Genomic DNA, 72089 nt, shown 5'->3' on the forward strand with positions numbered 1-72089 from the left:
ACAAATCCCTCATAGATACTGAGGTACAACTATACTGCATTTTGCTTATTCATTCTCCTTTTGATAGAGATTTAGGTTGTTACTAATTTAGAGCTATGAATAAATTGTGATGAACACTTTATAATTCTTTTTGTGGATATATATTTCAATTTCTCTTGTGTAAATACCTAGAAGAAGAATTTCTGGGTCATATAATTGATAGGTGCTTAATTAGAAACTCTCAGCAGTTTTCCAAAGTGATTGAACCATTTTAAATTCCTACCAACAATGTTTGAGAGTTCTAGTTGCTTCATATCTTTGCCATCATTTGGTGGTGTTAGCCTTTTAAATTTTAGCCATTCTGGTGAGTGTGAAGTAGCATCTCATTGGGGTTTTAATTTGTATTGCCTTGATAATGAAGGATGTTGGACAGATTTTCATGTTGTTATTGAATATCTTCATTTGTGAAGTATCTATTTGCATCTTTTGTCCATTTTTTAAAATTCTGGGTTGTCTCTTTATTGTTGAGTTGCAAGAGTTCTTCATGTATTTTGGGTAAAAGCTCATTATCAAACATATGTATTGTGAATATCTTACCCTAGTCTGTGCTTTGCTTTTTAATTGTTGTAACGGTATTTTTTTACGGACATAAACTTTATATTGAAGTTTTTAATTCTGATGAAATTCATACGGTCATTGTTTTCTGTACGTAAAAAGATTTGCTTATCCCAAGTCAAGACGTTCTCCCATGTTTTCTCTTAGCAACTTTATGATCTGAGTTTTTCTGTTTATGTTAGTGATCTATTTAGATGGTTTTTATATGTGATGTTATAGGAAAGAAAAAATATATGTATTGTTAACCCTCATATGTTCTTAGTTGAGACATTCTTCTGAAAACAAACGTCAGATTAACAAGAGAAAAACCCGCAGAAGTCTATTGACACATGCTGTGCTCGTCATGTAGGAGAGGCCTCAGTTCAAAAGTATCCCTGTCAAGGCAGTATCTCAGGAGCCTTGCCTAAACAGTGTTTCAACAAACAGTCACAAATTCTGTAGTGACAAGACAAAGGAGAGAACAGTTTCCATCTTTAAAAGGCAGGACAATGTTGGAAGTAAAATCTGTTCCCAGATTCATCTGGTGCCTGCTGGTATCTTCTCTGGGCTGATAAGCAAGTGCTGTCTTCAGCAAGGAAGGATTTCCCATCTGCCATCAGGCAAGTAGAGGCTAAGGCAGAGTGTTCCCTCTGTGTTTACAGTGTCTTTCACTTAACAATCCTCCCTATTTTGGGGAGAAATATTTTGGTTTCCTTTAAGGTGAAATAGAGGCCAAGACACTCATTTTTCCACATGAAAATCTAGTTGTTGCATTACCATTTGTTAAAGAAAACTTTATTTCCTCTCATTGAATAGCTTTGACATATATTTTTTAAAAATCAATTGCCTATGTAAGTGTGAGTTTATTTCTGGACCCTTTAGTGTGTTTTATTGATATATTTATTTATTTATCCTATGCTAATTCCACACCTACTTGATTATTGTAACTTTACACTACATTTTGAAATCAAATTGTATAAAATTCTCTACTGTTGTTGTTTTTTTTTTAGCAAGATTGATCCTATTCCAGACTTTTGTATTTCCATACACATTTTAGAATGGGCTTATCAATTTCTAAAAACAAATGCCTGGTAGAATTTTCACTGCGATTGTGTTGCATGTAGAGATCATTTTGGGGAAAATATGAACATTGTATAACTCTCTCTCTGTCTATGTCTTCTTTAGTTTCCCTCAGCAACGTTTGTTCAGTTTTATAGCTATTTAAAGCAGGAGGGTAAGACCGCTACCCATTACTCCATCATGACCATAGCCAGAAACAAATTGCTGATTCTTATACTTTAAACTCTACTCTTGTGCTTACCTCTCCTAGTGGCTTCATCAGTGTCTACAAAAATGCAACCTGTCTGCAAAGGGAGTTTCATTCAGAGAAGTGAGGCTTTCAGGGGCCCTAGGAAACCTTGCTCTGCTCAGACAGAGGGTTAGATTCTATCAGTTCAACTTTAATATTGCAACAACAGTTGCTATGAGCCATGTATCCTAGCTGTAGTAAACCCCGCAGTGATCATTTCTCAATGAGAACATTCTCTCCAGCCCCCAGACATTATATCCACCCCATTTGGACAAGTATTTCTGTTGGAATCCTGGTGTTTCTCTCTCAATATTTTAGATTCTCAATGTTTCTCTTTGAATGTGACCTACCCAAGTAAACTTTTAAAATATAAATCAGATCATGTCATTCCTAGGATTAAAATTCTCTTATGGTTCCTGTTTGTTATCTATTGCAAACCATCCCCAAGCTTAGATGCTTAAAACAGCCAATTATTATTTATCATAATTCTGTGGATAAGCAATATAGATTGGGTTTAGCTGGGCAGTTCTTCCATGTGGTCACTTACCATTTAGTAGTTCAGCTGGGGATTTCTTACATAATGGCAGAATTGTTTCAAGAGGTGAAGGTAGAAGCTACAGGAACTCTTGAGGCTGAGGCTTTGGAATTAACATATCGCTTTTGCCATTCTGAGGTCAAAGCTAGCCACAAGTTTAGTCCAGATGGCAGAGCTGGGAAAACAGAGTCCAACGCTTGAAGGGAAACGCTGCAAAATATTGTGTCTTTTTTCCATTTCTCACAGCTTTCCATTGTCCTTAGAATAAAGTTTCATAATACATTTTAAATGAATGTTCAAAAATTTGAAATAAAGTTCAAACTGGCCTTACATAATCTAGGACCTGCCTCTCTATCTGAATTGACCTGTTACCAATCTCTCCTTGGCTCACTAAAAATAAACAGTTGCACTCCGTTTGGGGCCTTCATATTTTCTGTTCCCTCTGCTTGGAATGTTCTTCTCTCAGATCTTTGCAAAGTTCAATTCCATTTTGTAATTTAGTCCAAACGTCAGCTCCTCAAAGACATCTTCTTCTCTGAGCCCTTCTCCCAGTCACGCCTTACCAGCTTACCCTGTTTTATTTTCATATAGCACTTAACAACATCAGAAATTATTTTATTCATCCATTCATTCGTTGTCCATTTTCTTATCAGATATTGGATACTATGAGAGCATGGTCATCAACTTTTTAGGCCATCTCTGTATCCCCAGTGCCTATAATAGTGCCTGACACTGAGTAGATGCTCCGTAATGATTTGTTGAATCAGTTAACCTTGCTGTCTTCATCTTTGTAGCTTTTGAAAATCCATATTATCTTAGAAAATAGGACAAGAGTGGGTGGAAATATGAATCTCTGTATACAAAATTGGGATTAAAAAAACCTGTAGGCTCTTTTCCTACAATCAGTATACATTGCCACCAAATGGCAGTAAGTGCCCTGTTGGGCAGTCTATCAGGAAAGATTTTTTATTCCTGAGATTCACATTTTGTTGTTTTCTCAAGTTCATGCTAACAAATGTATAATTAATTAGTAATTACATAATATACTTTGAAAATTGCTGACTTGAAAGAACAATAAACAATAAAGTTGCTTATTCTTTAAAAATCAACACTTAGAGAAACATTTTGTTAACTCCGTATATGTTTGTTATTAATCATCATTAAATCTAAATCCTCCCACATAGCCATATTGATTGAAATGTTCTAATTTGACGGGAATGCCTCGAGGCTGATGTGGGGAGCTGGACCTTCAGGCTAGATTTATATTGCAAAGCTTTGTGGCTTCTCTCAGCTGTTATCTCCAGCCTCATTTAGAGCCTGCTGATGACTTAGTTCCTCCTGGGTTTCAACTCCCTTTTTTCAACAGTAGCTCTTTTACTTCTCTTCCCTAAATCAAAATTAGGAGGAGAGAGAAAAAACACCCATTTCTTTATCCTGAAAGCATGGTTCTGCCTCAGATTCTTTCTAATACAAAGAAAGTAATTTCTACTTCTCCTTAAATAAGAGCCAAATATCTCCCTTCATTCAGTTTTCTCATTGGGAATTCTTTAAACTGCTGATCATGTACAATAGGACTTATCTTAGCGAAACCACAGCAATGGTTTCACAAGAGGCAGCTTATACAAACTGTTTTCATGATAAGAATTCCTCAGAAACTCTTTTTCTAAAGGAAAAGATAAGCTCTTAAGCAGAAAAATGAAGCAACATTTATACAAATCTTCTGACTGGGCCTTTCAGCTTTTCTGCACAGCTCCGCTGAAGAATGCCAGCTCCAGAGGGTGGATCTCATGAGTCAGCAGTAGGGATCCAGCTGTGAATCGTGTTAAGATCTTAAGATCTCCAGGAACAAATCCTTTCCTTGGCTCACACTTCTTCACCAGGCATGTCAGGGATGCAATAAATGCTACGGGGATGATACAGACTCTTGGCATTCCATGGCACAGCTGCTTGATCCAACCTAAAGGATAACTTTTTTCTTCTTTCCATAAGAATAGCCCATTCATATTTTTTGCATATTGCTAACAAAATCCAATCACCCTCAGCTTAAATGTCTTTTAGAATATAAATGCAATCAATACTCATTAAGCCAATGTTTGTGTGTAGTGAATATTCATTGAATGAATGAATGAAAATAGCCACACATGTAGTCCCAGCACTTTGGGAGGCCAAGGCGGGTGGATCACGAGGTCAGGCGATCGAGACCATCATGGCTAACATGGTGAAACCCCGTCTCTACTAAAAATACAAAAAAATTAGCCGGGTGTGGTGGCGGGTCCCAGCTGCTGGGGAGGCTGAGGCAGAAGAATGGCATGAACCTGGGAGGTGGAGCTTACAGTGAGCCGAGATCACACCACTGCACTCCAGCATGGGTGACAGAGCAAGACTCTGTCTCAAAAAAAAGAAAAAGAAAAGAAAATAGCCACACAGAGTTTACAGTCTATAAAGGTGTTAAGTTACATCAGTGTCTTTTGCTCTTTTTGGGTTACATGACCCATATGTTAAAAACAGTAAACAACCTCCTAAAATATATGTGTATTTGCATAGGTTATTCAGATGTATCAATGTTTTATATATGTGAAAATACATACAAAATGTAAATTATAAAGGATAAGATAAAAAAGAAACAATGCTTTTTAAGTAATTGTGTTATTAATGAAAAAATGTTATTCTTACTAAGCTCTTTTTACACATTATTAATATTAGTGAGAACAATGCACTTGAAAATACTTTATGTTTTCAAATCTTGGTTTAGGACTTTGTAGTATACTCATTGGAGGGTCCAGTTCTAAGTTGGGTTTGTTTGCTTGCTTGATTTTAATTTCTATCAGAGGGAAAAAAAGATCCTTCATAGATTCATATGGAAGGCATGCACAATTGGTCTCTCTTACTAAATTATAGTATTCATTATTGTCATGGCCAGGGTCAGGTTCCAGCCCATGCTGAGGTTTGAGGGAGTGCGTAGATGAGCAGAAAGAACACTCAGGGGCCATAGGCAGGTGAAAGATGATTTTATTCAGCAGCAGTTGTCAACAGCTTTCTGACTCTGTCTGTCCTGTCTCAGCTGCTTAGTGGCTCCCCCCCACACAGCTGCATGGCTGGCTCTCCCTTGCCTTCAGTGTCAGCAACTTAACTCTTTCTCTGGGCACAAGCGAGCTGACCTGTGTCCTGGCCTCTGCTCTGTCTGCAAAGATGGACAGCTCTGACTGTCTCTCTCTTTCTCTGGGCGCCAGTGCACCTGTACAGTGTCAGCAGGGCAATTATACCTTTTACAGACAATAGCGACTTAGAGCCAAAGGATGGCTTTCCTATGTTATGGCTACACGGCTGTGATAACAAGTGGAGTTACACACCTGTGCTCTAAACTCGCTAAGTCACTCTGGATGTTTACCTTGGTCTGTCCTTGACCAAAGCACAGCCATGTTCCTTACAATTATTCAGTCTTATTCACCAATTATGCAAAAGTATTTGTGAAAATTCAGCTAACATTTTCAATATTCTCTGATACCAAATTAGTTTTCGTGCAAAGAAATTAGAAGTTGATGTTTTTACATTTTTAGCAAATGTGTTCAAAATTCACTATGTAAATGACTTAAATATTAGAAAATTCAGTTTCCAAGTTCTTTAGTGTGAAAATAAGAAAGTTTTTGTGGGTGGTGCTTTGTCATTTCAACAAAAACTCATCATAATGAAAACATCTGTTTTCACAATGTTCTCTTCACAGCACAAAGCTTTCTGAAGAGCAGTTACTTTCCCATTCATTGTTAAATTGCCACTTTTGCATAAAGAAATAGATTAGATGTGTTTATTTATTTCCTGCTGGACAGAATTCTACCAACAACTATTTGTCATTATTCAAAAGGTCAGAAATTGGAAAATATGGTATTTTTGTAAAGGTAAAATTAGCAGCACATCTTCATATACGACAGCTCTTTAGGACACGGACACAAGGTGACCAGCAAACCTCTCTGTGAAAATGATTTGCATGATCCATACCAAATAACCTGAAGATTTTATTATATTGTCAATGATCTTATTTTTATACAATGAATATCAACCCTAACATTTTGTATTTCTTTACGCTCTCACTATTCCAAGAGTAGCTCATGGACCAGCAGTGCCGGATCGCCTGGGAACTTGTTAGAAATGCACAATCCCAGTACAGGCCAGCCCTCATGAATTACAATCTGCATTTTAACAAGATCCCCAGGTGAACCATACGCACTTTCAGGTTTGCGAGTACTGCCCTATGAAATTCTGCCTTCTACTTCTTTGCCACAGTAGCTTGTTAAGGAAAAATGAACTAAATGAATTTCACACATGGGACAACTCTACAGCCTGACTTTGGAATCCTTTTTTTTCTCCAATCAAACCACCTGCTCCACTGGAGGTAATATTCAGTTTTCAAGATGTCATTTTCTGTGGAGAATCTGTTTTCTTTCATGCCTCTTTTTTTTATTGACTCATAAAATCAGTTCTTCTACCGCCATTATGGAAACAGAACCTAGCAATACCATTCATTTAGATAACATCTTTTCATCCCCAAGTCTTAAAACCTCCCACTTTTGTTCCAGACACATTTCTTCTAACTTTTAACAATATTTTCTATGCATCTTTTAATATCATTGGCTGACAAAGTAATTCATTTCTGTGTGCGGCCATATTCTTTTCCACATCTGATTTCAGTTATTTTCACAATAGAAGGAAGAACTAGAAAAAAGATGTGTGGCCTTTTGCTTCCTCTAAGTAAGAAGGCTTAAAAGATCCTTCTTTATTGCAGTTTAGTCGCATTTCTAAAAACACTGGATTGGGTACTACATGACCTAGGCTATTGCTGAGGCAATTGTAGAAGTTTGTATCTGGGTTCTGAATGCTTAAAGTTTTCATGTCCTGCTAGTTATGACAACTTCAGGTACAACATGCACTTGGGACCATTTAATGATAGTTAATGATAGTGGATATAAATATGTATTTTAAACAGTAATCTTCTTCATCATTTCAATTTTTTTTCCCCTTTAGCTGACTTCTCTGAAGGGATCACATCACCTCACCACTGTGTCACTTTGCAGTGTAGCTGACCAAGAGCTTGTTCTGTGGTGGGCTGCTCATCAGCCCAGCCATTTCCCATTTCCCTGTTGCTTTTGGTCAGTGGCAGATTAGCAGACATGACACAAGAAGGGGCTGCAGATGGGCTTGGGCATTGGAGCTTACTCTCTTGCATCTACACCAACACTGTGAGGAAAACAAGCCTGGGCAAGTCAACCGATCCCAGTACCAGGCCCTGTGTAGCAGATGAGCTGACAGCTGCTGGAGTCCCAGGTAAGCTGACTGCTGTGGAGCCCCAGACAGGTGAGTCCAGCCAAGATCAGTGGAGCTCCTTAGCCAACCCTCAGTTGATTCCAGTGGTGGGAGCATCAACATGTATCGGTGTACTTGCCTGGGTCTTTGTGGCTGTTAACTGGCACTAGGTCTGTTCTCCTGTCCAAGGCCAGCAAATCTTCCAACTGCTGTTTCTTTGCAGGAAACTTTCAAAGTCGTGTGTTCATTTTCTGACAGTTTAGTTAAAATTAGACACTAGATTCCATCAATGCCCCTGACGGGGAATACATCACAACACACTGAATTGAAAGAAGGGGGAGCAACTCACCTAGACCCCTGATTTATGTAAGTGCAAGATCCACAGGTGTTAACTACAGACACCTCTGTACACTGAAGGTTTATAATTCGCAGTGCTGTGCTTTAGTGTTTCAGAAGCAAAGGGAAGTATTTAGAGAATGGTTCTGCCTGAAAATAGAGAGGAGGGAGAAGGGCAGGTGATGATAACTTTGGGGAATGTCTGAAGCATATGGGGAAAGCACTTCCCATCACAGAATCAACATTCTGCTCCCTACCTTTGTGGTTTAGCCCTTGAAAACCTGGCTTCATTGATCCACAAGCTCATTTCTTGCCCTTCCAAGTGTAATATGGATATCAGCCAGAGCTGTCTTTTCCTCACTTTTGCAGACACTCCTGTCTCCCCACCCTACTCTTTAAATTAAACTCTTTCACAGTCCAGTAATCTTCTCTCATAAACAAGCTTTGGAGAGAACATTTTTTTTCTTTTGCCCAGGAGCAGATTCCACCAACTTCATTGAGGTGGTGGAGGGCTTTCCCCCTTTCAAGAAAAGCAATAAAGCTGACTTTGCTGTCGTTAAGTTTTATAAGGTGATGCTGACCCTATCATGAAGTGTTCTCATCTAGGCTGACTTTGCTCATTAACCACAGTTGAGTGTTAACCTTTCCGGACATAAATAATACAGCAGCACCTTGATCTGCACGTAAGAGGAGCGAATGGCTAGGCTTTGTCTTTTTCCCTTGGATTCTTACAAACCGCTTTTTCTTCTTGTGTTTGACAAAATGTCAAAACTGTATTTCCCTTTATCTGTGTTAAGATATCTGTGACCTCATGCTGTCTGCCCTTTAACTTTGCAACATGTGGGTGGACTGACCTGATACTGGGCTCAGCCACATGACTTGCTTTGGTTGGTGGGAGATTAGCAGGCATGATACAAGGAGAGGCTGCAGATGGGCTTGGAGATTGGAGCTTGCTCTCTTGCATCTCTGCCACTGCCATGAGAATAAACTAGTCCAGGCAAGTCTACCCATCCCAGGAGGAGGCTGAGGGTCTTGTGGAGCAGATGAGGCTCATCCAGATCAGATAACAGCTGTGGAGTCCTAGACAGGTGAGTACAGCCAAGATCAGTAGAACCAGTTAGCTGACCCTCAGTCGATTCCAGATGTGAGGGCATCAGCACGTATCGGTGTACCTGCCTGGGTTTCTGTGATTGTTTTTTAACTGGCACCAGGTCTGTCCTCCTTACCAAGGTCAGTACCTCTCTCTGCACCCAGGACCCAGGCAAGCCCCCCATCTCACCTTCTCACATATACCCCTCTAATCATCACCCCTTCTTCCTTCCATCTCATGAACCTTTGCCTCTCTATTGGCTAATTCTCATGAGCATTTGAATCACTTCAAGTCTCTTCTATCATTTAGTTTCTAAATAATTGCCTTCTATCCTGTCATTCTCCTCTGGCACTTATTGCCTCCTCTTTCCATGTCCTTCACATGTGGAATCTTGAAAAAGTTGTTCTTACTCTAAATTTCACATTTTCACCTTCCATTCACTCTGCAACTCACTGCAGCTGTGTTTCCTCTTCCATTGTGCCACTGAAACTGCTTTTACCCAGGCCACCAATGATCTGCTTACCATTGATGATAGTGGACACCTCCAGTCATTCTTTTAAAATTCCTCTTTCATTTTGTATGACCTCTTTGTCGCATTTGACTCTGTTGACAATCCATTTGTTTCCAAAGCCTCTCTTCCCATGGCCCCTCTGGCAACATGCTCTCCTAGGTCTTCTACTCCACTGGTCCTCAGGCTGCCTCATGGGCTCCTCACCCTCATTCCATCCCTTTGATATTGGTTAGTTCCCTAGGGCTCTGTTCTAGGATCTCTTCTCCCCATACCAAGGGTAATTTCATCCAATTTCATTGCCTACATTACCAAGAATAAAATGATAACTCCAAAATCTCTAAGTCCTGCCAGTTCCCTGTCCTGGGCATCAGATACATATATCTAAGAGTTTAATTGGATATCCCAAAGGCAAACATGACATATCTAAAATTTAATTCACCATTGTTTTCCTTAAACTCCCTCTTCCCCTTTTGTTCACTATCTCAGTAAGTGATACCATTTCCCACCCAGTGGTATAACCCAAAATCCCTTTAGCTTCTTTCTTTCCTCCTCTTCCATATTCAACCCATTTCTGTGTCCTAATTTTACATTCCTAGCATATCTTCAGTCTGTTCACTTCTTTCTATCCCATGTCAGATATCTTAGCTCAGGCCACTCATATCCTTTGGCTTATTTGTTGCTTTACCAGACTCCCAACTCGCCCTCCATGTCCACCTCTCCCTGTTCCAATTCATTTCACACACTGCAGCCTACACCATCTGGCATGGTTTGGCTGTGTCTGTACCCATATCTCATCTTGAATTGTAGTTCCTATCACCCCCATGTGTCATGGGAGGGACTGGTGGAGGGTAATTGAATCATAGGGATAGCTACCCCCATGCTGTTCTCATGATAGTGAGTTCTCACAAGATCTGATGGTTTTAAAAGGGCTTTCCCCCCTTTGGCTTGGGACTTCTCCTTGCTGCCATCATGTGAAGAAGGACTTGTTTGCTTCCCCTTCCACCATGATTGTAAGTTTCCTGAGGCCTCCTTAGCCATGCTAAATTGTAAGCCAATTAAACATCTTTCTTTTATAAATTATCCACTCTTGGGTATGTTTTTATTTGCAGTGTGAGAACAGACTAATACACCATCTTTCTAAAATGGATATCTGATCACATCATTCCCCTGCTTAGAACCTTTTAAGGGTTTTCCATTTTCAAGAATCATACAAGGTTCTTTGTGATCTGGATCCCTGCTTACTTCTCCAGGTTTTACCTCTTGATATTCCCTTCCTTGAACTAGTGGAAGCCATAAATAGCTACTTGGAAGTTGCTGAAGGACACCCCGTTTTCTCTCTTCTTGCAGATTTTTATACCTCTAGCTCTATCTGCCTGGAACAACCCACACCCCATGCTTGCCCTAGCAGGTCAGGTAGGAACCGTTCCTGTAACCACCACATGCACTGGCACAATACCCCCTGCCTCCCTTTCCACTTATTCCATCCCTTTGCACTCAGTGGCCTCTTTCCTAGTCTATCATCTATGTGTAAGGTCCTTGAGATAGGGATTGTGCCTTGGTTATCACTGTATTCTCAGGAGCTACCACATTTGGGAACATAGTAGGTGCTCAATAAACACTGGTTAACTGAGTGACTGAGAAAGGTAAGTACATTAACGAATATGCACATGAACCATAGACTTCTCACCTGAAAGCTTCTCTACTTTGTATACTGTAGAGCTAAGACCTTTTAGTTTCTCAAAGATTTCCTCCTCTTGCTTATCATCTACAAATGAATTTTGTCCTAACTTTATTGGCACTATCTTTAGGTCCTATAAAAATGTCTTCAATTCCTTTTACTAGCTATCTCAGAATAATAAGCTTCTCAAGTTTCCCCTCTCTCTAATGACCGCCATATGGGGACATGATACGCTAATGCTCACTTCAATAAGCTGAAGTTATTGTTAAACAAACTGAACTACCTCCAGATCACCTCCCATTTTAAAGGGCCCACTAAAATTGATTATGTGAAATAGGCTTTTAAAAAATATCCTCCTTAAGTAGAAAATATAAACAGAGGAGGACTGTTAGCTCAGAAAATGTAAACCTATTTGGAGACCCAGTTTATTTAACTTGACTGAACAGGAGGTAATAGTGCCCATTGGCACAGTGCAGTCTGAACCTGTTTTTATCCACATTAATGGATTCAGAATTATCAAAGATTCTGATTTAAAAAAATGGCTGCAGCTTCAGCTTTGAATATCTTTGGGAGTGACTCACCTATGACATGGCACATTCATATGTCTATGTGATGGAGGTAACAGTGCACACAACCACTGTAGCGTGAAATGTTTTGTTTGTTTGTGCCATGTTTCCTCAATACTAATAAACCAGAGTATCACAATTCTACATCTAAAGACTTATTTATGACTGCATAAAAGCTGTTGCTATCACAAGGATTATATCAATTTATACATACAAGACACAGACAGATACACACATATTTATATAATATTTATCATGTGAGCCTTCTGTGTACTATCTTCTAAGGCTATAAACAGTAAACAGCCTTAGACTGAGCATTTTTCTACATCCCCATTTGGGGTCATTTTAGGAAATGAGAGACCTGGGATCATAATCAAAAAAGAATCCAAGGCTGCATGCAATTCAGTTTCAAAATGAAGAAGACAGCTCTGATTCTCTAGCTTTTGTTTATGGACTTCTTGAACTGTGGTCACTCAGCCAGATGGCTTCCTTGAACCTCGTTCACTGTGTACACTGTCAGGATGAAATGCACTTTCTGAGGCCTGAAAACACAACCCAGACAGGGAATGCAGACAGACCGGCAGAGGAACATGGCATCAGAGATTGCTGAAAGGATGGTGGGGGGCTCACAGCAAATACAGCCCCAGGCAAGGTATCTGGAGGACAACCCAGGTGAGCTTCTACTGGTGATTTGGGGCCAGAAGCTGTCAATTGTTTTTGAAAGTTTTGATAGGTTTTTTTGTGCCAGTTCTCTATTTTTTTTCTTTAAACAGAGAAACTAAACTATTGTGGTGTCAATAGGGTGAATCAAAGCTGTAGAAAAGCTTGTTAGGTAGCAGAGAGAAATACCGAAATGAAAAAGCATGGGCTACAGAAAAGAAATGAAAATGAGTCTTAGAGCATGGGTCAGTCAGAGTCAACTAAAATCTCCTAACCTGCAGCCCAGCAAGTACATTACCTGTCTGCCCACCCCTACCCTGAGGTACGGGATCTGTTTGCGTAACCCTGCCAGACCTTTTGTTTTTAGTCTGAAGAAGTAGAGTTCACTGTGCACAAAGCTCTGAATATTTTCTTTCCAACCTTAAAACTCATAAGAACATAGACAATGGGCTTTAAAAGGCAGTGGAGGCTGGGCATGGTGGCACATGCCTGTATTCCCAGCACTTTGGGAGACTGAGGCAGGCGAATCACTTGAGGTCAGGAGTTCCAGACCAGCCTTGCCAACATGGTGAAACCCTGTCTCTACTAAAAATAGAAAAATTAGCTGGGTGTGGTGGCGGGCGCCTGTAAACCCAGCTGCCAGGGAGGCTGATGAAGGAGAATTACTTGAACCTGGGAGGCAGAGGTTGCAGTGAGCTGAGATCGTACCACTGCACTCCAGCTTGGGTGACACAGCAAGACCCTGTCTCCAAAAAAAAGGCAGTGGAGTCTCCAAACTCTCATGATTCCATATCCCTATCAGTTAAAAATTGTATTTTTATTTAATAATACATTATAAGAATATACCAATATATTAACCTAAAGTACACACGATAAAGCATATATACATAAAATAGAGGCTAAACAATGTATGAGATAAAACATACAAAAGGAGGTATTTTCTTCCCATACCATAGGAGATTGCTGGGAACAAAGGGAATATCAAGAGAGTGAGAAGCTGATAAATTCTTCCAACAGGCGATTATAAATACAGAAGGTGAAAAATATAGTGCACTAGAAATCCTGAAAACTTTCCCATTCTAAAATAAACAGGCAAACAATAACAACTTAAAATGCTGACCAAAATGTTTTAAGAATTCAGAACTTCTGAGACAGTAGAGAAAGGCTCAGAATATGAAAATAAAGTGGCTGTGGAAGCCAACAGCTGCCCCCCAGGGGTTCCTTGGCCCTATCATCTTTTCTAGAGCCTTGGGGTTTTATGGCCATGGTGGGGCAGGTGTCCAGACAATGGATCACCACCAGTTAAGGAATTGGAAGGGCAGGAATTCTCTACATGCTACACCCACTGGTGGAAAAAAAACACTAGGAAAAAATTCTGCTTCACAAGGGCACAAACAAAAAAATGTGATTATTTTTGCTTTGGCCTTTGGAAGATGAAAAATCTCTTTTAAATATTTGTAACCACAAGCCTGTGCTCATACAGGTTTGGAGCTTGGACACTACCTATGTGTACCAGAAAAACCCAGAGATATTAGTTAATGCGAAATTAATTCAAAGCAACCCAGTGTTGGAAGCACGTCTGGCATGTGGCAGAAGCAAATGCAAATCCTCTCTGGAGGAAAATCCTTCAACCAGACTCTTGGGATTCCCACAGATAAACGCCTGAGAAACAAGAAGGTATGAAGGGCAGAGAAGTCAAACATGCATCTAAGTGGAATTCCAGACAGAATATAGAAAATGGGGAGAAGCCATGTTTGAAGAATAAAGGCCAAGAATTTTCCAGATTTGGAACTGCAATAAATTCCAAGCAGGATAATAAAAATAAATTTATACTGTTAACAAAAAATAAAATTCTAAGTCCCCCCACTGACTGAATGGAACCTCCTTGGCCAAGAGAGACCATGACGGGAAGGGGGGCCTAGACATACCTCATTATGCCCTCTTCACTTAGGTGTTTAGGCACAACTGACCAGCACTAACATTAAAAGGGAGATTGTAAGACTGAAAAACCAGATTCTTTGTGGCAATAAGATACCCAGCTCCAACCTGACTCTGGCATAGCATCATGTGACACATAGCAGGCCGTGAAGAAAATAAAAATATTTTACCCCCCAAAACACATTTCTTTGACATATTTTGAAATGGCCCTGTAAAGCTATATCTTGTGGAGGAAATCTGCATACAGTAGAGAACCTCCTATACTTTCTTGGTCTTTTTCCAAAGAGTCTAACACTTTAAGGTCCAGTAAGAGACATTAACCCTGTATTCTCTCTGAAGTCTGTTGCTTAGAGGCATCATCTATATAAGAAGAACCTTGGTTTCCATAACCCCCTACCCCATCTTAACTCAAGCATTTGTTTATGCTGACTTCAACTCTTCAGGCAAAGCTTAACACTCTCAACCAGTTGCCAATCAGGAAGCCCTCACTCTTCAAGATGTTCCACCTTTCTGGGCCAAACTAATGTCTATTTTACATGTATCAATTTTATGTTTTTGCCAGTAACTTCTGTCTCCCTAAACTGTATAAAACCAAGCTACAACTCAATTGCTTTGGGCACATGTTCTCAGAACCTCCTGAGGCTGTGTGTCATGGACCATGGTTCACATATTTGGCTCAGAATAAGCCTCTTCAAATATTTTACAGAGTTTGGTTTTTTCCATCAACAACATTTTGCCACGTTGTAGTGAAACCTCTTTAATACCAAAGGCAAAGAGAAGATCTTAAAAACAGCCAGAGAGGAAACTCGGATCCCAACAACAGCAATTGACTGACTTTAGCTTCCTCAACAGCAGTAATGGAAGCCAGCAGGTGGAGGGATTCTGTCTCCAAAAGGCTGAGAGAAAATAACTGCCCATCAAGAATCGTATACCCTGCAAAAATGTCTTTTGGAAATATAGGAAAAAAAATATTGTTCAGATAAATGCCAGTGGAGTTTGCCACCAACAGAACCTTCTTGAATAACCTTTTTATCTTGAGAGATCCCTCTTTCTTCTCAAATAACAGTTCTTAATCAAAATGATAGTCATAGAAGCCATTAGGGGTAATTCCTAACAAGGAGAGTGTCCCCTGCTTCTCCTCCCCTTATACTGCCTCTCTATGTTAGTCCCCATCTTCTCAGAGCTACCAGGAGGGGATAGCGGTATTTCTTCTCTCTCCATTCTCTTATCTCTTTGCTGGAATGGCATTAAGGAGGTACTGACATGTTGTTCTTTGCATTTCCTGAATGGGCTGTCTGCACCGGTTGTTAGAAATTAGACCCCACAGAGACATAAGTGAATCTCAGATATAAGCCCCCTTCCTGGGCCCCCAAGGAGGCAAGACTTGCTCAGCTGACACTGCAAGAGAAGACTAATGTCCTTTGTTTTCCAATCAGTTTGAGAGTCATCCACATTTACAGTAATTCAATTTACTTGTTACCATTTGGCATTTGGGAGCCACTAGTAGCGCTGTCAGGTAAAGTGAAAGAAAAGTGATGGGGAACGCCAGGAGGCATAATTAAAATGGAGTGCTAATGACTCTGCCCATCAAAAAACCCCTGTCACTGTGCTCTGAGTGCAGCTCATTAAGCAGACCTGCCAGCTGGAGAGGAGCCGGAGCTCCTGCCCTCCTCATGGCCCAGCTGCCTGGGTAGCTCCCAGGCCCAGCGTGCCCAGTTTGTTGAGCATTTTGTGGAGCCTGAGCTCTCAGCTGGTCCTCAGTGTCCCATCTTGGGCAGGTGTGGGGGTTCTGAAGTGAATCTGCCTCGGGATGAAACCCTGCAGCATCCTGGAGGCTGTGGAGGTTGGACTGGCTTTTCTCAGGAGTCTTGAGCATGTGTGAAGGCAAACACTTATCTCAGGATGGAGGAGGGGAGCTGACAGAGGTTCTAGCGTCAGCAAACATGGAAGGCAAACTCGTGGTGACTTAGTAATTTTATGCCTTTCAAATAATTCAGCCATTCCAATTTCCTTGACAGAGAACAAAAGGTCAGGCCTGAAGGCTGCCTCATTTACTTCTTAGAACACACCTGATGAGGCAGAGATTATTGGCATCCTTGCTTTACTGAGGGGTGAAGTCAAGGGACCAAGTTCCTGTGGCTAGTAAGCTCAAAGCCTTAGTCCTTTCTATGCAAAGACAGAGTTTCATCCAACAAACATGGGGCTCTTGGCCTACAATGTTGTCCAAGAATATAAAAAATAGCATCAGTTAATATTTACTGAGCTCAACCCATGTGCCAGGAATGGCTCTAAGAGTTTTACGTGCTAACTCATTTAATCCACACTGCAACTCCAGGGAGTAGGTACTATTTTTATTATTGTCCTATAAATTGGGAAACTAAGGCCCTGAAAGGTGATGTTTCTTGCCTGAAGCCTAGAGCTGGTAAAGTGCCTGGGATCAAACTCTCCAGAGTCTTTGCTGTTAATCCCTTTTGTAAGTACAGTATTCTTTCTCCTTTCCATCTTCTCTCTCCTCCATCTTCCTTCTCCTCTGTCTCTAAATAAGGACCTGCTAAGTTCTGAAATTCTAAATACATATAAAAATGTAAATTGTTTTTTTTAATGCTCAGTGCTGCCATATAGTAGGCTGACAATCTAGATTGGGTTTTTGACTTGTTTTTCTGTGGAGAGAAGGATCAGCATTACGGTATCTGTATCCTAAACCTGTCGCTCTCTAAAGCTAACAGCATGAAGCTTTGTAGGTATTTTGTGACTATGTATAAAAAGAAATCTGATGGTTGGGACATAACCTGGTGCCTGGCAGAATTCGCTGGAGCTGGAACTAATGAGCCACAGCCCCATTTCTGTGACCCAACCCAGGGTACTGTATTCTAGGGTGGGCATTTCCAAATATACCCAGGTGCAGAGCTCCTGCTGGCATCCCCACGGCCTGGACCAGTTTTAGTTCTGAAAGGGCCTACCCAAAACTTTCCTCACCACACCTCTCAGAAAAGCAGGTGCACAAGTCATCCAGCCAGCAGCCAAGGTGACTGTCCCCATGGTGTCACATGTGGGGTTTATTAAACTGCAGAGCACCAATGCTTTGTGACTAGCCAGACCTCAGCAGCCTCCCTTTGTCACCTGTGTCACTAATTGTGTTTCACTTCCACAGCTTTATTAGGATGAGATGGCATCTTGCAATTGCTCCTTTGTTTGGGCCCACTGACTGGACCACATGTCTGAGGAGTCTTAGTCAATAGATCTATCATATATTAACTACCTCTGCTCCAGAATGCTGCAAGTTCTGTGGACAGACATGGGCAGAAAGGTGTCTTCAGGGACACAGATAAAGAGGAAGGGATAGGTCCAGGTTTTGTGGGGCCTGAAGTTTATACTATTTTGAGGGCTCTTTAAGATAAACAATGACACTTGTGAATATGGAATTTCTAGACTGTTGGTAGGACCTTGGAAGGGGCCTGTGTGAGTGAGTCGGGGGATGCTGAAGATTAAACTTCATTAGCTTCATGGTTAGAGTCTGTCTCCTGTATCTGTTGATACACAAATTTATAGAAATGAGAGCACCACAACTGTGGTTGTCATTTGAGTAGACAGACCTGTGCCATGGCTTGCTTGGGAGACTATACATGGAAACTGCCTTCCTTTTTAGCTTCAGCAAAGAAGAATGCAGGAGAAAGGAGATGCAACTCCCAACTTAACTTTGCTGTAGACAATCAGGTCCAGGCACTGGTAGATTGCCTGGGCCAACAGAGCACAAGGCAGAGGAGAGGAGAGAATGAGGGAAACAGAAATGTTTAGAGTGACTCTGGAATTCATCAAGAAAGGAATCAAAGCTGCCATTTGGGCAGGGGGAAGTAATAAAGTAATGGACTAAAATAGCTTTCATTCATCCCACTATCCAGACTCACTGTTGTCAATAGGTGGGGTCATCCCTGTGTTGGTTGTTCTCTATTTGTTCTCCACCTCCACCCATGCCATTGCTTCCATCCATGCCCTGCCCTTTTCTATCCTACTGTTCCCCCAAAAGCTGCTCCTATAGACCCCATCACCCAGATCCCACTGCACTCTGACCTACAGTTTTGGGACAATGGAAGCACAAGCAGGAGATCAGAAGATAGAAGGGGAGGAGGAGACCAGGGCATTTCTTGGTTGTCCTCTCCTTGCATCAGTGCCACCCCTCTAGCAGGGGCTGAGTGACCCTGCCTCAGTGGCTACAGCTCTCACTGGGCTCTGGTAAGGGCCTGGGGTGGTGATGGCTTCCCACTGTTAGTAGTTACTGGGTATCTCAACAGGCAAAGGACTATCAGCCTGTCCCACAAGACTTCTCAGGAGAGGAAGGCATGAAGAAAATAGGAAAGACAAACGGACGTACAGAGAGAAACCAGGGAACAGAAACAGAGAGCAAGACAGAGCAGGAGAGAAACATACCTGACATCATGATATAAGACCTCTCCTAGCTGCCCATTCTAGTCAGATTTCTGAAAGATCTTTGAGACAGAACCGCCTATGAAAGGCTGATGGTTCTAAAAAGCAGCAGGGATCTTGTGTGGAAATTAAGAGGAGATGACCACATGGCCTTGAAGGGAGACCTGTTATTTTCAATTTGGAAGTTATGCTAAGGCTGGCACTTATGCAGGAGCATCTCTCTCGAGTGTTTAGAAACTAATGAAGGATAAATAATAAAGCAAAGGTTCACCTTCCTTTGACTGCTGCTGGGTCAGAACAATCTGGGCTGGAGCAGAGTGCTGGACAGCTGAGTTCTTGACCACCCTAACCTTAATTAGTCACAGGCCCCGTACAATTCCTAAACCCCCAGTGACTCCAATTGCCTTTCCTGTAAGATGGAATTGAGATTTAACAAACAGCACACGAAACAAGTACAAAGCACTACACCAGGGCTATCTTTTTACAAGTGTGGTACTTTGTCCAAGAACAGAGGTTCTTTTAACTGTTACAATTTATAGGTTTTCCAACGTGTTGGAGATTATAGCAATGAGAGTTCCAGCAAGAAACAGAATTCAATGAGGAGACTCTAATAAGAGCCTTCTTACTAAGGTGTGGGCAGGGTTAACAGAACCAATAACACATGTTAAGGCACCAAGAAACTGCTAAGGGCGGAAGCCATTACCACCCCTGTACTTGTTACCAGGATCCTGTGAGAGCTGTAGTTATGGAGGAAGGGTCACTCAGGGTCACTCTGAACAAGGAACTTAGCCTATGTTAACAAAAGCCAAAGGGATGAGAGATTGAAAATGCCACTACAAATCCTCTTTTGTTGTTTTTCTTTAAACCCATTTTATTTATTTATTTATTTATTTATTTATTTATTTATTTATTTATTTTTGAGACAGAGTTTTGCTCTTGTCACCCAGGCTGGAGTGCAATGGAGTGATCTCGGCTTACTGCAATCTCCACCTCCAGGGTTCAAGCAATTCTCCTGCCTCAGCCTCCTCAGTAGCTGGGACTACAGGCCTGCACCACTATGCCTGGCTATTTTTTTGTGTTTTTAGTAGAGATGGCATTTCACCATGTTGGCTAGGCTGGTCTCAAACTGCTGGCCTCAAGTGATCTGCCTGCCTCGGCCTCCCAAAGTGCTAAGATTACAGGTGTGAGCCACCATGCCTGGCCAAACCCTCTTTTAGAAATAGGTGAGAGTATCTACCATAAACAACCTCATGGATAACTATATTTACTGACATAACAAAATGTAGTAACTTCTATTTCAGAATAATTGGTCTAGGCTTCTTTAAATAACAAACATCATGACTTATTAAAGGATATAAACTCATTTAAATAAATTTTTTTTGAAACTGAAGCATGTCCCTGGTTTAATAAATATATCTGAAGTGAAGCCCTGGCCCACAACTATTCCACGGACCAACAGCTCCTGCTTTTAGTGGTGGGTCCATCTCCCGCTAACCATTACCCAGTGATTATTCCCCCCCTTGGCTCTCATTCAGCTTTTAAGAAAGGAGGCCCAGTGACTCCATTGGAGTTGCAAGGTTGCTGACTCAGCTAAGAGGTTGGGCAGGTGCTTTCTTTTGTCCACTTTGTAATCCTTATATTGTCCACTTTGTAATCTTTCTCTCACTCTCACTACATTTGCCCTTGCTACTCCCTGGGGAAAGGCTCAACAGCTGTACTTTGTCCAGGAACTTTTATGTAGGATAAAGTCTTTCTCATTGGCCATGTGGTCCCTAGGGCCTGCCTATATGTGCACAGAACTACTGACTTCTATAACAAGAAATTGATTCCCAAAAACTGCACCTAAAAAATAACTTGCTATGGATTATCTTCCTGCACTGGGGAAGAGCCAAAATACATCCAGACCTTATGACTAAAAAAAGTAAAATAAGCGATGCTCTTTGCTCTTGGTCATTACTTTCTTCCATCCTGCTTAGGAATTCTGTGAATCATCAAAAAACAAGCAGAGTAAAAACAAAGTGAGGCAGAGAAGCCAACTGTAATAGAGCCCCTCCACGTAGTGCACTTCTGATCTGTCAGAATCTCCTCCACAACTCCATGGCTTGAGCAGAATCCCTAGCCAAAAATCTTTCTTCAGGCTAAAATTCTACACCTGCGGGGAAGCCAGAGGATGAAAACAAAAGAGGAAATAATTGGCCCAGAACTCTACTTGAGTTACAGAATTTCAGAGAAGGACTCCCGTGGCCCAACTCAATATAAAGAAGACAGCTTTGTTATATGGCATCTTTTCTTTCACTCTATATCCAGAAATGCCTTTCAAAGCAAATTTATTTGTGATTTGGACAATTTAAGAGTTTCAGGTAGAGGAGAAACTAAAACATCTTGAGATATGAACCAACTAGAAATTCCATGAAGCACGGAACTAGTCCTGTCAAAAGGTATCTAATGAACTCTGCTGCCTCAGCCTCAGGACTTGGACAATTTAAAAGTTTCAGGTAGAGGAGAAACTAAAAACTCTTGAGATTTGAATCCAACTAGAAATTCCATAAGGCATGGAACTAGTCCTGTCGAAAGGTATCTAATGAACCCTGCTCCCTCGGCCTCAGGACCTCCTGCACTGGGACCCACCTTGAGGAGTCATCTGGTTTCTCATCCTCTCTGGTTGCTAAAGAATGTTCTTCCTTCTGGCTCATGCTACCCTGGTCTGAACTGCCCTCTTGTTTCCCAGTACCGGGCATTCAGACTTCACAAAACTATGTTATCCCAACTCCTGCTGACCTCTTTCTCAGGAAATAGAACGCCAAGTTATCTGCTGCAGATGACAGGAAGGAAACTAGGACTAGGAATGGAGTGGAGGGCTTGAGGAGAGTGCTAAAGGTTTTAAACAGTCATTTGGAACCAGATTGGAAACTTCAGGTGCCAAGGGGTTGGCATCTTTAATTTGTAAGGCAGGCACCATGATAGGTTTTCACAGTCACCACTAAGCAGCAGGATCTGAGGAAGTGGATGGTTGGATTTGTCCAGAGTTAGAATTATTGTGTGATGATCAGAGGAAGAACAGCTCCAGAGGCAGAGAAGGGTATTGGGAAGAGTGTTATTGAAGTGACTACCCATGAAGAACATAGGTAGAAAAGGAAGGAAAGCCAGAAAATCTGGGAGGCTCTGCAGAGTCAGGGAACTGGAGATCTTGAAGGATGGAGAGACTAGATGGCAGCTCTGGTGGGACTAGAGATATGTGGGAGGAATAGGGAGATGGCCAGGTGTGATGGTTAATATTGAGTGACAACTTGATTGGATTGAAGGATGCAAGGTATTGTTCCTGGGTGTGTCTATGAGGGTGTTGCCAAAGGAGATTAACATTCAAGTCAGTGAACTGGGAGAGGAAGGTCCACCCTCATTCTGGGTGCACACCATATAGTCAGCTACAGCAAGGCTAGAATATAAGCAGGCAGAGGAATGTGGTAGGACTAGACTGGCTGAGTCTTTAGGCCTTCATCTTTCTCCTGTGCTGGATGCTTCCTACCCTCAAACATCAGACTCCAAGTTCTTCAGCTTCTGGATTCTTGGACCTATACCAGTGGTTTGCCAGGGGCTCTTGGGCCTTTGGCCACAGACTGAAGGCTGCACTGTTGACTTCCCTACTTTTGAGGTTTTGGGACTCAGACTGGCTTCCTTGCTCCTCTACTTGCAGACAGCCTATTGTGATACTTCACTCTGTGACAGTATGAGTCATTACTCCTTAATAAACTCCCTTTCATATATTCATCTATCCTATTAGTCCTGTCCCTCTAGAGAACCCTGACTAGTACACCAGGAGTGGAGATTCCAAACCTGAAGCAGTGCAAAGAGAGGGAGGAGGGTAGCATGGTTCTGGATGTGATGGTGGCAGTTGCTGGATAAGGCAGAGGGGATAACAAGGGTGAGAATATTGACTGGGCTGTTGGATGATCTATCCCCGTGGACAGTTAGTCTAATGGCAGGAAGTAGATTTTTCCAGAGAACATGGAGCTGGTGGACAGAAGTGCTCTGATTGGAACCCAGACCTCTGGGCTGCCATCTTGTGTTGTTCTCCATTAATAAGCGCTGCACACCTTTTCTGCTATAAGTAGCTCCCAAAGAATAAAACTTCTGAAGCCCCACTTCAGAGTTCTTATTCTAGGTGTCAGGATGGCAGCTCCGTCTTTGCTCAAGAAAACCCTGGATGTGTCTTTCTCTGAAGTTGAGAATTGTGGCTCCCAGCAAATCTCTTCATTCTGGAGTAAGTCCTTAAAAGAACCCATCTAAAGGTTAGATGGGGAAAAAATGTTGGCATGGACAAAAATAAAAATAAGGGTGAGGTGCTTGGTTCTTTTCTTCTGGTTTAGACCTTGGCTCCTCCATAAGTCTGTCTCTGAGCTGGAGACATCACAAATGCCAACCTTCAGGTAGTTCGACCCTTCTCTCTTTTTGCTTCCCAGTCCTCTGTCTTGGGAGGGCACTGGTAAGAAAAGAGCTATTACTTGATACACCAAAACTGATTTTTTAAATATAATTTTTCTCTTTTTTTGCCTGCCCTCCAAATGTTGCTCTGTGAAAATGTGCTTTTTGTATGCTTGCCACATCATCCCCAAGAAACATGGAATCAGAAACTCAGCATTCAATTTAGTTCCAAGTTAGAACTTCTGGCATCCAATCATGGTGCTAGTTTTTGGTGCATATTCAAAAATCAATATCACCATCAAAAACAAAATTGAAAAAAATTGGAATGATGTTCCTTTTAAAAAATGAAATTTCCTAAATTAGCTACGAAGAAATACCTCAAGCCAGAAGGAAGAGAAACTGTGATCCTGGGTAAGTCACGTTCCCTCTCTGGGTATTAGTATTCTTATCTGTTGAATTATCTGAGGTCGTTCCCAGCTCCACATATTGTTATGAGTATGCTTAAATAGCTAAATAGCTTTTGTGGACTGCCTCCCCCAGCCCCACCCCTCCGCAAAATGTATTCACAGGAAAAATGAGAAAGTCTGGTTTGGTTTGACTTTTTCCCATAGAGACATTGATAGAAATCCTGCACCACTGTTATTCCTATTCATCTTGTCATCTTTTTTCACTGCATCTCACATCTCAGCAGAGAGCTTATCTGTACTCTATTTCCAAAATCTTCCATATTATCCTCATGGTGTCTTCGTAACTCTATTCACTGTATTGAAGTTTGGAATACAGTTTTCTTGAAAGATAACACCCAAAGCCAAATTCTTATAAAAGACTGTCACTTTGGTTTGAAGAGTAGAAATGAGTTGGCAATAAAGATAAAACCCTCCCTTCACGTTAGGACCAAAGAAATCTGAAATTTTTAAGAAGTCCAATTATGAGCTGCATACTTTGCTGACAAGGCTGAAATGGATACATTATGCTTTACAGTAAAGAAAAATCACCCCTTGCAAAAAGCAGGGACAAAAATTGCATTTAATCATCATTTATACAAGAACTTGGAGTCCCAGAATGACTTATCCCTTATTGCTTCAAACATTACATCATTTATTCCCAGCTCAGTTCAATTCCCTTGTGTTGAATGTCTTCCTTTACTGAAATTGATCTTTGTTAATACCAGGCATAATGTGTTCTCCATCTCTTAAAGGAACCCGATGGACTCTTGCCATGACAGGAGATAACTGGAAATCTATATACTCCGGACACCAATATCCCATCAATACACTAAAATGTCTTTTCTTTAAAAATAACAGCCCTGCATGAATTTGATCACTTTCCCAAATTAGTGTAATTGATGCACCCTGAAGCCTTAATGATTCAGAAAGTGCATACTCGAGGGATATTTAAATAGCTATTTTGTAGGGAGATAAAATACAGGCCAATTCACTGAATACGCATTCCCTGAGTTTAGGTAATGCTCAGAGCTTGGCTGAGGGCTGGCTGATATGTCAGAAAGGCTGCCCTTAAATAACACAGAGGGCAAATGACTTCTTACAAGCATGATCTTGTTCTCTTCAGGGACCTCAGTGAAAGATGCAAATGACTGCATTTTAGGACATAATTATTATGGTAGGAATTATTCCACTGGCTGTTTCCAAACCAAAATTAATCTCAGTTTTCTATCCTGAAAAACTGGGTTGATAATAATTTCTACTTCCCAGGGTTATTTACTGACGTTGAATCTAAATGAAGTGCCAAAGCATACTCGAGTCTGGAAAACAGCTCTGAGAGTCCCCAGAACTTCTTCCTACAGCACATCCTCTCTTCCTCCAGTGCAGCAGTGCTGCTGATGGAGGCTATTCTGAGAATGCTGAATAAATGAATACATGAACGAGTAACTTCCTCCACCAGCACCTTATAGGCATGCTCCAGCTGCACACCAGCTGGGAGGAATTGGCTGCATTACTTCAAGCTAAAAGATAGCAAGTATACCTCCACTCATCATTTCTAAGCCCTTGGCAGACATAAATAATCAATCACAGCATTCTTCTCAAATGTGGCCTTCAAAATATTTCTCTACAGAAATATATTTCAGGCAGCCACTACCAGTTGTTCAGAGTTGACACTAGAGATAAAACCCATTTGAAAGCCCCAAGGGTATACAAATTATTGTTAGGGCATAGAGGCTCCTCCTGAATGGATGCTTGAATCATTGATGCATCACAGCTGCCATCCTGTATTGTCAGGACGCCCTTAGCACTGCTTATGTGCAGTGTGGGTGGCGAAGGCTGGGAAACCAAGGTCTACTTAAGGGGCAGATTGTGCTGTATACTTAAGGGCCCTGCAGAGGGACTTATTTTGTTTGCCTCTGCCTGGCAGCCCTCGATGCTTCATCCTGCCCAACACACGCCGTTTTCCTCATCAAGTGAAGCAGCCCATTGTCTTTTACCTGCTGTCTCTGACCTTCCTGGTCTTGGTCCAGAAATACTCCAGAAGCTAACTGGGCTAATAACAAGCCCACTCTTGTTCTTCATTTGTGTGCCTGTCACCCCTTCTCCATGTTGCTCCTGACCTCCTCTCTCCCTAATCTTGCCTGGGTCCTCATTCCTTGCTGCTCAGACTCTTGCCTGAATCCCTAAGCCCCCGATGTCTGCTTGTCTGCCCCCACTTATCTGGCTACTTGCCTGTAGTTCTGGTGACCCCTGGCAAGTGTCAGGCACATTGTGCTGGATGCCTCTCAAGGTTGTCAGCCTCTACTGGGGAAAGATCCAACATGTACTGCTTGCTTTTTTTGGAGCCAGCTTCTTTGAATCCATTACCTAATTTAATGTTCCAAACAAAGCCAGGAGGATTGATATAGCATCATTATAATCTATGTGGGGGATGGGAGGGGACTGGAAATTCAGAGACATTAAACAACCCAAGGTCACAGAGCCGGTAAATGCAGAGCTGGGATTGCAGGTCTGACTTCAGAATTGGGCACTGTCCATTCACCGCACTGCCTCCAAGGGAACTGATGCATGCATTGCAGGCTTTGTGGAAGGTGTTGCAAAACATAGGGCAGTTTCCTCCTTCCTACTCTCCCCTCCCCACTGCCTCTAGCTCCAGATCTTCTCCCTTCAACATGGCTCTCAGGCTCATGTGACTCATGTGAGGAGAGGAAGAAACAGCAGCTTTCTCTGGGTATAAGAAATCCAATGCAGTGATTTGCAGCATGGGGTCTGACAATTAACTAAACAGGATGCTTTCCAATGAGACAAATCTCACTTGTTTTTATTGCCACATTAAAATGTGACTCTTAAGCAAAATAAGAATATAAATCTTACTGGAGGATGCTGGAGTTTAAAACAATATATACTCAATTCGATATTCAATAGAGAAAAGTCTTTACTGAAGGCCATAAACCTTTTTTCGCATGTCGGGCAGCGGGGATATGACCATAAAACTGACTCTGGGTTAGTGATTTGGTAAGTGAATAAAATGTTTGTCTGGGTCCCAGCTGGATTCTTGGGGGCAGTCATTAATGCCCCCATATGCAAGAGCAACATTCTGCAGATCTATGCTGTCCAAGCCAGTGTTTCTCCCTGAGGGTGCTCCTGGTATTTATAGCAGGATAATCTTCATTTGGTGGGCTGGTTGCATTGTACATTGCAGGAAATTTACATTCTGGGAATAGACCCCTCCTTATTCCCAAGAATACTTCAATGCATTTCCCAAAGAGCCTGTGAGGCTGTGCTTTTCTCCCACTTACCATGGAACCCCAGAACAGGAGGCAGCAAACCAAAGGCGTCTTCACCTCCCCAAGCTCCAGTTGTTTCCTCTGTACATGAACAAGAATGCCATCTGCCTTTCACTTACCTCTGGGTCTTGGGATGGTTCAGAACAAGAGAATAAGAAAAAGAGGGCAGGGGAGAAAGAATAGAGAGGAGGTTAAGGTTCCCAAATAATACTTGTTTATAAAAGGCAGAATCTTGACTCACAAATACAAAATAAACATATCATTATTAATGAGGAAACTGGTAAGATGTTATAACTAGTTCAAAGGAGAATTTTTAAAACATCACATATATAGAACATCAGAAATGCTGAAATAAATACAGATAGATACAAAACTGATCAATTTCTACATAGAAATAATCAAATTCCTTCCCCTGGACACAGTTTGCATTCCCGTGGGCAGGAATTACTTGCATTAGTACCAGAATTCCACATCTTGACAGAGTTGTTCAATAGCTGGTAATAAAAGATGACCCAGAAGGGTGCTCTAGATAGGACACCCACTAATCAATTTTGCCTATTTCCAAAGTCTTTCACAAGTTTTGCTGACAAGGTGGTTAGGTATGAGGGGTGTCTCTAAGAGGGGACTCTGTGTCCTGCCCTATTCCCAGCTGAGCCAAGGGTATGGCTATTAGACACCTGAGGATTTGGGGACAGGGCTGGGGGAGGAGGAGCAGGTAGACAGCTTACGTGCCAGGCTTCTCTTCAGTTTCCATGGAAGGGGAAAATCCTAACATATATTTTCCAACAGACCATAGCAGGACAGATGTCGGAATGCTATAGAGATGGCTTCAGGGGATCTTTTTACACGTAGAATAAAATACCAGTGCCTTACTATAGCCTGCAAGGCCCTGCCTGATCTGGCTGTGCCTACCTCTGTGGCTTTCTTTCTCCCTTTCTTCTCTCCACTCTAACTATGCAATCATCTTTCAGTTCATGAAAGAGGCCGAATTCTTTCCTGTTTTAGAGCGTTTGCACTTCTCTTTCTTCCCCCTTGGAAATCCATTCCTCCAGATTTTTGCATGGCTGCTTCCTTCTTATATCATTCTGTTTCAGCCTAAATGTCATACCTGAGAATAGCTTCACCACCTCTGGCTCCCTTCACAGTACTCCATGTCTCCCCTTTTCATTGATTCGTTTTCGTGTCTACGACCTAGCTCTCTTCTCTAGAACATAATAGTCCGATGGCAGGGACTTGTGCATTGCCATCCACAGTGCCCAGGACTCAGTGGTGTTTGGTATTTTCAGATCACCTGGTTGCTCAGGCAGCTAAGCCAAGGCAGCCTGCTTTTCTCTCTTAAGGCTAAGAGTAGCACAGGTGTGATAGTTGGATCTGGCCTCCTAACTGGGGTAAGAAGCGTAATGGATCTAGTATGAATTGTAATTGCTGAGGAGCAAAAAGGAATGTGAACATTTTAGGAAATGACAACTTGGCAGGCATCTCTGTAGCCAGGGTCCTGATGCCACAACACCATGTTAGTCCCCTGGGCATAGAGCCTACACCAGGGAAAGTAGGGGAAGGAAATAACCCTGAAGTGACTGAGTTTGCCCTCAATTGGTGAGACTGCATTTTCCACAACCATGTGAAATGACTCAAGATAGTTAAAGAAAGAATTTAAAACTTATGTGTTTGAACACCTAAGTTTTGTGGCCTGCAATTATTTTGCCTGCTACATAAACAATTCTGTAGACTAACCATCAAAATTTTGGTAGGTTATGGGTCTTGCATATTCATGTATACAAAAGGCCAGGGTAAGGGGAGGAGGAGGTTGAAACCTTCGCTTGTGCTAACCTACTCAGATGTTCCCCATCATCTTGAACTCAATTTTCTGTCTTACTATGTTTGTTTGCATTGACAATACAGTGAGGGCCTTGGAAGGAAGTGGGTGGGAGATGGAGAAATAAGGGGGTGTCTCTAATTTTTATCTTCACCACAGGAACTCTGAGGACATCCTTTCACGCTCTCAACACATATTAATCAAATATTTACATGTGTCAGGCACTATTCTAAGTGATTGGGATACAGCACAGAACAAATTAGGTGATCGCTTTTGCCCTGAGAATCCTACAATCTTACAGGGGAAGAGAACAATACATTAAAAATATACAATAAACAAGTAAATTACATTGCAGGTTAGGAGGGGAGGAGTGCTTAGAAAAAGAAAAAAACAGATCAGGATAAAGAGGACTAGGAATGGGTGGTAAAGGGCCGAGAAGCTTGGGGTGTTAGTGCGTTCAGGAAAGACCTCATTAGAGCTATGAGCTATGATTGAAGGAAGTGGGGGAGCTATTTGGGCATCAGGTGAAGAAACAACACGAGCAAAAGCCTCGTGGGGTAGGGTGGGGCCTGGTTTATTTCAGAACAAAGGGAAAAAGGCCAATGTGCCCAGAACCAGTGAGGGAGAAGAGAGCAGGAGGAGTGGAGTCAGGAAGTTAATAGGAGCTGGACCATGCAGGGTTTTATAGGCTTTTACTCTGAATGAAATTGGGGATATACTAGTTTCCTGTAGCTGCTATAACAAATCACCAAAAATTTGGTGGCTTAAAATAATAAAATGTATTCTCTCATAGGACTAAGGGTCAGAAGTCCATAGTCAGGTTCACTGAGCTGAAATCAAGGTGTCAGCAGGGCTGCACTCCTCAGGAGCTCTGGGGAAGAATCTGTTCCTTGCCTCTCCCAGCACCTGAGGCTGCTTCACTTCAATCTCTGCCTCCATGATCATCTGGCTTCTCTTCTTCTATCTGTTGGTTAACTCTCCCTCTGCCTCGCTCTTATAAGGATACATGTGATTGCATTTAGGGCCTATCTAGGTAATCGAGGATCATCTCCCAACCTCAAGATCCTTAATTTAATTGCAGTTAACAAAGAGCTCCTCCCTCTTTTTTTTTTTTTTTTTTGTCATGTAAGGCAACACTCACAGGTTCCAAGGATGAGGACATGGATATGTTATAGGGACTGTTTTTCCATCCACCACAGGGACCACTGCCAGGTTTTGAGCAAACCTGATCAAATGTACCTTTTAAAAGCATGAAAAGTACCCTCAGGTAGTGGAGAAAAATACAGAAGCAGGAAGAACATGATAGCAGGAAGGTTTTCATAATAATCCAGGTGAGACATGACAGTAGCTCAGATCAGGGTGGTAGCAGTAGAGATGGTAAGAAAAGTCAGATTCTGAGTATATTTGAAGATAGAATAAACAGCATCTACTAAAAGATTAGATATGGATTATGAGAGAAAGACAGGAGTTAAGGGTGACTCCAAAGTTCTGGGTTTGAATAGCTAAAAAAAAAAAAAAAAAAAAAAAAATAGAGTTGCCATCAACAGAGAAAAACAGGGTTTCTGGTGGAGCAGATTCAAAGGAGAAGTTTGAGAGTTTGGGACAAATTTGAGTTGCTAGTCTGCTGGTTTGACATTGCCACGGTCTGAATGTTGGCGTCTCCCCCAAATTACATTGGAAACGAGTATCCAATGTGATCTTGGTGTCAAATGAACGCTGATAGGTCAAGGAAAGCGAGGATTGTGGATTATCTTTGAATTTAACCGAATGGGGGTTACTGGTGATTTTGGCAAGGAGAATTTGATGTTAGAAGAGTTAGGAGAGATGGGAGGAGAGGAATTGAAGGCAGGTTGTATAAGAAGTGGGGCCTTTTAGAAAGTGATTCAATCATGAGGGCTCTGGGCGGGGCGCAGTGGCTCACGCCTGTAATCCCAGCACTTTGGGAGGCTGAGGCAGTCAGATCACTTGAGGTCAGGAGTTCCAGATCAGTCTGGCCAACATGGTGAAAACCGATTTCTACTAAAAATACAACAACAACCACAACAAAAATTAGCTGGGCGTGGTGGGATGCGCCTGTAGTCCTAGTTATTTGGGAGGCTGAGGCAGGAGACTCGCTTGAACCTGGGAGGCTGCAATGAGCTGAGATTGTGCCACTGCACTCCAGCCTGGGTGACAGAGTAAGGCACCATATAAAAAATAAAAATCATGGGGGCTGTGCCCTTATGAATGGAGTTATTGCCCCTACAAAAGAGGCCCAAGGGAGATTGTTTCCCCCTTCTGCCATGGGATAAGGCAGCAAGAGGCACCTCTATGAAGCAGAGAGTTAGCTTTCACCAGATACGAATCAGCTGGTGCCTTAATCTTAGACTTCCCAGCCTCAAGAACGATGAGAAATGAATTTCTATTATTTATAAGCTACCCAGTCTAAGGTATTTTGTCATAGCAGCAGGAATGAACTAAGGCAGATATCCAAGTGGAGCTGTCAAGTAGGCAGTGGCATATACTAGTCTAGAGTTCCAGACTAAGGTCTGGGTTGGAGAAATACAGATGGTATTTAAAGCCAAGAGACATGATGAGATCATTAAGGAAATGAAATCAGACAGAGAAGAGAAGAGATTCAATGACTGACCCCCAGGGTAGTCCAACACTGAAAAGTTGGGAAAAAGAATGGCTCAGAAGAGACTGAGAAGTATTCATTGAGAAACGAGGAAGGCCAGGAGGGTATGGGGTTCTGGAAGCCTAGATAGAACAAACAGAACAAATAGAAAAGAGTGTAGCCAGGAGAAGAGGCTGAATTGTGTCAAATGATGCTGATAGGGCAAGGCAAGTGAGGAATGTGGATTACCTTTTGTTAACCAAATGGAAGTTATGGGTGATTTTGACAAGAAGACTTTGATGTTAGAAGAGTTTAGGAGAGATGGGAGGAGAGGAACTGATGGAAACTAGTGCCTTCGTCTCTTCCAAGGAGTTTTGTGGCAAAGAGGAGCAAAGAAATGGGATGTAGTAGGTGGGGGAAAGTGGAGTTAAGAGCAAGCCTTTTTTTCCCACTTTTGTTTAGATGGGAGAAATAACTATGCGTGTATCTCCCAAGTAAAGAATGACTCAGTATAGAGAGAAAATTGATGATGTAGCAGAGAGAAAGATAAATTGCTGGAAGAATGTCCTTGAAAAGACAAAAGAAAATGGATGTTTATCTAAGTAATATACACAGAGGCAGAATCTGTGGTACAGAGGGTGGTGGGGGATAGATGTGGTTGTGAGAATCTGTGGAAAGTTTCTGCTTCAATTTTTCCAGAGAATTAGAAACAAGATTATCTGTCTAGAGCAAGAATAGTGAAGGAGGCATTGGTAGTCTGAGAGTCATCTAGGAGAACAGCAGAGTGTGCAAGGGTAGGGAAACCCAATATTACAGTGAATGCTTCAATCGCATCTTTGTTGAATGTGATGGAAGGAGAAGCCTAGGGAAGGCATGGTTTTAGTTCATTAGACTCGCAGGGGCTTTTAGGAGCCTCTTTGAATGAATGAATCAAGAGCTGATGAAAAACATGATGAGGGAGAGCTCGAGGCTCGAATGGTGTCTTGAGCCTTTCGAACAAAGGGCTGCTGTAATCTCAGAAGTGGCTGTGTGTGTGTGTGTGTGTGTGTGTGTGCGCGTGTTTGTGTGTGTGGTAGGGATGCCGAACAAAGAAGCAGCCCTAAAAAGAAATGAGGCAGCAGACAGCAGACTCACCCTCAGGTAAAAGACAGCATATGCTGTGGCCTTTTTAGGCAGATTATTTAGGGTAAATTATCTGCTAAATTATTTGATAGAAAAGACAATGACCTGAAAGGCTCATGTGAACATCTGGGGATTCAAAAGGCTGTGGCTATTTAGGGGCCAGGACAAATATTCAGAGTCATCATCTCCCTGGTGGAGGGGAGCAAGAGGAGACCTCAGAGAAACCATGATAATCGCTGTGAGTGGACTGGTCTGGGACTGCCCCAAAGCTGAGCTCATGAACCTTCTGATCAAATGGCCCAGGAAGGGATTTGTCTATTCCCCAGACTTCGTCCTGCAACTTCCTCTTGAGAGAACAGAGGATGCAATCAGCCACCAGCAGCGCTCTGCCAGGTGCCCTGGCCCCACACAAGTTGGCCGGACCTATTTGGGAGTTTGTCTAATTCTTCCCGGCACCAGGAGGAAATGGGAGAGCCTGAGGAATGTGGATTAAGCACTCCCAGCTGCTGACATGCTGCTGACTGTGGCAGATAAGGAAGGATGAGTGGCATGTGCTGAATGCAAGCTCCAATATTACTTGACTACATTCAGATGGCTGGTGTTCAGGGTACTTGAAGTTATTCAGATCCATCCGCCCCGTTTAGGAAGCCTGATGTGTGTTTGCAGACATGTGTGAGGAGTCAAGGGTGTAGCGGTGCCAGTATGTGATGGCTCATACTTGCTTAGTTCACACATTGCCACACTGGTTCCAAGCACACGGTCCCTGGACACACTCCCTCCTCCTCTTCATAACTGTTACAGTGAAAGGGGCCTGCCTGTGAGTAATCCAGGCAACTCTCTGACCATCCAAAAGGTAAGTTTCCAAGCCATTAACTCCTATACCTACCAAGTAAAGAAACTATAGAATATGAGCAGGCAAACTGGAAATTAGAACAAAGACTGTTGGCAATTTGATGTATTAGGCCCTACTGAGTAGGGAGAGGATGCATTGCACTGGGAGTCACGTGACTAGTCGTATGCCCACAGGAGGCCATGTTACTTCTCTGAGCTTCAGTGTCCTTATTTGTAAAACGAAAGAATTAGACTAGACCAAATCAATGTCTGCCTGCCTGCTTTCCTTCCTCCCTCCCTCCCTCTCTTCACATGGAGCCCTTTCCTCAAATGAAAAAAATAAAACTTCACTAGCCCTACACTTTCTCTTGTAACTTGTTTCAAGCTTTTTAGCGTGAAATTATCATTCCCATAATAGTTTATGGGTCATACGTGGTATAGTCCAGGAGCTGGAAAACTTCTCCTGTAAAGGGCCAGAGTAAATATTTTAGGCTTTGTGGGTCATTCAGTTAAGTGAGAAAGCAGTGATAGGTAATAAGTAAACCACAGGTGGCAGCCCAGATTTGGTCCATGGGCTATAGTTTGCCAACCCCTGTGATGATTCCATTAGCAATTTCCTCAATTCTTGAAGCCTGTGTGAGAACTCCATGGTTAAACTGAATGAGGGAGGAGCTGAGATGAGCTGGATCACTCATTGTACTGCCCTTGACCTGATAGCATTTCTCTCACATCCTGGTCTGAAAATAGAAGTTCACAAATAGAGGGGACTTCAAAAAGCTCATGAAAAAATTGAGTTAAAACATAAAGATAAAAAATACAAACTGCATTTCTCAGCATACGCTCCATCAAGGTCAAGACATTTCTGTAAGAGATGATATCAGCCATTTAGTCCATCCTAAAGAACAGAGGATCCTGGAAATTTAACCATATCAATACAGTCTTCTTTTTTTTTTTTTTTTTTTTTTACAGTATTAACTGAGGGAAAATTGATGCCTTTTAAAGATTTTTTTTTTTTTTTTTTTTTTTTTTTTTTTTTTTTTTTTTTTTTTTTAAGATTAGGAAACAAAAAGAAGCGAGAAGGAACCAAATCTGGATTGTAATGTGGATGCCTAATGTTTTCCCATTGAAACACTTACAAAATTGCCTGTCTGATGAGAGGAATGAGCAGGAGCATTGTTGTGGTGAAGGACTCTGATGAAGATTTTGCAGGTGTTTTTTCTTTCTGTCTTTTTTTTTTTTTCTTTGCTAAAGCTTTAGCTTCTGAAAACACTCCTATGCTAAGCAGATGTTATTATTCTTTGGGCGTCCAGAAAAATCAACAAGCAAAATGCCATGACCATTCCACAAAACTTTGCCGTAACTTTTGCTTTTGACCAGTCCACTTTACTCTGAGTGGACCCTTTCCCTCTCTGGGTAGCCATTGCTTTGATTGTGCTTTGTCTTCAGGATCGTACTGGTAAGGCCATGTTTCATCTCCTGTTACAATTCTTTGAAGAAATGCTCCAGAATCTTGGTCCTACTTATTTAAAGTTTCCATTCAAAGCTCTGCTCTTATCTGCAGTTGATCTGGGGTGCAATGGTTCTGGCACTTGTTGAGTGAAAAGTTTTCTCAACTTCAGTTTTTCAGTCAAAATTGTGAAAACTGAACCAATTGAGATGTTTATGGGGTTGCCTATTGTTTCTGCTGTTCATCATTGGTCTTCTTCAATTAGGGCACAAACAAGATTATTTTTTCCTCTCAAATTGATGTGGATGGTCTGCTGCTATGAGCTTCATCGTCAACATTGCCTCATTCCTTCTTAAAATGAGGTATCCGTTTGTAAACTGCTGATTTTCCTGGGCATTGTCCCTATAAAATTTTCACAAAGCATCAATGATTTCACCATTCTTCCACCTAAGCTTCACCATAAATCTGATGTTTGTTCTTGCTTTAAATTTAGCAGAATTAATGTTGCTCTGATAGAGGCTTTTTTTTTTTTTTTTTTTTTTGACAGAGTCTTGCTGTGTCTGAAGTGCAGTAGCACAATCTCAGTTCACTGTAACCTCCACCTCCTGGATTCAAGCATTCTTGTGCCTCAGCCTTCCGAGTAGCTGGAATTCCGGGTGCCTATCACACTGCCCAGCTAATTTTTTTGTATTTTCAGTAGAGATGGGGTTTCACCATGTTGGCCAGCCTGGTCTCGAACTCCTGACCTCAAGTAATTTGCCTGCCTCAGCCTCCCGAAGTGATAGGGGCTCTTTTTAAGTGGATGTCTTATCCTTCTTAGCACCTCAAACTATATCCTGTTAAGACATGTTATAACAAGTTATTACACATTTATTTTGGTGCAAAAAATATTGAAATCCATGCACAGTTTTTCCATAATTCACATTTCCATGAACTTTTTGAAGACCCCTTGTATATGCTCCAAGAGAATGATCCTTACTTAGAAATAAATTGCTCCATATTCATGAAAGGAAAAGAGACCAAGAACACAAACTGTTGTTGACCCGACTGATAAGCCAACTGGCTACCACTCTGCACTATCCCATAAGGCTAATGACAAGTCCCGAGCTGGATCCTTAAATCAATAGGATCCTGCCACTTTCTTCCACCAGAGCAGAGGCCCCAAAGGTAGTCCACACAATGTCCCTCTCCACTTGTCCCTCTGCATCTGTTGCATGAGTAGTTTCCAAAAGTCCCAATGTCAGGTTATTAATTGTATAACAATCTGCCTATGTGAGGATAGATTCTCTAAGTTTATAATGATTTAGATTCTCTAAGTCTATATTAAAACTCTTATATGTACAACATTTTACAGTTGTAGAGGATAGTTCCTGAGCTATTTTTCTGGTCCTCTTTTTCTGAGTACCATACTTCCCCACCTCTAGTTATCACATTCTAAATGATAGGAGCCCAAAGGGTGCTCAAAGGCCCCTTTGCTGCCTCCGGATCTTTGTACATGCTGTTTCCTGTACAGGAATCTTTCTTCCCCCAGCTGTATCCCTGATTAATGCCTACTTATCTTTCAAGTCTCAATTTATATATCATTTCCTAAAAAAAAAAAACAAACAAAAACCTTCCTTGGCTCTCTAATCTAAATTAGTCCTCCCTGTTATTCTTAGTATCTTATTTTCCTCCTTTATCACACTTATCATAATTGTTATCATATATTTTGTTGTCTTCAGTTTAACGTCTGCTTCCCTGCAACATTTTAGGGGAGAAGATGGAGACCTTATCTATTTTGTTCAACATTGTATCCCCAGCAACTAACACCATGCAGTGAGTTGGAAATTAATTCACGTTTTTTAAATAAATGACCCATCACTTACTGCTGTTGATTTAAAAACGGCTGACATGTTTCCAGGGCTGGAGTCAGAGCCCACACTCCGCCCTGCAACCTGGCCTCGGGTTCTTCCTAACCACACACAGGACTGCTCACAGTTTCCATAGACTCTGGGCACTCCCATGGGTATTAGGAAGGGGAAAAAGGAAGTGGAGGGAAGGAGTGAGAAGAAAAGTCAGCAGAGTAGATGTCTTCATTTCCAAAATGTTAAAGGAAATATTTAGAACTCCCAGCCAGTCTGGGCTTGTACTGAGTCCTGAAGGACTCATGAAAATTTCTTCTCCCTTGAAGAGAACTACCTATTTACTGACACTTTTCAAACTTATGGTCATCCTGCTGCTGTCCCCACTACTTCTGTCCCTAACATACCCAGTTCCTTGGTCTGTGCCTAACATATGGGCAAGTAAATTTCTTCCCTGAGAATGGCCAATGGAAACTAAAAGAGTTCATTTCCCACACATAAATTCGGTGACCATGATTTATGAATCATGATTTATGGTCTATAAATAAAGAAGATTCAAACAAATGTGAAGGCAGAGTTAGAGAAGACAGCTAGAGAGAGAGCCCTGAAGCATTCTAGTTCCTGGTTACAGTTCTTCCCTGAAGTCTTCCTGCAAACTTGCCCTCAGGTGCTTTGAGAAACCCACCTTTTTGATGAGGCAAGTGACCTACAGTAAAACAAATTCTAGGTAAACTTAATGATTTCTAACAAATTGTCCTGTTTAATCCTTACAATAACACAGTGGGGGTGGTATTACTATCCCCATTTTACAGATGCTTTTTGGTTACATGAAAATTAGTCCTAGATTAATTGTTAGGGAGACTTAAGTTCTAGTCTCAATTCTACAGTGATGGCTACATCTAAAGCAGATTAACTTCCTTCGGCCTCAGCCTTTCTCAAAAAGCAACTTAGACTGGCAGAAAGATTCACACAAGTGGTTAAACAAGATCCTATTTGTAATTTATGAAATCAATGGCCATGACCTGGAAGACTTCGCATGGGCAGAGCTGTCAACAGCATGGTCTGTGTCTCCTCATTCCTAAGTGCATGAATTAGATTTTATAGCATGTAAGATGCCTTCAAGCTCTAAAATTCAACAGATTATTTTCTGGCCCCAGCTAGCAAGAGGTTCATTCTCAATCATGAAAGGACTGAAAATGGCTAATAAATTTGGGGAAACATTTGGACAACATAGTTATGGAACCACTTGAATCTATAATAATTCTTTTTGGCTCTAAAAACCTTCGGAATTTTTCCCTTTTATTATGACTACATGGATCATTACTTGGCAAAGAAATTTCCCCTAATATTGATCTATGAACATAAAGAATTACATCTCAGGATAAAAGATTATAAAAATAAAGCCTATTAACTTATTGACAATAAAATAGGGGCTGAATTTTCATGAAAATGAATCAACAAAAGCTTCTATGAAAACTGGATGAGCTGAGAAAATGCAAGCTTAATTGATTTACCCTGAGTTAGTGGGTTTCAAGCAAATGTTCCCCAGTTCTGAGCTTCCAGTGTTTTCTTGACATTGTTTAATGTCAAGAATTGATCGCTAAATTCTTAGTCAATTGTCAGCCCACTCAGAGCTGTAACTTTGATTGTCATCTTTACCAGAGTGTCCCAGCACCTCATCTGTGCACTTATTAGTATCTCTTGGATGAATCCAAGATCCTGTAACCCCACAGCATAATGGGGAAACACCTAAACATAGCCTACTAGCATTGGACCTCACTGAGTTCCCAAACTGAAAAACCCATTAAGATAGACTCCGAGGATGATGGTCTGCCAACTACATTGACATGTATTTTCCAAAAGTGGCATAAAATTTGGAGCAGATGAAATTCAGGGACAACCTGTATTTTTCAAACATCTGTGATTCAGAAAAATCAGGTCTATTCCTACAATAGTTCCTGGCACATATGTAGTTTTCAAAGAATGGTTTTTAAATGAATAAATTAACTTTACATATGTGTATAAGTATCAAAGCTTTTAAGTATATATGCATACTGTGTTCAGATTTTATTACATATAAAAGGAAATTTTGTTTTGTTTTGTTTTGCATTATCCTTCAATCTTACTTCATCTCAATTTGAACATATACATGTGACTCAGCCAATCCAAAGTACAAAGTACATTCTACCATATTGGCTTCAGAGGCTCATCTTCTGACTCATTCACGACCTCATTAACTGAAGCTTGACTGAGACCTGAGAAAACTCAATTAACTGTACCACATAAGAAGAGCGCTTTGCCTGCCCAAGGCATCTAAACCTTATTTTTTTCCTTTGCCACATAGATAGATAGATAGACAGGCAGGCAGATGGATAATAGATATTTAAGTTTTAGTTGCCCTTTTAGAGCACAATACAAATCCTGAATTTCCCTTTGTTCCTGCTCAAGCAGCATATAATGTGGTGTCATCCTCTACCTGTAACAGGGCTGTTCATTTCATTGAGTTGCCAGGTCCTTGGCCTTCATTAGCCCTCCACTGCCTTTCATTTGATTTGCATCTCAGGCTTCCCATATAGGATTATTCTAATTTTGAAAATTTCCAGAGGTTATAGCAAAGAAACTGAGCCAGGAAGAAAGACATACACAGAAATGATACAAGTATTGCTGGCTCCCCTCACCCCTGCCCCATGATTCACCCCCTAGAGAAAGGATGGGCTACAGGGGACCATGGAGCTTGGGGCCCTGAGCCTTCCTCTGTACTGCTTTTTCTTCAATAAATGGGCACCCATAGTTAATGTCACAGACATCTTGACAAATGAAAATCAGAACCTTTGCCTGAAACCACCAAAGCCTTTTAAAAAGGCAGCAGCCCCTCTCATACCCTGCTCCCCCTTATCCACTACACAACTGCAACAGCAACCTGCCCCTCCCTTCTTGCCTCAGGGCCTTTGCACATTCTGCTTATTGGGCCTAGATCTCCCTTCCTGTAGCTCTTCCTAGATTAATTCCTACTTATCGTCTCAATTTCCATATCGTTTCCTAAGAAACACCTCCCTTGGCCCTCTAATCCAAATTAGTCACTTCATATTCTCTCTTAATATCCTGTTCTTCTCCATTGCACATATCATATATCTTAAGTGTTGTTATATTTTTATTTAATGTATTTTGGTTCGATATCTGTCTTCCTCAGAAGAATTTAGGGGAGAAGATGGGGACCATGTCTATTTTGTTCAACACTGTATCCTCAGCATCTAGCACTGTGCAGTGAGTTGGAACTTAACTCACATTTGTTGAATGAATGGCCCATTATTTGCTGCTGTTGATAGAAGAAAATGACATCTTTCCAGGGCTGGATCCAGAGCACTCTCTCCACTCTGCAACCTGGACTCAGGTTCTTCCTAACCACATGTGGGATATAAGGCTGCTTGCAGGCTATAAGAGACACACACTCTGGGCACTCCCATGGGCATTAGATGGGAAAACAAGAGGTGGGAGAGGGGAGTGGGGAGAAAAGACAGCAGGGTAGGATGCCCTGGTTTCCCAAGTGTTAAATGACATCTTTAGAATTCCAGCCCACCTGGATGTGTACTGTCTTTCACAGCATGGTGGTTTTTCTCTCCCTTAAGGAGAACTGCTGTATCAGTCCGTTTTTACACTGCTATAAAGAAATACCAGAGACTGGGTAATTTATAAAGGAAAGAGGTTTAACTGACTCACAGTTCCATGTGGCTGAGGAGGCCTCAGGAAACTTACAATCATGGCAGATGGGGAAGTAGGCAGCTTTCTCAAGGTGGCAGGAGAGCGAAGTAAGAGCACAGGAAAAAAACTGGCACTTCTAAAACCATCAGATCTCATGAGAACTCCCTCACTATCACAGGAACAGCAAGGGGAAAACCGCTCCCATGATCCAATCACCTCCCACCAGGTCTCTCTCTCTCAACACCTGGGGATTACAATTCAAGATGAGATTTGGGTGGGGACACAAAGGCTAACCATATCAGAGACCTACCTACTTACTGATGCTTTTGAAACGAGGTCTGCTCCAGTACTGAGCCCGGCCTCTCAAGCTTTGGCTTGAGTTTATGCTTTATGGATGCTCCCTTAGGCAGACAGCACCCAGGTGCTTGCTCAAATCAGGAGTGCTCAGTTTTACAGTCAATAAGGCCCTCTCAATGTATTGGTTTCCTTCACTGCTATCACAAATTGCCACAAATTTAGCAGCTTAAGTAACATAAATTTAGTATCTTGTAGTCCTGGAGGTCAGAAGTCTGAAATGGGCCTCACTGGGCTAAAATCAAGATGTTGGCAGAGCTGTGTTCTTTTCTGAAAGCTTTAGGGGAAAATCCCTCTCCTTGCATTTCCAGTTTCTAGAGGCTGCCTGCATTCCTTGTTTCTGCATTTCCAGTTTCTAGAGGCTTCCTCCATCTTCAAAGCCAACTGTGCTGCATCTTCGACCATTCTCCTGTAGTGCATCTCCGCCTCACCCTCTTCTCTTTCTCCCTTCGAGTTTTAAGGACTCTTGTGATTATATTGGGCCCACTCAGATATTCCAGGATAATTTCATCTCAAGGCCCTTAAATTAATCACACCTATAAAGTGCCTTTTGCAATGTGAACTATTTACAGGGATTAGGACATGGGCATCTTTGGGGGCCATTATTCCCCCTAGCACACTGGTGAGTTATTCCTAGGACAAGTCTCAAAATACAGGTGAGGAGGTCTTAGTTCCACCCTGGCCAGTTCCTCCGAGGAGTCAAGGAATATAATGAGAAAAATGTAAGGATTGGAATATTCATTCATCAAAAAAAGCAGTGGCAGAAGCCTCAAACCAATGAGCACCATTCTTCAACATATCAGCCACCACAGTCAATAAAAGCCAGCTGTAAAAACTTTCCAGACCCTAAGAAAACTATGCAAAATTACAGACTGGAGTGATGTGAAGTTTCTGATATTTGCTAATAATGAATTTGGGGTGTTAAGAGATAAATTTCAAAGTCATTTGTGCCAGGAATTATTTCAGCTACAAATAATAGAATAACCACAAAACAGTGGCTTAAGCAATAAAGGCATTTAACTATTTCCTGTAACAAAAGGCTTAGAAGTAGGTGGTTCCAATATGGGGGCAGCAGCTCAGGGGCAGAAGAGACCCAGGCACTCTCTACCTTTCTGCTCTGCCTTTCCCAGTAGGTCAGTAACGTCTCCCCTCATGGTGGCAAGATGGCTGCACATTCACCAGAATCACATCCTCACAAAACATCTTCCCAAGCACCAAAGAAGAGGATGGGGAGGAGGACCCTTTCTCTTCCTGTTGCTCTGATATGGTTTGGCTATGTCCCCACCCAAATCTCATCTTGAATTCCCATGTGTTGTGGGAGGGACCTGGTGGGAGGTAATTGAATCATTGGGGCAGGTCTTCCTCATGCTGTTCTCATGATAGTGAATAAGTCTCATGGGATCTGATGCTTTTATAAGGGAGAGTTTCCACGCACAAGCTCTCTCTCTTTGCCTGCTGCCATCCATGTAAGATGTGACTTGCCCCTCCTTGCCTTCACCATGATTGTGAGGCCTCCCCAGCCACATGGAACTGTGAGTCCATTAAACCTCTTTTTCCTTGTAAATTACCCAGTCTCAAGTATGTCCTTATCAGCAGCATGAAAATGAACTAATACATGCTCCCTCTTTTATCAGAAAGGAACATTTTCCTGAAGTAGCCAGCTGACCTCACCCCAGATCTCAGTGGCCAGTCAGGCCACATGTCTACCCTGGCAAAGGGAACTAGGATTCCATGATTGGCTTAGATGCTGCAACCTGGACTCAGGTTCTTCCTAACCACAGGAATCATCCTCTGGGGCTGAGTACATTCACACCACAAACAGAATCGAAGTTCTATTAAAAGAGAAGTAGGGGCAATATTTATTGAGTAGTAGGCAACTAGCAGTGTCTGTCACAGAAACATGATTTGCCTTTCATTTTTAAATGTGTGAATGCATAAACAGGTGGATCTCCATTCAGAATAAGACACACTTTATGCTCAAATCTGAAATGTTTATCTCATCAACTGAACCACACCACTTTGGGCCTTTATATACAGATACCTTAAGTTTATCTAATTTTATGTAAAAAGGAAAAAGACAAAGGCACTAAACTAGTATTCATGGACAGATTCCCATATGATACACTTTATCCATCCATTAGAAATTATTTATTGAGTAGCTACAGTGACCTTGGCACAGTGGCTAAGCACTAGGACAAAGACATTGTTTCTCTTCTTGAGTAATTAATTATAATATGGATGGTTAGGTGTTATTGCAGGGACAAGAACAAGAAACAAGGAAATGTCTCTAGGGATAGAATGGTAACCTAGCCTTATCTTGGAATCAGGGAGGGTTTTCAGAGGATTTGAGGCTAAAAGAGAGACCTGAAGAACAAATGGAATTAGCCAGATGATGGGTGGGATGGGAACTATGTCTGGGGTTGGGAAGAGGATGAGGAGATGCTCCAGGCAAAGAAACCAGCTGTGCAAAGGCTTGGCAGTAAGAGAGTTCAGGCAAACTTTGGAAATAAGTGTAACGCAGTAAAAAGGAGCAGAGTGTGATTGGTCGTGTGAGAGGACAGATAGGCTGGGGGTCAGATCATGAATTTAGACTCTATCTCAAAAACAATGGACAATGGAGAGTAACACAATAAGAATTGCATGGTAGAAATCAGGGCCAGTGTAGACTGTTTTATTGGCTGTTACACCATCCTACAAGTCTACAAGAAGCCACGTCTGTCAGGCAGTTGGGCTGGGTGCAGTCTCTGCAGTCTCTAAGTCATTTCCCACTGATCCAGGTAAATGTTTTGAATGCCCTGGCAGCCTCTGATCGATTCAGCCTGGCTTCTGCCTTCTAGATCCATGGCGGCTCCTGGTTTTAATATGGCATTGGGCTTTTTTCCCTTGCATTCTGGATTCTGAATTCTGTAGACCAGCTGTGGCTCAAATACCAATGCCCCTTCTATGGTGGGCAGGAGGGGCACTGGGAGAGGTGAGCGCGTGTGAGCTATTGAGGAGTGAAAAGTTTGCGGGAGTGCACACAAACACACACGGCCACTAAGCCCGGCACAGGACTTGCTGGAGCTCTCAAACAATTACCACATTTATTACCTTGGCGATTGCTCAGGCTAGGGAACACCAGACACTTGAAGTTTGTTTTCCTTTTCAATTGGAACTGACATTTCCCCACGATTGGATTACTTTGAAATCAAGAAATTGCAGCTCAGATAGTTCATAAATTTATTTCTGTTCCACCTTGTAGCATTTATTACAAAGACTGATCAGCCAAAGAATATGGGCTTTCTGCTTTTTATTTCCTGTTTTATTGCAGTAACCTTTGAAGAGAGGGTGGTATGGCTCGCAGGGTGGAGGTGGCTCGCAGGTGGCAGCTAGGAGAGCAGCCCAGCAGAGACTGGGGTCCTCTGGCTCTCATGGACTCTGTCTGCTGCCTCCTCCACCCAGTCCCCCAGAGGAAGGGCCTGGGAAAAGAAATCCAGTGTTCTGAGGGAGAAAGGTATCTAGGGGGATGGGCAGAGAGGCACTGGAAACCCCCCATCGTGTCTGATAGAAACCCAGAATTAGAGTGGGACAGCCGTTCTTTCCTGTCCCCACTTCCTCTACCCATCTTTGGGGATGGGTTAGAAAAGGCCCTTGGTCAGAGGGAAGAGATTACAAACTCAGGGGTTCTGGAGAGGAGTTCTGGGACTTTTGGGGTCCAAAGGTCATCAGTCTTTGTTGGGTGTGTGTGAAAGAGAAAGAGAAAGGCCTTGTTATCAAAACATTTACTAACTAGTGGCAGACTCTGCAAAAGAGGCTGAGGGCACAATGAACTGTCTGTCCTCCAGAAGCTCCCAGTCTTGTAGGGCCACTGAGCCTAAAGCCAGGATAGGGAGAGCCCAGGAGCCATGAGAGCCTTGGGGAGGGCTTCCGGGAGGAAGTGCAGTCTGAGCTGGCGTCTGCTTGGAAAGGCCCTTTGATGTAAGACAATTATTGTCTTTTACGTTGTTAGACCCAGATTACTGAACGGAGAGGTGGCAGGGGTCCAGGGCAGAAACCCATCCCAAGATGACTACTGTACATTTGACAGTTTGGCAGCGTGGTTAAGAGTCCTCCTGCGCTGATATCCTGGTTCTATCATTTGCTAGCTCTGTAACCTTAACCTTTTGTGTCTCAGTGTCTTTATTTGTAAAAAGGGGCACAAATGGCTTACCTCATAGAGCTTCTGGGGGAATGAATGAGAAAGTCCGCGTCAAGGCTCCGGATGGCGCTGGCCACCAGAAGCGCTTGGTAAAGGCCAGCTCTGCTAATTTGGCAGCATCTGACTCTATGTGTGTCTTTCAGAGGGAACGAGGAAAGTACAGAACACACGAAGCCTGCACCTTTGTTCTTGGAGCCCTGTCCACACAGGATAGATGGCTGACCCAACCACAGTCAGCCCGAGATTTAACAGACAACTTATTTTAAATGAGGAAAGGAGAGCAAAGTTTTTCCTCATCTGTCATATGTCCTTTTTAGGATTTAAATAACAGTTACAATCTCCACTTGTTTCTTTGTCAAATAAATGCCTAGAAGCACAGCCTACCTTTTATAACTGGGAGAATAAAATCTCAAACTGGTTAAATAACTTGTCCCACATTGAGATTATTAAAGAGTAGGAGTCTGAACTCTGCTCTTCCAAAGCACAGGCCCAGGCCTCCTAATGAATCACATTATTCCCTGTCATCTGCTACCCAACAAGATCTGCTTCCTACCATTACTGAGCTGGTCATACAAGGTGGAATGATTTCATCGGAGCAAGCCATGCTCAGAAACAGAAAATGTTGCCTCAGGTGCTTTCTTGAATGTTAGATTTTAATATAAAAGCCAGTTCTATCCATAATGGGCAAACCCTCAGCGATTGATTCTCTTAGGTTTCTCTGACAGCAGAGAACAGAGGCTGAGAAGCAAGCGAGCTCTGAAGGGTCAGCAGAAGGGGGAACGGGGGTACCAGGTGACTTTTATCCCTGTGAGTGGGAACTTGACCTTGCATTGCGACCCTGCTCAGCTGTTCATCCAAAAGGAAATTGTGGTTTACAATTACAGAAAATCAGTAGCTGGAATTATTAATAATAGCAAAACAAAAAGCGCTGTTTGTGCAGCAAGTGATTTGTGGTAATGTTTCCTAATTGATAGTCATTTCTATGATTTAAATACTAATTAATTCATTTCATGTACTAAGCAGTGCATTGACTTTACTTACAGTATTATGGCAGCCCTCCTAGCTTACAATCGTTCCTTATTGTTTTCTTTAGGTAATTAAAATGCACTGCTCCCATGTTCTATTTGTGGCTGCTTATAGGATTGCACCCGCTGAGAGAGCACTGTGGGCAGTTTATACAAAAGCAACCGATATAAGCTCTGGTCCTTTCAGCCTGATGCTTTTCTCACCAGTAGGATTCCCGGGATATCCCTTGGTAATTTGTCCCCACAGTCTCCCTACTGCTGGCTTCATTTGGCCCTTCTACAACATGAGAAGAATGTGAAGTCTTTGAGTGCAGCTGCCATTTTACAGCAATGACCTGAGAGGTTCTGGCTTTTCTGCAGATGGGTTTTCTGGGCCAGTCCTTTTCCCCTGCAGGACTGTGGGTCTCCTGTCTAGGGCTATGAAATGAGGGGGATGGAAGTGGTCATCCTTAAGAGTTCTTGATGTTCTAAATTTGAATGAGATAATGGAATCAGTGAATATGTTTTCTTGCAGGTGCATTGAAGGTTCTGACTGCTGAAAACAGAAAATACAAAAAGATTAATGGGCCTGTTACCAGAGGATTCACTGCCGACAGACATGAGCTGCCTGTTCCCATTTAGTATCTCTGCATCTTCCTGAAGGCTGAGTTTTATTATTTGACTCCTCATATCCCTTTAAACAATAGGCTCTACATAAAATAAAATCTACTGAATCTCAGCTGAGGCTCTAGCATGATGCTTTCTGAGATATTTCAGAATATTTTTCCAAGTTTATTTACAAGATGAGTATTTATATTCCATTTATTGGACATATTCATTTGTTTTTGTTTTTGTCTCAGGAAGACAAGAGAAGGCATTTATAAGCTGTCAGTCTTACCTCACAAGGTCAGAACTGAAAGTTCTGTGTAGAAAAAATTAAAGTCCAGGATTCAAATATGTTGTATTGCTCTTGCTGACTTATGACTGTGCCATGTCAGATGGTTTCAGCAACCTTGAGAGATTAAGACCACAGATTTGTGTTCCATGTAATTTCATGAGTTTTGTTCTGTCCCATGGCTTCAGATCATGGTCCTAGCTCTAACCAGCTGTCTTGTAAATGTATGTCATGTGTTTTAAGAAGCATTTGCTCTGACCTGAAGCTTGATGTTGAGTTCTTGTTACCTGTGAATGGACCTTCTTCCCCATCTTGGACCTATCAATGCTGAGCATGTTCTCGAACCATAGCTGGAAAGGCTAAGTCTCTTGGCACAAGAAGTCTTGTCTACCTGGTTGAACCCTGACTGTCAGATGGTATGCCTAAACTCAATGACTTTCCATCATCTTACTGAGCAGGTGTAATGTCAGGCCCTAAACCTTCCCCCAAACTTATTTGCACAGCATTGAATAAGATGTCATGAGCCTGGCCAGCCTATCCTCAGCTACAGCCATGGACAGCACCTCCTGGAATGTTTGGCACCATTTGGAAGAAGTCAAACAAGTAGATATGGACACATTTCAAATAAAACAATTGTTAGGGGACCAAAGAGCTACCCAAAAGATGGACTTTGAACTTTTCCTCTGCTGGAATTCATTGAGAGATAATACAGATGAAAACAAGTAGGCTTTTTAATTTAAATACAAATAGTGAGGTGGGACATGCCCTAGATATTAAAATATACCAGTAAGCTGAAATAAGTAAGTATTGAGGTACAATTGTGAAAAATGGACAGACACACCAAGAAGAGATAACCTTGATATAGACTTCGATATTTATAATTGATCTATAATAAAGGAGGAATTACAAAGTCAATAAATGGAGTTGAAAATTTTAGTATTTTAGGAGAAAAGAATTGACTTAGATATTCCTCCCAGAGTATTTTACAAAATAGTTTCCAAATGGATAAGATGGATATGAGAGTTATGTGTACAAAATGAAACTTAAAACATCACAAGGAATTGTAGAAGGATTTCTGTCTAACCTCTACATGGTAAAGGACTTTTTTTTAAACATAAAAACAATGGGATAAGATCAAATAGATTTAACTAATAAAAATGTAAAACATCTGTAGATTTTAAAAAATCAATATTTATCTTCAAAGACAAACAATGAAAGAAATGGTTATCAAGGAGGGATTCTGAGAACATAGAAATGACAGTGGCATAGTTTTTAAATCTCCCAGAATTCCAACATAAAACAGATGGAGCAATTAGACAGCCAAAAACTATAAAATCCATGGACAACATTTACAAGGTTAAGTGACAAAGTATTCTCACAAACCCTAAAATACAAGCAGATGGGGCAAACCACCAGCAGCTTCAAGATCTTCAAGGTGTCAGTGTATGTGCCAGAAGAAGCTGAGAGAGGAAGGGGGAGTCTGACAGATTTGAGAATAGGCCAACCCCAAAACTGGGAAGCAAAGCAGGGTCTCATGAGAATAGCAGTTGAGCCTAGGAGGGATTTTACTCAATTTTATTAGTCAGGGTTCTCCAGAGACACAGAATCAATAGGATGGACAGGTGGATAGATAGATAGATAGATAGATAGATAGATAGATAGATAGATAGGAGGAGATTTATTGTGGCAATCAGCTCACATGATTATTATGGCTCAGAAGTTCCACAATACGTGGTCTGCAAGCTTTAGGCCCAGGGGAGATGATGGTGAAACTCCCAGTCCAACACCAAGGCCTAATAACTGGGGAGGCTGCTGGTGAAAGTCCCAGAATCTAAAGGCCCAAGGACCAGGAGCTCTGAGGGCAGCAGGTCACAATGTCCCAGCTCAAGAAGAGAGAGAGAATTGTCCCTTTCTTCACTTTTTTGTTCTATCAAGTGGAGCCTCAATGGAGGCTCCCCCCCACTGGTGAGGGCAGATCTTTCCTCAGACTGCTGATTAGAATGTGAATCTTTTCCAGAAACACCCTCATAGACACACTTAGAAATAATGCTTCACCAGCTATCTGGGCATCCCTTAATCTAGTCAAGTTGACACATAAAATTACCCATCACACCATTCCAGTCATAGTGAGTGCAGGGAGGTTTGTAAGGAGTTCTGGAGAGACCAGAGCAGTCTTGTCTTTACCTTGCCAGCTCTTGAAAGGAGCAGTCAGGGCTCCCCCTGGGAGGGTTCTCAGGAATCATAGAGGTGGTGGTGGTTTTCGCATTGTTATTCTGAGGCTGTTGTGTGTATAAAATGGGATAATGCAAATTAATAATTTATTGAATAGTCTATTATTTCCTGTGTTCCTGACAACCAGGATTTTGGGTATAGAAGAAAGGAAGTACAGATGTCCTATAGATTAAGTAAAAATCTTATAGTACTGAAATTAAACTGAAAAGTCCGTATGAATTCATGAGGTGTGTGTGTGTATTCAGTTCTGCCAGAATATAACATATGCGTTCCTAAAAAAAAAAAATCACCTCATTGTGCAAAAAATCACAAGATTAAAAACCACTGGGTTTATGGTCAAAATGTGGGTAAACGCACAGCACTCAAAAACTTCAGTGACATGTTTTTAAAAGGATATAAATCTAGCAAAAATGACATAGCAGTTATATACATGGTTAAAATATGTTAAAAATAGGTAAATACTACAATAAATATGGTACCTCACATTGAAAAAGACCTGAAGTTTGCTTGTGGAACTGGGCATTGGAAGGATTGCAGCATATTCAGCTATCATGAAGGGGTGGAAGAAAGCTTGTCTGAAACTGGACGGAAAGTTGTCACATTAGATGTGGATGAATGTGGCTCAGTGTCCTCTGTTGGGCATTGATGCTGAACATCAGAGTTATCTGACCTTCTGTAGCCTTAAATCCTGGGTCATGTTTTCCTGCCTTTGAGAGAGAGGCTCTTTGAGGAATGCATTTGTAATAGATAACCTGTTTCGTCAAAATTGAAAATTTTATCTCTTCTGTAGCTTTATTCAGTTAATTTCTGAGTAATTGCTAGACGTTCCTTTCCTACCTTTTCATATGCACTCGCAACTTTGCCCCTCAGTTGAAAATTCTGGAAATTAGAGTGGTGTTTGAAACCACTAAACCCACTACTCACAGCAGTAAAAGGTGCCGCATCTACTAGATCTGGCAATTTCTGTTTAAGGTGTTTATAGAGAGATGGTGTATAGATTGTGCTTCTCTTTGATTTTGAAAAAGACTATTCTTATTTTTAATTATTTTATGTATTCTTACATGGTTTTGTTCAGCTTGGTGTGGTTTTTTGCATTCGTTGATTACTTCTTCTGTATAAAATAGCCAAACACAAAATTTGTGTAATGCTCCACTTGTTCCCTAACATACCAATTGTGGTTGAACAAATTAGTGTTTTCAAAATAAGCGTTATTGCAGAATGGCTGGGGGTAGATTTCCCCCAGCTCCTTTAGCTCTGTCCAATGGAAAGGACTTAAAAGAATGACTAACCTTGCAGTGGAATAGCAATGAGCATCCGTAGCACAATGATTAAGGTCTCAAAATACTATATCCCATTAAAAGAAATCAGGGTTCTTAAAAAAAATGGCTGGTTTCAGTCTGGGACAGGGGATGGGTCTGGAACATCTTGTTATTCCAGATAGCAGGGAAGCTATCAAAGACTACTAGGGTCATGTCAAAAGGACTCAGGAGCCAATTGAAGGAGCTCTTGCTGCCAAAGATGAGACATTTGTATCTCAAAAATAATTTTTCAATTGTATATACATATTTAATCCATCTAATGTGTTTAAATCCATGAGTTCCTAATGATATTTGAAAAACAAAACAAACTGGTTGCTTTGTTGGAGGATAAAAAGCACCTACTTATTATCTTGAAAACAGATAAAGAAAGGCAAAGAATCAAGCATCTATCCTGTCTTTCTTTTGTGAACTGTACCACTGGGTAACCAAATCAGAGAGGAGAGAAAACATCTCTTGGTGGAAGTATTCCAACTAATACATGAAAAAGAGAATTAGAACATTCCCATTTTGCAACCCCCAGTGAATTCATGGATCTAGGCACTGAACTTCAACAGCTGCTAACATCACAAAAGGGAGACATGCAGACGGTATTTGCCTCCTAACAAAAAACACAACACCATCTATAATCTTGCCAAGGGGATCAGACTTAAGTCTAATCAAGCCTTTGGATCCAGCTACCAATTTGCAGAAAACACAGAGCTCAGAAGAACATATTGAACTGTTTTCTTAAATAAAAAATCAGCAAAATCCAGACTGTGGGAAACTTTACCTTAAACAAAAGTAAACAAAAACAATCTGTAAGAATAAGATAAAGTCTAGGTGGAACTTCTAAGTTAAAAATATTTAAAAGACATAGCAAATTTTTAAAAATAGGCAAAGCTAAATTACAGTGCCTTAGGGATGCACTTTTTGTGAGAAAGCTATAAAGAAATGCAAGGAAGTGGTTGCTATAAGAATCGGGGTAGTCAGTAATTAAGTTAAACTAGAGAAAATTACAGAAACTCTATTTCTTTACAATTGTGTGTGTGGATTGAAAGTCATGCTCACTACATGCCTATTGAGCCATGTTTTTCCTGATCTGCCTTCGTTTAGGACAACGTGTAGGTTGGCATCTCTAGCCCAATGTGTAGCGCGTGCATTAGAAACCACAGGGCCTCACACCACACAGCGTTTCACCTGTGCTGAATGGTTTGCTACTGGGCTAACCCTTTGCCATCCTCCTGCGGGCTAAGGCAGTTCCCTGGGATGAGCAGAGCAGCCACTTTATTCCTAGATCTCCTCTCTAAGGTTATGAGAAGATTCAGTGTTTGCTTTTCTTCCCCCTACATCCAGAAAAACAAAAACCAACAAAAAAAAAAAACAAAAACAAAAACAAAAAAAACCCAAAAAACCAAAAGCAAAAAACCAAAAACAAAAAAACACAAATGCTGGGCCTGCCCAAGATTTTTCCTCACTATCCCTGCAAGAGCCCAGGAGTCCTATCTGGCTGTTTCATGACAAGCCAATTAGGTAAAGATTGTTAATCAGAGTAATGAGGGGAGAAGGGACTGGAGGAAGGGAAGGAGGACAGGAGTGTGGCAGAGGCAGCTGCAGAAGACAGGATTACCCCTCCCGCTCTGCTCTGATGTTTTATTCAGGCTGTTTGCAAATGAGCCAGCGGACACAGCATTAACAATAAATGAGATGCATTAGACTGAGAAGGGGCTGGGGAGGGAGATTTGAGGGCCGTTCCTTGCCAGCCAGGCTCACAGGCTCCCTGTTGGGTTGACAAAGGTGAGTCTTTCTCAGGCAGCCTTACCTGCTGGCCCACCTGTACTCCGGCTTTCTGAAAAGGTTTATGTCCCATTTAGCAAATAATACGAAGAAGTTCAGAGGGTTTTCTAGCCAGTGAGAGCCAGCCTGAAAGGCCTGTCCAACATACCAACACCTGATGGCTGGAAAATTTTCCTCCCAGCCTCATCACTGAGGTGGTCACAACTCAGATGACCCGTGAGGTACTTTTAGGTCCTCCACTTTATTAAAATAATGAATACTTGATTTATGCTTTATAATTAACCAAGCACTTTCCATCATAAAACATTTCTCACAATAACCCTGTCAAGGATTGGGAGTGACTCATTTTATAAATAAACCGAGCAAGGTTATCCAGGGTCTGAAAGTCCTCACTTTCAGAATTCCATTCATTTTCTCCTTTTGGACAATTTCCATGAGATCAAATTCCCCCCACCTACCCATTTACCCAGACTTGTATAGCTCCTTCTTTTCATTCAACAAAAATGTAGCAAATATCATAGGGGCTGAGCTAGGCCTCCGGAGCATAGGAAATCCCAGTGGCCAAAACATCCAGTTTGATTCTATAGGCTATGAAGCTGCCAGTTTTCCTCCGATGTGGATTCTGATTCTACTACAATTGGTGCTTCCCAATTTAAAAATGATGGCAGTCGTCATTGATGAAGCACATACGAAGGGCTAAGCTCTGCGGTAAACAACCTACAAATGTGATTTCACTTAAGCCTTTGAGTCTATGTCCCTTAACCCCAAACAGAGCTCGTGGTCGGAAACCATATGCTGCCAACACAACACTTTTTCCTTTTTTTTTTCTTGAGATGGAGTTTCAGTCTTGTCCTCCAGGCTGGAGTATAGTGGCACGATCTCGGCTCACTGCAACCTCTGCCTCTGGGGTTCAAGGGATTCTCTTGTCTCAGCCTCCCTAGTAGCTGGGATTACAGGCACCTGCCACCATGCCCGGCTAATTTCTTTTGTATTTTTAGTAGAGACAGGGTTTCACCAGGTTGGCCAGGCTGGTCTCAAACTCCCTACCTCAGGTGATCCACCCTCCTCGGCCTCCCAAAGTGCTGGGATTACAGGTGTGAGCCACTGCGCCCGGCCAACACTTTTTATAATAAAGGGAGCAAGCTTTCATTTTCCCCATTGAATCCCACCCTTTCACAACCTTAGTGAAACTACTCCCGGTAGTGGGACATGTTCCAGTTGTCTGACCTGGCAGCATGATTCCTCCAGGGCAGCTCTTCCACTGTATTTCTTCCTCACACCCATCAGCATCATGGGCAAGGCTCTCTCCAGCAAACGGTGGTTAAAGAAGGCCAAGTTTCCTTTCGTAGCTTAGACAAAATAAACCTCTGGCACATAAATGTTGGATTCCTGTTGGTCAGGCCAATGAGACCCAAGAGGACTTAGAGTGATATTCCCTGGCACCCGTCTCTCTCGAAGGTCTCCCCAAATATCCCCAATATCCCAGGAAGGCATAAAGGAAGGAAAAGATGTCTATCAGAGAGAAGCAGAGCTCCAGAAGACAACTGTTTACCTAGCGTTGCTTTTCAGCGTAGGGACCTCAGTGTGGCAGCAGCATCCTCATCACCATTGGAGTTTGAGAGGCACTGAGTTAGAATACATGGGGAGAGAGTACAGTGTCGTGCTGTGGTTCTCAAGGTATGGGCCCCAGAGACCAGCAGCATCGGCATTACCAGGGTACTTTGAAAAGGCAAATTTTTGAGCCCCACCCCAGGTCAACTGAATCAGAAGCTCTAGGGGTGGGCCCTCACCATCTGTGTTTAATAAGCCCTCCAGCTGATTCTGATGCATGGTAAAGTATGAAAAGCCATGGTATAAACAATTACTTTTCCAAGCCCTGGCTCCCCAACTTCCAACTCATCCCTTAGGCTGCAATCTTGGCTGACATTTGGGGGAATGGAAGGAAGGCCTTGTATGCTTGGTTTTCCCCCTTCCATTTGATTTCCCTGGGGACGGTTCTTTTTTTTTTTTTTTTTTTTTTTTTGAGGCGGAGTCTTGCTCTGTCGCCCAGGCTGGAGTGCAGTGGCACTATCTCGGCTCACTGCAAGCTCCGCCTCCTGGGTTCACGCCATTCTCCTGCCTCAGCCTCCCGAGTAGCTGGGACTACAGGCGCCTGCCACCACGCCCGGCTAATTTTTTTGTATTTTTAGTAGAGATGGGGTTTCACCGTGTTAGCCAGGATGGTCTCGATCTCCTGACCTCGTGATCCACCCATCTCGGCCTCCCAAAGTGCTGGGATTACAGGCTTGAGCCACCGCGCCCGGCCAGGGGACGGTTCTTAAAACTCAAGCTTCTGAACAAAAAGTCTCTCTTGCTTGTAATTTAATCCTTCATTTGCATTGCCAACAATTAATGGGAAGAAAGAAGTTCCAGGAGACCAACTGGCTTTTAAGTACTGTATTGTATATGATCAGAAGCAGGCCTGGGAATGGAAGACTCAGGTTTCCCAGCCCAAGAATAAACAAGGGCATGAAGCCACAAGGAAGCGGGGCTTTGGTGGGGCTCTCCCAGGTCACAGGCTGGGGGTGTGGTTGGGCATGTACACAACACTGGCACAAGATGGAGCCAAAAGGGGAGAGTATCTACACAGACAGAAGAGGCAAGAACATGTGGATACCCTCCTACTCTGCAAAATCAGAGAATTGTCAGCTGTCAGACAACAACACAGTCCACCTCCCACTCTGATCAGTACCACGCCTACATCTCTCTAGACTGAGGACCTGCATTTCTTCAGTTTGTGGTGGTGCCCTCATCACCTGCTGTTATTAAAAGAAAGAGCACAATAGTGTCCATTCATTCATTCAACAAGTCTTTGCTGAGATAGGCCTAGATGCCAGACACAATGGCAGGTGCACAAAGACACAACTCCCAACTTCAAGGAGTGTACATTCTAGTGGAGGAGACAACCCTCAATTTTTAAAGTACATAGTCATCACAAAATGTGACCATGTTGGGGGAGTGTGTGACAGGGAACCTGGCTTAGTCTCAGGTTAGGGAAGGCTCCTTTAAGGAAGGAGATTGTTGGAGTTTGGATTCTGAAGAATGCACAGGAATTAACTAGGCAAAGGCAAGTGTTGATGGTGGTCAGGAGAGCATCAGGCAAAGGAAAAGGACGTGAGCTGAGACAGAGCATGGCAAGTTTAAGGATCAGAGAAAAGCACCATAAAGAGACTCAGGCCATGACAGAGGGTGGTGGCAACGGATGGGCACAGAAGTGGTGGGCAGGACTAGGCCGCAGGTTTATAAAGCTTTGAGTCTCTATCCTAAAAGTGATGGGGAGCCTTCAAAGGATTTTAAGTAGGAGAGTATCCAGGACAGATTTCCATGTTGTAAAGCTTACTCTGGCTGTGCCGTGGAGAGGGAAGTGCTGATTTAGGAGTATGGAGCAACTATGAAGCTGTTGCAGTTGTCCAGTGTCCTGGGACCAAGTGCTGGTGGTAGAGGTGAGCAGAGGAGTGCACATCAAGGAGAGACTTGGATGACATCCTTAGGCTTTGGATATGGATTGGACGTTGGTAAGGTGTCCAAGGAATCTGTTAGTCACGAGGCTGGGCTGAAAATGGGGTGAGAGCTAGACAGGAAGAGAGGCAGTCTCGTAGCTACAGATGTAGAAGAGATGCACGCAGAAAGAACACGTGATGAAAACTAGGTCAGTCTGTAGGGAATAAGACTCACTTAGCAGTTAATTAAAGTAGGTGTCCAAACAGCTCTCAGTTATTTGGGTTATCCAATGTGTTAATTAGGGTCCTGTTGCTCCTATTGCAATCTCTGGGCTTTGTTCATTTACATCTTCACCAGTAGGTGGAAGTAGAAGGGAAGGGGGATTTGGGGACCCAGTTCACTTACTCAAGTACGCCTTGTGGAGAGATGAAAACTAAGTGGCCTCATCTACTTGGAATGCCAGCTTATTGCAACTATTTAGCTTTTAGAACAACAATCCTGTCCCTGAAGATGAGGGCTGCATATAAATGCAGTTTACATATCCAGCAACTTTCTGCAACCATCCCTTAATGAATTAGTTAAACCTCCAGGCATCCAAATTGGTTCATATGATCCTTTCATCTTCCAGGTTGTTTGCCTTTAAAGTTTAGAACTGGATTGAAGAGTATTTATAGTGATAGGACATTTTTGTGGGCCTGAGGAAAGGGGTCTTTGATAAATCAACACTAGAGAACTGCAGAAAAGGAATACGGCCAGTGGGAGCTTTTCAGGCAGGTTTGCAATGACTCCTTGTGCCGTCTCTTGGAAAGGTGTGAGGGCAGCAGCCACCCTGGGCTTGGAGACTGTGTGGAAAAGAGAATCCAAAACTATAATAAAATTTTAATTGTATGTTTGATCTGTTTCAGGATGAAGAATTAAGACAGATTTAGTTTTCTGTTTTCTTCAGGGTTAGGGCAAGAATCAAACAGTACACTCAGAAGAGAAGGTTGAAGAGAAATGAATGAAGGAACTATTTCTAAGGGTGTGAGCAGAGAAAAGGGAAGCCAGTGAGGGACAGTGAAGCACAAACTATCCAGAAACCACCAACACCCCAAGGCATGAAATGAAAAGAGGGGAGAGTGGGTAGTTGTTTGTCCAAGTGTAGCAGGAGGCTGCCTTGAATCTGCAGAAGAAGGGATCCACTGCCAACTATAGTTCAACCAGGAGAGATCCTGGGAGGGAAATGCCCAGACCTCTCCACAGGTGCCTCCCATTGGTCCACCTAAAGCAGAAGCTGAGGAGCCAGGAGCCCATTGACTCACCCCACAGGCAGCCTCCCAGGCACAGAGTAAGGCCAGAGAAAGGTGCGAAGTGGACACAGGAAGGCAAGCAGAGAAAAACCAGCACATGGGTGGGCCAAGAGACTGGTTCAGATTTGCAAATCTAGGCAGATTAATATATTTACGTGGGTCTGTGAGTTTCACTGCCAAGGCTGTCCTGGTTTCATAACGATACAGCATAGCGCACGTTGATAGTATTAAACAAACCAACAGAAGACAGAGCTGCTAGCCTGGGATATGCCTCGGGTGAGGTGGGGAGGGAACGTGCTGAACAGAGCTGTCTGTTGTTTCCTTGGTTCCCCCTCTGAAGTCAGCTGTGCCTCTGGCCACGGAGCTCTTTTGTTCTTTCTCCTCTCCCCACTCCCCCACCAAAGGAGACAGGGCTTAAATTATTGATGAAATCAAAAGAATAAGCTTGGGGATTGCATGTTTCCATCTTGCCTGTTGTTTGTCTGGTAAATAATGTGTTCTCTGTAAAACCTAAGCTTTTATCTCAGGTGTGCTGACCAGATTGAAGCTGGACTCGAAGCTTCCCTTGGAGAAAGCCGGCTATGATCCTGGCTCACTCCAGTCTTCTCTCTTCCCATACGCAGACAAAACACAGGGCCCACCAGGACACTGTCCCCGTGGCCCTGTTTTATTTCCCACTGTGGAACACATGCAGAAACAGACTTTGCTCCTGGTCTTTTCTGTGACCAGATACAAGCTCCCCTCCCCAAGACCTGCTAATTTCAGAGCAGTTACCTGTTCCCTTTGGTGAGGCAGGGAACCCCTCAGGGTCCCAGTAGAGGAAGACCCGCGCAGACACTGCCCTCTGCTGGAAACTATTGGGACTGCTCCATCCTTCCTGAGGGCTCCTGCCGGGTTCCAGAGGAAGGGACCTTCACTCCTACCCGGTTGCAGATACACCTGCAACATAGATAGGGACTGGCTTACCTAGAAAGCTTCTCTCATTAATGACTGAGATGTAAAAAAAATTAAAGTATGATGTGGGAGGATTTTTTATGATTTGATATAGAAAAAGATTTCTAAATGACACAAAAAACAAAACACATAAAAAACTGGTAAATTTGACTATATCAAAACCAAAAACTTTTGTGTGACAGAAGGCAACATGAGCAAAATGAAAAGACAAAAGGAGAAAATACTTGTAACAAAGGATAAGTATCTAGATTATATAAAGAACCTCTACAGATTGAAAAGAAAACAAGCAAACAAAAATCCAACAGAAAAATATTCTAAAGATATAAAATGGTAATTCACAGAAAAGAAAATGTAAGTGGCCCATAAGTGCATGACAATAATACTCTGTTTTGCCAGTAGTCAGGAAAATAGAAATTCAAACATCAGAGAGAGATCTCTTTTATTTCCCTGCTAAATTAGAAAAAATTAAAAGGGGCATGGGGGAAATGATATTCTTCACTCTCTAGGTAGGATCATAAGCTGGTATAATCACTTTGCAGGGACATTTGGCAATATCTATTAAAATGCAAAATATTCATACTCTGTTCCAGTGATTCCACTTCTCCACATCTACCCCAGAGAAACACTTATCCTTGTGCCCAGAAGGTTGGTCTCAGCAAGTTTGTGGCAGCTTTGTTTGCAAAATATCAAATGTTAAGTGCAGAAATAACTGAACTGAGTGTAAAAATTGGATTGGTTAAATAAACTATGGTTCATTCATCACACACGTGTGTGTGTATATATATGTATATATATATACAGCAGTGTTTTAAAATATATATACTACATGTACTGACATCGAAAGATCCCCAAGACCTATTGTTGAGTGAACAAAAATCAAGCTGCAGACTGACACACACTATGATAACTTATATATAAAACACCCAGGCATATTAAACAATATTTTTTCTATGGGTATAGATACTATGGGTCTTTAAAGCATGGTAAAATGCACAGGACATGTAACACTGATACCAAGAGTTACCTCAGGGGCAGAGATGAGGATTGGAGCTGGCGGTCAAAGGGGATCTCAGCCTTATCTGTAATTTTTTTTTTTAGTAAAAAGAATGTGTTAATGTATTATATGTGCAATTAAAATTAATAAAAGCTATTCTTATATTAAAAAGGAGAAAAATTTTTCTTCCTCCTTATTAAAGCATTTGGAACAGCCAGGAATCATTGAGCTATAAGTAAAATGCTGCCTTAGGTGATTTGTCAGGGGACCTGCTAAGTAGAGGGCAATGTGGTTGTCATGGAGACAGCTGTATTCAACACAAACCACCCTGTGCATCTATCTACACATGTTAGATATGTAACCATATCCCATTCAATGTCATCATACTTTTAAATCTCAGTTCACAAATTCAACAGTAATAACGTCTAACACAATGAGAGCAGTCAGTATTAAAATCGAATATCTCATTTAAACCTTTACTCTTTCTCTCTCCCCACCCCACCCCTAGATGAGTTTACTTAGATTTAGAGATGTTAAATAGCCTGTCCAAAGTCAGTTGATTAATATGCGGTAGAATTTTTCCTACCCCAGAGGCCATTCTTTCAACCATTTAAACTATATTACAAAGTGATTAACATCTTTGTCAACTTCAGCCAGGTAAGGGAGGCTGAGGCAGGAGGATTGTTTGTGGTCAGGAGTTGGAGACCAGCCTAAGCAACATAACGGAAACTCCATCTCTAAAAGAAAGAAAGAAATGTCAGTTTACTGTCAAAAGCTTTTGTGGGTTTCCCTGCCTCACATGCCATGCCTCTTTGCCGCACTGCTCTGAATCAAAACAGCAGCTGGTTCATTCTGGGAGAAAAATCTACCATAAGAAGAGGTGTTATTTGGGTCCCAGTATAACTAAGAAGCTCAAAGACAAATACGCATCAAAGGAACAACTAAGAATTTAGGAATCATCCTCAACCAGAAGACTACTTCAAATGCTTTAAAAATAAAGTTTAGGAACAAAACTAATCAATAATAGCAAAGGTGAAAGCTCGATAATAATGCAAACCTTGCAAGGTTCTCATAGGATACAATTTGCTCCATTTTCCAAATTCTGCAAATTTCTTATATCAACACGAAATGCATTCCAGTGATGCAGGCTTGTTCTCAATGCTGAACCATTCCTGCCAGGCAAAAACAATGCAACTGAATGACATCAGAGATTATAAGGATATGTCCCTGGCGAAGACCCTCCAGCAGGGCTCTTGGGTTCCCTCTGAAGCAAAGAAAGGCAGGCCTCTGCTTGCTGGGGAAGAGGGCTTTCAAGGGATATTTCCAGAATAACTCATGAGTGGATAAGGGCACCAGGTTTACAACTGAGAGTTGTGATTTCCCACTTACAATGAATTTTTAAAAAACGAATTAATTCCAAAAAATGAATTCATCTCTGTTTGGTTTCTTCTTAAGAACAGGTGTGTCTATGAATAATACATGGTGGGGCAGGAAACACATGGGTCTGAAGACCCAGAGCCTAAACACAAATGAGAACCAGACTGTGAAGATTAAAAGGTAGATTTTAAGGAGCATCACATAAGCGAGAAAAAACCTGGGAGAGCACAAAAACTACTCTGCAAACAATAGGCACACATCTAAGCCCCTGGCTATGTACACAAACACATTTCTTCTCAGATAGCGGTAATTGAAAGTCACTAGGTTCCCATATGAGGAAGGGGGAGATAAATTAAAAAATGTAATCTAAAATAAAGACTAAAACATTAGGGTTTTAATGAATGATGTCTCAGGACAGAGAATTAAGGACATTTACATCTTCCTCTCTAGTTTGGAACTTTAACTTCTTAAATTCATTAGAGCCGGGCGTGGTAGCTCGCGTCTGTAATCCCAGCACTCTGGGAGGCTGAGGTGAGTTGATCACCTGAGGTCAGGAGTTCGAGACCAGCGTGGCCAACATGGGGAAACCCCATCTTTGCTAAAAATTTAAAAATTAGCCGGGCGTGGTGGCGGGTGCCTGTAATCCCAGCTACTCAGAAGGCTGAGGCAGGAGAATTGCTTGAACCTGGGAGGCAGAGGTTGCAGTGACCTGAGATCTCGCCATTGTACTCCAGCTAGGGCAACAAGAGCAAAACTCCGTCTCCGTAATAATCATAATAATAAAACTCATCAGGCACTGGGACAAGAGAAGCCATGGTCAGAGCCGCAGATGTGAGGTGGAGGGGCTGCAGAACTCCTGGGTCCCCTCCAGGATTTCACTCCCTGGCCTCCCAACAGCTCAGCTCTGCCTGGGTCTGCCCACCGAGGCTGAGAAGATGTTTTGTTTTTTGAGTTTGTTAAACATGAAATAATATCATGGCATCGTATGGACTGGGGTATTAAATGTCAGCAAAACTCTTGCAATGTAGAATTTCTAACTGGCAGTGTCTCAGCCTAGCGCTGTTTGGGGGAAACAAGATGTTGTAAAATGTGTCCCTGGCTGGCCTCAAGAGCATAGAGAAGGATCTCCCACTCCTTGATTTGGTCCTTCTGCGTCCTGTGGTGTCCCCAGATAAACAGGAAGCTATGAGGATCATGGAGACGACAGTAAGTAACATGCTGTTTGAAGGAGGGGCAACCTGAGATCTTGACAGCTTTACTATGCATGCTGCACGCATGAGCGCACACACACACACAGATGCATGTTTCTTTTCAGCTCTGTTGGAGCAAAGAATTTTCACAGATAAAGGATTTGGATTTTTATCTTGTCCAGGTGCCTTTGGGTATTGTCTCAAGACAGGACAAGGTTTGGTCCCTTTAGCCTTGTCCCAGATGGAAGTGTACACAAACAAAATATTGCTCCACTCCCCTTCCTCCCTCCCCATCCCTTCAAGTAAAATGGCCCACATGTAGGAGCAGAAGCTATTTGGAGCTGTGGCAGGAGGCACATTAATATGTGAACTGAAAACAGACCCCTTAGAAGTCTGCCTACATTGCAGAATTGGAAATAGATGAACTTCTTTCCCATTACAGCAACAATACCACAAGGCAGGATTTGTTTGCAAGATAATAAATTGGCAAACAAGCTGGGACTAGATAGTGGCTCCTGCCTCCCTCTACAGCCTGAGTAGGGCTGAAGAAGAAAAGCAACCCACAGCTACGGCAGGCCCGAGGAAAGCCAGGACAGCGGGCTGTGTAGAACACCGCCCACAGCCTGTGTCCCCACCCCAATATCTGATTCCTGGCCACTGGCCTTTCAGATAGAGGTTCCCTTGAGTGTATCACTTGTGACTGGAGCCTGGTAGGGTTGGGTAGCTTGCCCTTTAGTCTGGCCCCAATGGGGCCACTCCTCATGGTGACAGAGGCAGCACAGTGGACAGAGACAGAGAGACCCCAGACTGCCACGTGCAACCCCACCTTGAATTCTGACTCTACTACTTATAAACTATGTGACTATGTGGCCTTAGACAAGCTGATTAACCACTGCAAGCCTCAAAATCTCTTATCTGTAAAATGGGTATAACACTATCTACCTCATGGGGTATTCTAAGAATTAAATGAGAAAATGCATGAAAACTCCTTAGCATATTGCTAGCATAGAACTTAAATGCTCAATAAATGTTGCTAATATTATAATTGAGATCCCCTAACAAGAATCTCCTTGCTCAAACATAAATATCTTCCCTGGAAGCTAGGTCTGGTACAAGCAGACCCAAGTGTTATCAGCTCATATATCTCTAGATCAAACTGTTTGATTTATTGCTATATGCCTCAGAGACTTGCAGAGTATCAGCCTCACCGTAAGTTAAATGAATTAAAGTTTCACTTAAATCTAAGTGTAAATAGCCACGTGTGCCTAGTGTAGAATCCCTTCAAAGATGTCCATATCCTGATTCTTGGAATCTGTTTACATGTGACCTGGAAAAGTGGAACTAAAAGTGTAGATGGAATGAAGACTGTCAATTAGCTGACCATAATGTAGAGAGATCGGCCTGGGTTTTCAGGCCAGCCCAGCGTAATCACATGAGTCCTTAGAAGTGGGAGAGGGAAGCAGAAAAGGAGGTCAGAGTGATGCGATGTAAGGACTCCATCCATTGTTGCTGACTTGGAAGATATAAGGGGGCCAGGAGCCAGGGAATGCTGCTGGCTTCTAGGAACTGAAAAAGGCAAGAAAACAGATTCTGTGTTAGAAATTCGGAGGGGAACACAGCCTGCTAACATCTTGATTTTAGTTCAGTGAGACCCGTGTCAGACTTCTGCCTCTGGAATGTAAGATGATCAATCTGTGCTGTGTGAGTGCTCCGTTTGTGGTAATTTGTTACAAAAGCATAGGTAACCAGTACAGAGGGGAGGATTTCAGCAGCCAAGATCGGGGTAGCATCTTGCAGGAGGGACTGAGGAAAGGCAGTGACCCTGCAGAATATGACACACCCAGAAGGTGGACTGGAGGAGCTACGGTAGGAAGGAGGCCTGGGCAGAGGGAAGGCATCACGGCAGCAGAGTCTAATATTCCAGGGACAGGGTGGCATCTTTACTTGGAGGCCCTGCAAAGACATTGGAGCACATGCCGTGTCTTTTCTTGCTTTCTGCTGCTGTGAATCATTTTCTGATGCCTCTCTCCTGACATTTCTCCAGGCCCTCCTGCACCCCTGTTTAGCACCGCCTGAGGCATGCCACCCAGTCACACAGACCTTTAATAATGAGTGAAACAGTAGCAGGTGTCAGAGCTGAGAGAGGAAAAAAATCTCAATTCCCACTGGAGGACAGAGATCATTTTATGCATTTCCATTTAAAGGGAGAAGTGAAAAAGCATTAAATCACATGCCAATGGGGAGAAAGAGTTTAAACCAGGATGACCTTGGCAGGAGCAGGCGCCAGCAGCTTCCAGGTCATGGCTCCCCAAACCGAGCTTCTGGGGAGAAACGGGGCATGTGCACAAGGCCACCATCCTGCCTTGACTTCTACCCTGAGCCCCAGCTCCAAGCCCTGCTGGCCTGCCTGACATCTTTACTTGGATGTGCCTCAGGTTCTCAGGTCATCCTGCCCCAATCTCAGCTTGTCACTTTTTTCCCCCAAATATGCTCCTCTTCTCACATAATGACTTCTTTTCAAGTCAGAAACCTGGAGTCTCCCAGGGCTGCTCTTTCCCTCATATCCCCGACCCTACTGCATCATCCATGGCTACTTGGCATCTTACAGCCGCGTCAGTTCTGTCCCTGCCCCTTCACCCCATGGCCGTGACCTTCATCCAGCTCTCCTCATCTCACGTGTAGACTGGTGCAGTAGCCTCTTGGCTGACCTCCACTCTAACTCTCTCTCCAATCCAGGCTCTCTTTTGCTCCCAGAATGTTTTACCCCCTAAAGTACAAATGTGATGATGGAACTTCTCTTCTTAAAATCTTTGAGTAGTTTCTCTTCACTATCAGGATAGACCCCAATTTCAGACTGGCAAACAAGGCATTCCAAACCTTGCTCCTGCCTAGTTATCCAACTTTATCTGCTCATCTACTGACCACCCTCTGTCCCCACTCCCAAATTTTTCCCTCAAGGTACCAGGCTATTTCACACACTGTGGCTTTGAAAAGTCTGTCTCTTTGCCTTGTCTCCCTGGTGAATTCTTACTTGTTCTCCCAGGCCCAACTCGTGCACCCCCCACCAGCCCCTCTGCCAACTGCCTCGCCCTTGGCCGTTTCCTCTGTCACACCAGTGCTGCACTTGTGCTTTCACCTCTCTGCCTCCCCAACTCATTCCTGGAGAGCAGAGACTGTGTCTTGTTCATCTTCATATCCTCAGGGCCTAGGACAGTACCTGGTCCTGGCCCAAAACCCTGAAGGGGTGCCTTTGGAATGCATGAGCTTGTGAATGCTTGAGAGGCTGTGGAGAGAATTTGTGGACAGCTGGGGAGACTTGGTGAAGTGACAGAGAAAAGACATTTCCCCTCCTCACAGACCTGAAGCCCCTGCCTGAGATGAGCCCTGGGCCTCCAGATCAAGGGGACAAACCAAGTGTCAACACAGAATCCATAAGAATAACAGATGAACTATCCAAATATAAATATCCATCTCAATGGTGTCACAAAAGAAGAATTACTGCCTGTTCTTGGGATTGGAGAGGGGCCAATTCTTCATTTGACTTTCTTCTAGAGAGTAGCATAAATTGGACTCAGGCCCACCGGGCTTCAGGATCTGTAAGAGCCAGGAGCTAAGGATGTCGGAAACATCTCTGTGGCACCTGGGGTTCTATTTGCGCAGGAAGCTGAATGCTAACCTCACTCACTTTTTTATTGTTATTGAGATAAAATTCACATAACATAAAATTTGCCTTTTTAAAAATGTACAGTTAGGTGGCTTCCAGTATATTCATGATGTGCAACCATCACCATTATTTAATTCCAGAGCATGTTTACCCCCAGGGGAAAACCTGTACCCATTAAGTTTTCACTGCCCAATCCCCCCTCCTCCCAGCCCCTGGCAGCCACTAGTCTATTATCTGTCTCTATGGATTTTCCCATTCTGGCTATTTCATATAAATAGAATCATACAATATGTGGTCCTTTGTGTCCAGCTGCATTCAGTTAACAAAGTGTTTTTGGGGTTCTTCCATGTTATAGCATATATCAGAGCTTCATTTCTTTTCATGGCTGAATAGTATGCCACTATGGGCATTACCACATTTGTTTATCCATTCGTCAGTTGATGGACATTTAGGTTGTTTCCACTTTTTGGCATTTATGAATATTTGGCTGCTGTGAACATTTGCGTACAAGTTTTTGTGTGAATATACATTTTCAGTTCTCTTGGGTATATAGCTCGGAGTGAACTTGCTAGGTCAAATGTTTAACATTTTTTGAGGAATCCCAAATGTGTCTTCCACAGTGGCTGTACCATGTTATATTCCCATCAGTAGTGTGTAAGGGTTCCACTTCACTCACTTTTAAAGATCTTAGGTGTCCAATTCCTAATGTCGGGTTTTTTCTGGTAGACCCTGAAAAAAAATACAACAAACTGGAGAGAAACAGAGTCAGAATTTACTATCTGAAGTGGAGAAATAGCCTCAGGCTGAATCCGAGCTCATCCCTGATGCCTCTAGCCATGCACCTCCAAAGATGTGTTCTCTGCAGCCATCACATGAGGCAGGGGTTCTGTGCAGCTCAGAATAGCAAAGGCATCACATGCCCTGTCTCCTTGATTGATTAGGTAAGAATGCCCACATGTGGCATCTCTACTTTCTCCCATTTACAAAGCCGATGAGGAAAGTAAGTGAGTCCAGATGTCACTGGTGAGTAGGAAGGAGAGGAAACAGGCCAGATTCCAGGAAACAATTTTATTTATCAGAAATTAGGAGTCTTTTCTGTGGAAGCCAGAGCTGAAAAATCCTCAGGGGTAGAGCAGGTGCACCAGCAGGGGCACAGGAGGGCTGGCTACCAGGTTGGCAAAGGGCAGGTTTGGCCCAGTCTGAAGTTGGGTGATATGCAGAAGTCTAGGCAGGTGGGAGGTCTGAAAGCACCAACTGTAGCCCAGCCTCAAGGTGTGAGTCCGAGCAGCAGGTGCAAGCCTGGGTGACAGATGAGAACATGGCAGTGTTCTGCAGGTCCCAGAGGCAAGCCCACAGCCACACTCAGCACTGCCTGCTGGTCCAGCTTTATAGCTGACCCTCTCCCTTCTCAAACTATGTGCTGGCAATAAAAAGGAGGGCATCTCTAAGTCCATGAACATGGTATGCCCTCTCATCTCATCCCCCATCATTCACACATGCTCTTTTCAGCTGCCTGAAAATTTACACCCTCAACCCCCAATCTCTAAAATACTCCTATATATTCTTCCAGTCTCAGTTCAAGCATAACACCTCCGTGAAGCTTTCCCTATGCCCTCTGAGAACCTGGGTGCTCCTTTCCCCATGCCCTTGATCTGAGCACTGTGCCCATGATGACCTCCATCTCACTGTCCTGATTCGTAGTGTCTCCTCACTACATGGCAAGCAATGCCGGGGTGGGGACACAACCTTTCCACCTGTGTAGTCCTGGCCCCTAGCACAAAGTGCCCAATGCCCTAGGGGGCTGACTGTTTGCAATCAGTCTGGCTGCTGGGGAACTGCACAGGGATTCAGTTGCATAGCCTGGGATTCCAGTAGGGACTTCACTAAAAGGAACATGACCGGCATTGGTGATGGAGAGAACCAGGCTAGGGCTTCAGGGAAAGACCAGCCACAGGCTGAAGTGATGATGCTTTAAGCCAGGGGTTGGCAAACCACAGCCTTATAGGCCAAATGCAGTCCACCACTTGTTTTTATACGTCCCAAGAGCTAAAAATGAATTTTACATTTTTAAATGATTGAGCAAAATCAAAAGAAGAATAATACTTTATGATATGTGAAAATTATATAAAATTCAAATTTAGTGTTCATAAAGTTTTTAATTATCTCAATAAAAATGTGTAGCCATGTGTTTTCTCTCTTGTTACATGATTATGTGCATAATATCCTTAATTTTTCCTCTTAGCCCCAAAAGCTTAAATTATTTAAATGCGTCCCTTTACAGAAACAATTTGCCAACCCCTTCTCTAAGCAGTTAGCCTCAGGACACTCAGTCTTCCCACCTCCCAGATCCCCCACCCCAAATACCAAGGCCAAGCAGACCAACTCTCCCTCCTTGAATGGCAACATTTTCAGGGAAGAAGAAAAAAGCCAGCCATGACACTACCTCCCCAAGGCTGAACTCAACAGCTCCAGCACTTTCCCCACCCCCACACACCTCATGTCTTGTTACCAAAGGGCTTCAGGAAAATACAAAGCAACTTCAACTCACAAGAAGATCCATAGCCCTCAATGTGATCAATGACTAAAGTATGATTGTCCTAAAATCTATTTAAGAAGCACCTACTCATGCCAGGCACAGTGTGGGGCATGTTAAAGACACATCTCAAATACTTGCAACCCTCTTAAAATTTCTCATTATTGTACCTCTCACATACATGGCAGAACAAAAATGTTGGTCCCCTTTCCCTCTTTGATTCTTTTTTATCTCCACCCAGAGTGGAAAGGGAATCTTTAGCATAACACATCAAAGTGACACTAATTTATATAGCATTTATCATGAGCAAGGCATAGTTTTAAATCAGGGTTTCTCAGGCTTGTCACTACTGACATTTGGGGCTGGATCGTTCTCTGTTGTAGGGCTATCTTGTGCATTATAAGATGTTCAGCAGAATCCCTGGTCTTTACCCACTAGAGAGACGCCAGCAGCATACCTCCTCCAGTGAGGACAACAAAATGTCCCAGACATTGCCAAACGGCCCCTGGGGTAGGGGAGAGGAATTGCCCCCAGTCAAGAATCACTCTTCTAAATATTTGACATATACATTTACAAAAACTCTATTAATAAACCCTATTATTACTCTCATTTAGGAGATAAGTAATCCTTGGCACAGAGAAGGCAAGTAACTTCTCCAAGATCACACAGCTAAGAATGATAGAGTGAAATTTGAACCTGTATCGTTTGTCTCCTGCATCCATGCTATTAGTACTATCAATTTTAGCAGGTCTCAGAACCCCCTGAGTGACCCTCACACAGAGAACAGTAGGAGATTCCTCTGCTGCCCTTGTAGGGTAAAACCAAAATTGAGGATCTCTTTGGCTTTGACCACAGGGAGCACCCACAAGATAAAACTGGAGTGTGAGGGAGGGGAAAGAGCTAGAAAAGGGAAACTGAGACAAGGCCAGGGGACACAAAGCTTCTGGGCATCCATCCCAGGCTGACTCTGCAGCCCAGTGGGAAAGGATAAGTCCTATTCTGTATCACCCTCTGGACTATGGCTGTTTACTGCTCCCCTCCCTCCCTCTCTCCCCTTTTTCCTTCCTTTCTTCCTTTCATTCTCATTGGTTATGGGCTATATACCTGCCTTTCCAGATATTGTGGGGTATAACATGAGGAATAAGAATAAATTAGTAAACTAAGGCTCAGAACTAATGAAGCAAAATGCGCCCATGTGCACACACACTTCCCTCTCACTCGAGGGACCTCCTAGCACAGCTGGGATTTTGTTTCAGTTACCATTGCTGTTGGCTGCAGATAACAGAAACCAGACTCACAGTGAAAGAACTAAACAGGAAATCATTTTTCTCCTTCACTGAAAGGTCAGCTGTGAGCCCTCCAGAACTGCTGGTGGCTTGCACTGCTGCCGACACCCCAGCCACCCTCTGTCTTCCTGCTCCTGCACCCTGGGCATGTGGCGTCATCCTCCTGCCCACAAGAAGGCTGCTGCACTTCCAGCAAGCACAATCACAGGCAGGCGGGAGAGGAGAGGGGGGAATGATGGACAGGTGGTACCAGCTGAGTCTGTCCCTTTGGCTTCCTTCTCATTGGCCAGAACTGGGCCACTCATCCACCCTGGCTGCAAGGGATCCTGGGAAGGTGTTTATTTTTAACCGGACATGTTACCACACTGCAAAAAATATTGGAGTTCAATTAGCAAGGAGGTGGGAAAAGGGACACTGGGGAGGCATCTAGCAGTGTCTGCCATGGATTCCAATGGTAAACCTCATCCCACTAGGGAACACTGCACCTCATGAGGGCCAGCGGAGTGGAGTGGAGGGTACAAACTCTGAAGACAGATGGCTGACCTTGAATCTCATTACTACTTGTGTGACCTTGGGCCAGTTGCTTTAACTTCCTGTACTTAGGTTTCCTCATTTGTAAACTTAGGAAATAGAATAGCACCCAATTCACAGTATTGCTGTGGGGATCAAATGAGTTAGCACATGTGAAATACTTAGAAGAGTGTCTGGTGTATAATCCATTCTCAATAAATATTAGCTATTTTGGCTGTTACTATATATTTACGGACTCTCCACTCTATGCTAAATCCTATACATTTTCTCATCTAATTCTCACAACAAATACATGAGGGGAATAAATGCTCACCCAGGTGGCATGAGTTTAGGAGTCACAGACTCCACAGAGTGTCATTTTGCCATTTCATCACCACTTCACTCCCTTGAATCAAGAAGACTTCTAATCCTTGAGAGTTTCTTTAAAGAAAATACCTGTAAGAAAGTTCTCCACAGCTTTTTCAGCAAGCAGCTTGGCAGTTGACACTGAGGGCAGAGATTAGTAGAATCAGCACACCAGGATGTCAAAGACAGAGCCTCTACGTCTGACTTTCTAGTAGGTCTTGTCCCGGGTTCGGTTGCAAGGTTTGAGTGAAGCTTTAATCTAATTTCTATTCTTTCTTGCTTGATCTGCAAATTGACTCACCTATGCCGGATACTTAAAGAAATGTGTTAATGGTGCTCCCAGGATACAGCAGAGGCTGATATGCACAGAGCTTTCAGCAATCAATTAGGTCGGGGTTGAATCGACCTAGAAATGCCGAGAGAGAGGAACATGGGGAAAGGTGGTGGCGGGGGACCAGGGCTCAGAGAAGATTTGAGCAGTTGGTTGCTGAGTAAGGTCAGACTAGGCCAGAGAACAATCAAGTGCAATGACCCAGACTCTGTCTTTAGGGAGATCCCAGGTGCTGACCCAAGGACAGTCCAAAGCAACCTGAAGGGGAGAAGGCATCAGATCCATGGAGGAGGCCAAAACAGACCTGGGCCCTTCCTACAGACCCTCTCCACTGTGGCACCAAGATAGAGCCAGTGGGGCCCTCACTCAGTGCACCCCCAAATAAACTATCAGATTTTGTTTGACTCCTAGAATTCCAGCCTAAATTAAATTTCATATTCCTGAAAGTGCTTTGAAAAATTTAAAGACTCCTATCTGTAGGGTAAATTCCACTTTTAGGAACATTTTCTGCAGAGGTAACATCCAGAAGGATTTTGCACTGTGGCATTATTTGTAATAGTGATAAATTTGGGAACAAACGAGGCATTCATTAATAAGGGACTAGTGAATTTATGGAATACATATGTTTAAAAACAAAGAGTACCTCAGAATTTACTAACATAAAAAGATGTGTCTGAATTATGAAAAGAAGATATACAAATGCCCAACGAACATATGAAAACCTGCTCAACATCACTAATGACTAGGGAAATGCAAATCAAAACCACAATGCAATACCCCTTTACTCTTGCAAGAATGGTCATAACAAAAAAATAAAAAAATAATGGATGTTGGTGTGGATTTGGTGAAAAGAGAACACTTTTACACTGCTGGTAGGAATGTAAACTATCACAACCACTATGGAAAACAATGTGGAGACTTCTTAAAGAACTAAAAGTAGAACTACCATTTGATCCAGCAATCTCACTACTGGGTATCTACACAAAGGAAAAGAAGCCATTATATGAAAAACATCTTGCACACGCATATTTATAGCAGCATAATTTGCAATTGCAAAAATATGGAACCAGCCCAAATGCCCATCAATCAACGAGTGGATAAAGAAATTGTGGTGTATATATATATATACACCGTGGAATACTATTCAGCCGTAAAAAGGAATAAAATAATAGTATTTGCAGCAACCTTGTTGGAATTGGAGAACATTATTCTAAGTGAAGTAACTCAGGAATGAAAAGCCAAACATTGCATGTTCTCATTCATAAGTGGGAGCTAAGCTATGAGGATGCAAAGACATAAGAATGATACAATGGACTTTGGGGACATGGGAGTAAGGATGAGAGAGGGATGAGGGACTATCAGTTGGGTACAGGTATACTGCTCGGGTGATGGGGCACCAGAATCTCAGAAATCACCACTAAAGAACTTATTCATGTAACCAAACACCACCTGTTCCCTGAAAACTTATGGAAATAAGAAAAAAAAATATGTGTCTGATAAGTAGTTACATAGGACAAAAGAACATTACAAAGGTACATATGTAAATATGTACAATTTATGTGAAAATATGGAAATAATATATGTAAGCATATATGTTTAGAAAAATATTAGCAGAAAGGCAAGCACATGGACAGAGACAAAGACATTTCTGTCTTTGCTTAAAATGTTTGCTTAAATGTTAGCATTGGTTTATCTGCATAAAACAGTTCCCGAAGAGCAAGATTTCTCACTGTTGGAGTGGGAATTTACAGATAAGCAAGGGGAGGAGGCTAGAATGACCTGTATGGTAATAGATTAGAGATAGAGATATCAGAGGAATTTCTTAGTTTAATACAGATACAGACAGTTACATATTAAAATATTTATAGATGCATGTATACTCATGTGTTGGGATACGCACATGTATTTCTTGGTTCTCTCAGCTGAGAGGGCCTAGATGAAGTGACA

General features: G+C 42.5%; 1 long non-coding RNA gene across 1 annotated transcript; it reads left to right on the forward strand.

The window, feature by feature from the left end:
- The first annotated feature begins 6461 nt into the window (after nt 1-6461).
- LOC119619045 (uncharacterized) lies at nt 6462-49447 on the forward strand. Its single transcript, XR_005235406.2, has 3 exons — nt 6462-6804; nt 7434-7733; nt 46485-49447. It is a non-coding gene; the product is annotated as an uncharacterized lncRNA (long non-coding RNA).
- The last annotated feature ends 22642 nt before the right edge of the window (nt 49448-72089 follow it).

Source organism: Chlorocebus sabaeus, chromosome 24 (genome assembly GCF_047675955.1).
Source record: "Chlorocebus sabaeus isolate Y175 chromosome 24, mChlSab1.0.hap1, whole genome shotgun sequence".
Classification (NCBI taxonomy): domain Eukaryota; kingdom Metazoa; phylum Chordata; class Mammalia; order Primates; family Cercopithecidae; genus Chlorocebus; species Chlorocebus sabaeus.